The sequence below is a fragment of the Sceloporus occidentalis genome, unplaced genomic scaffold (assembly GCF_023333645.1).
Source record: "Sceloporus occidentalis isolate IW3139 unplaced genomic scaffold, rSceOcc1.0.p SCAF_146, whole genome shotgun sequence".
Taxonomy (NCBI): domain Eukaryota; kingdom Metazoa; phylum Chordata; class Lepidosauria; order Squamata; family Phrynosomatidae; genus Sceloporus; species Sceloporus occidentalis.
The window spans coordinates 2,111,539-2,183,627 of NW_028317126.1; positions in this window are offsets into that span (position 1 = coordinate 2,111,539).

Genomic DNA, 72,089 nt, shown 5'->3' on the forward strand with positions numbered 1-72,089 from the left:
ACAAGGGGATCCTTGGCTGTCATTGTTGCCTTCTCTGAGCTAGCTATGGGTGGGTAGCTGTTACGGTTCTCAGAGTAAGATTCTACTCTGGACAAAGAATCTCCCAAACGAACCACCAGAGTAATGTCACGACACGGACTTGAGTGCAAAAACATTTCAAGTTTATTGGAGGGGCAGGATTTGTATGACGAAAGGACAATATGATTGTGGGTCATGGGACAAGACAGAAATTGGTAATGTGCAATTGTCGCTTCAAAAGTAGCAAATAGATTCAAACTTGCATAAAGGAGATAAGGGAACCACTCAGAAAGGTGCCTACTACTGGAATGAGAGGACATGCAGGTGGACACGTGTGGTAGTCACAGGAGAGTGGGGTACAGTTCAGTGGTGTGGAGCATAACTAAAACTGGGTATGACAATACACAATATCTATACATTATAATATATAACAACCAGAAGAAACAAAGAAAATATATATAAGGTATATAATAACAGTACCCAACTATTAACAGGATGATGCTAAAAAAATCTAGTGCAAAATTTATACCCAACTGTGTAAGTCTATTAGATATTAATACAATATTGCAAAGGTGTCTACATACAAAGTAATCCTTGACAGAAATTCCTCAAATTATATGCCCGATATATAACTTATGTGTAGTATTTCACAACGTGCTTTATCTCCAATATTCACCGAAAAACACTTGTTTTTCCGGACGATCCCACTAAACCTTAGCCTGCAGTATAAATGAAAAAGAAAGAACCTCCTTGCATAGTGACCTTGAAAAAAATGTACATGATAACAATATATAAATATATGCAGGGCCAATATAAAGAGCTCTTCAGTGACCTGTTCATTAACAGAAATATACAAAGAACAAGAGGTCACCCTCTGAGCATGGGCATAGGAACCCCTAAAAATCTGGGGGGGACAGCATTTTCCCCCATCAGATCCCCACTTTCTCACACTATCTACCCCCCTCCCTACCCCCCTTCTCACTAGCTACCCTCCCTTCTCACTAGCTACCCTCTCCCTATCGCCCCCTTCTCACTAGCTACCCTCTCCCTACCACCCCTTTCACACTAGCTACCCTCTCCCTACCCCCCTTCTCACTAGCTACCCTCTCCCTACCCCCCCTTCTCACTAGCTACCCTCTCCCCACCCCCCCTTCTCACTGTCTACTCCAGGGGTGTCCAAGTTTTTTCTGCAGTGGGCCACTTCATCAGAATTGTATACGTGCACGGGCCGCACTCATTTTTCACTGTCAGAAAATATGGCCTTTAATAAAATATGCAGATTAAAATAAAGTAAATGACACAAAACCTTTACTTTTCCTCTCACTGATTTCTGGGCCTAGAAAGTTTTGTGACTACAAATTCAGGACTCAGGATAATTAAAAATGAAATAGTTCTATTTATTCTAGGGATGCACCGAAATGAAAATTCTGGACCAAAACATTCACAGTTCACTTAGCCAAAACCGAAAATGACCCCTCACCTTTAAAAATAATAATAAAAACTCACATTTTTAATAAAAGTAGGTAACACACCACAATTGGACAAAAAAAAATAGCAATATGACTTGGCATGATAGGAGTGTGATTGCTAACAGCAATCACACTCCTATCATACCCAGGCAGCCAGTACATGCTGGTACAGGGTGGCTGTAAGTGATGTGCAGACCCCATACTGCTGGCAGCATCAATACACAAGGGGGGCAGTTAGCTATGTTTCAGCATGTACTGGCTGACTTGGCATGATAGGAGTGTGATTGCTAACAGCAATCACAGTCCCATCATGCCTAGGTTCCAGCACTTACACATCCAACCAGTAAATGCTGTAACCTAGGCATGATGGGACTGTGATTGCTGTTAGCAATCACACTCCTATCATGCCAAGTCAGCCAGTACATGCTGGTACAGGGTGGCTGTAAGTGATGTGCAGACCCCATACTGCTGGCAGCATCAATACACAAGGGGGGCAGCTAGCTATGTTTCAGCATGTACTGGCTGACTTGGCATGATAGGAGTGTGATTGCTAACATCAATCACAGTCCCATCATGCCTAGGTTCCAGCACTTACACATCCATGCTATCACACACACACTCATTCATTCATATACTCATGCATTCACAGATTCATTCCCTCAATCACGCATACTCATTCAAACACCCTCCCCACCCCCTTACCTGCACTGCAGCTCCTCGATCCTGCTCACAGGCTTCAGCAGAGGGCGCGGCCTCCCTCTGCGTTCTCTGGTACTGCACAAAGGAAGCAGGATGTGATGTAATGTCACGTGAACTCTGCTGGGTTCCGGTTCCTCTGTGCAGTACAGAAGACCCTCCCACAGGTAAGTAGCAGGGCTCGAGGTGCGGACCGCGTAAGATCGGTTGCCCTGGCTGCCAATCTTACGCAGGCCGCGTAAGATGTCTCGCGGGCCGCATTTGTGGCGTTTCTATTGGGGGGGTTCCTACGGCCCTGGGGGGGATTTCTTAATTATCTGTCCCCCCCGCATGAGTTACTGGGGGGGATCGGTCCCCCCCGTCCCCCCCGGTTCTTACGCCCATGCCTCTGAGACTGGAAAAGCACAGGTTTCATAAATGACAAAGAAAGGGATTCTTTACAGTGAGGACCATAAAGGTATGGAATTCACTTCCAAGGGAGGTGGTGTTAACCAATACATTAGATGCCTTCAAAAGGGGTCTGGATATTTTCTTAGAAAGACATGACATACAGGGATATAAATAGAATAACATTAATATTTTAGAGCTTCTTGATCCAAGGAGAAATCCGATTGCCTCTTGGAGTCAAGAAGGATTATTTTTCCCCTGATGGCAGAATTCAAAGTAGCTTAATTAAGGGTTTTTTTTGCCTTCTTTTGGATCAAGAATAGGAAGAAGGGTAGAAGGGTTGAACTTGATGGACTTAGGTCTTTTTTCAACCTTATGAACTATGTAACTGTGGCAGGATTGCTTGGTAATTGACAAGTAACTTCAAATACAAACATCAGAATACAAGTAAAAGTGGTGTATTGTGGCTTTTTTTAACTCCTTCAGTCCTCAATGGACGTAAAGATACATCCATAAAAAGCTTCACAAGAAACCCTTATGGACGTACTGGACATCACTGGCATTAATAACATGTATAGGGTACTATATGTAATAGATGTAAGACTTTTTTTTCTCTTTTTTGGATTCGTGCTTTAGCTTGTGAATGAAATGTAGATAGGGAAGATACTTCTCCAATCCTTGTGGGAGTTCGCAAAAGCCCAAAGCATCTGTTTAAGGGTCCAGTTTAACCTTTCACAGAGGCCATAGTATTGGGCAGAGATTATAGCTTTTATTCTGCTCAGCCACCAGACCTGTTACAGCATCTCTGTTATGTAGTGGGAAACTGGTCAGAGAGCACCTCGCTGGAGAATCTGGTAAAAGATACTTACCAGGTCATCTGCTATGGTTTCTTCCGTCATTTGGCTGGGCCACATCTCTTGGCTTCCTGGTACCAAAGTATACCACGGTGAGCATATACTTCTTAGTGGATTTGCTGGGTATGGCCATAGGTCCCACTATGTTGACACTGCCCATTGGAAGGGTTCCGCAATGACACGCAAGGATAGGCAAGGGTTGGGGGGTAAAAAATCTATACATATACATCTTAATAAGCATAAGCATTCAGATTTCGGGGTGCTGCTGAAAGGATCAACATGCACACGTGACAAAGGACGAGATCAGCGCACACCCAGCAAGTATATATGCCCAGTAAGCATAAATATTAGGGATTCCATCACACATTATGTAGTCGCCTGGGAACTTATTTCCCCAGTCTTCTGCGGTATAAAGTTAGGGTCAGGTCCTGAGTAAGTTCAGTCTGAAAGTTGGCTGGAGGGTAATGCCAGGTGGTGACTGGTGGCACAGTATACCTGGCTTATTCATCCCTGGCTGGGATATTGGGAGGTATTGGGGCAATACGAAGAGTTGCTGGAATAAGTGAAGGTGTGAGGGGACTGACCCCAAAGTGACCTCTCTGATGACACCTGAGATACTCTAGACTACTATAAGAGAGTGCCTAGGTGTGATGGGAGTAGATTGTGCAGCAAGCAGCATTTGCTGGCAATCCTGGAAACCAGTTCCTGCAGGCTCTGTCAAGCTTGTGTGACCGCTTTTGCCCATCTTTTTGTCTACCCGAAAAAAAGTGTCCAAGGTGATAGCATACCAGACGAGCAATGGTACCACAACATAGTCTCTGTTACATTCATCTGGGATGGCTCTATATGTCTAGACTGCTTCCTAGGAAAGTAAATGTTTTAAATGACTGATGGGTCACGAGAGAGAGAGAAAGAATGTGAGAGAGTGTGTGAGAGAGAAAGAGTATAATAATCTGTAACCATTATGTATGTGTTACCAGGGCTTCTGTGTGAGCATGAATGTGTAAGTGTGTGTGAATGAATGTGTAAGCATGGATGTATATGTGTTAGTGTACGTGAGCGGGAGTATACATGTCTGCCTGAGTGTGTAAGTGTGTGTGTAAACATGTGTGCCAATGTGTATGTGAGTTTCGAGGGGGGGTAGATGACAGGGTCGCCAAATATAGGATCCAGGAGGCCAGGCTCACAGGCAAGTAGACGAAGAAGAAAAATAAAAAGAAGAGGCAAGAGAAGAAGCAGAGCTCTGGTAAAGACACAGACACAGAAGCAGTCAGTGGAGAAAGTTATGAGAGAGTCTGAATGAGAGTGTGAGAGCTTGAGTGAGAGCGCATGAGAGAGTGAATTTATTAATCATGATATAACATAATGATCTGGATGTGGTTGTGGGTCATCCCCGGACCCAGGCAGCACAATGTTCTGGCACGGCCCTGAATATGTGAAAACTGTTATACAAGTTTATCTATTGTAATGTAATATTTAGGAAACGTCCTAGATCCACTTTAACCCCTTCGAGACAAAGGCTGATTTTACTTTTTGTACCCTTTGTGACAATGGCCTTTTTAACATTTCTGCGCTGCTTGTGTTTAGCTGTAATTTTCTTCTTTCCCGTTTACTGAACCCACACACATTAGATATTGTTTTTTTCAGGACAAGAAGGGCTTTCTTTAGATGACATTGTTTTGATTGTATCATATTATTTACTATTAAAAAAATTATAAAATATGGTGAAAAATTTAGAAAAAAATGACTGTTTCTAACTTTTAGTTGAAAAATCTTTTACTCATCTATAAAAGGTAATGAAAAAACCTGCTAAATAGATTCTACTATTTGTCCTGAGTTTAGAAATACCCAATGTTTTTATGTTTTTTTGCTTTTTTCTACCCATTATGGGGCAATAAGTACAGGTAGCGTTTTGCTATTTCAAAGCCATTTTTTCCAAATCTGGTAATTCTTCCCCCCATGTGCCATTTCGGGTATCTTTGAACCCGGCCAATGCAATTTACCCCATCAAGTCATATATTTTTGAAAACTAGACAGCCCAGGGTATTCCAAATGCTAGTATTTTAACTCTTTCCATGCACCATATCTACCACCAGTCTTTGTCAAACTTTATGGTAGTCATTTTTTTGCATTTGTTTTGTCATACACATTTTACTTCAGGTATGAATTAAAATGTTCTAGTTTATGTCACTATCACAAAACACCCCAATATGTGTTCAGCAACATCTCCTGAGCGCAGCGATACCCCACATGAATGATTTTGCCTGGCTGTTTGGGGGCAAAAGGGCCACATTTGGGGCATGCGCATTTTTCAATGTTGAACTTTGGCATTTGGGGATCCACTGCCCATGCCCTATTTGGTACATCTTTGAGCCGGGCCATTTCAGTGTGCCCAATAAACCCATATATTTTTGAAAACTAGACACCCCAGGGTATTTCAAATGCTAGTATTTTAACTCTTTCCATGCACCATATCTACCACCAGTCTTTGTCAAACTTTGTGGTAGTCATTTTTTTGCATTTGGTTTTCCACACACATTTTAATTCAGGTATGAATTAAAATGTTCTCGTATATGTCACTATCACAAAACACCCCAATATGTGTTCAGCAACATCTCCTGAGTACAGCGATACCTCACATGAATGATTTTGCCTGGCTGTTTTGGGGCAAAAGGGCCACATTTGGGGCATGCGCTTTTTTCAATGTTGAACTTTGGCATTTGGGATCCACTGCCCATGCCCTATTTGGTACATCTTTGAGCCAGGCCATTTCAGTGTGCCCAACAAAACCATATATTTTTCAAAACTAGACACCACAGGGTATTTTAAATGCTGGTATTTTAACTCTTTGCATGCACATATTTTACCACCAGCATTTTTTCAAAGTTTGCAGTAATATTTTTGTGTGTGTATTTTTCCCACACACACCTACTTTATGTATGAATTTACAGCTCCTGGTATATGCCGCTGTCACACGACACCCCATAATGTGTTCAGCAACATCTCCTGAGTGCAGTGATACCCCACATGCATGGGTGTGTCATTTTTTGGGGGAACTAAAAGGCCACATTTGGTACGTGTGCATTTTTCTAATTGGAAATTAGATGTGTGGCCATCCTTCCCCCCGTGTTAATTGGGACGTTGTTGAACCTGGCCCATTCAATTTACCCCATCAAATCATACATTTTTTAAAAGTAGACACCCCACGGGCATTTAATATGCCAGTATTTTAACTCTTTCCATGCGAGAATTGTTTTAAGCTAATATGCTAATTTTAGGACTTGCTCACAAAAATATATTTTTTATATATATATATATTTTTTTTTTAAAAAAAAATTTAACATTTTTTTTCAACTTGGAGGTTCCCCTGATAGTGACATCAGTGGGAAATGATTTTTACATTTTACTGTTTTTTTACTATTTTTTTCTAATTATTATTAATTTTATTTTATTTTTTAATTTATTTTTACTAATCACACTGTGATTAGAAAGCTGGGCTCCATTGACTTGCATGGTGAATGCAGTACCTGTATTCAACCTGCAAGTGGAGCCAAAGTTCTCTAGATGGTCTGGACTATCTAGCGAACTTTTAAAATTTGTGGTTCCTGTTACAGGACGGCGGCCATCTTCCTTGATGGCGAAGATTGCCGGCAGCTGCGGCTGTGACCGCTCTCCGGAGCGGTCACAGCCCATCAAAAGGTTAGTGTTTGGTGTCGCTGGATGCCTCCTGATCGAGGCATTCCAGCGACACCATTTAAGTTTAGGAGGCGATCGTCGATCGCCTCCTAAACGCTTTTAAAACGGGCGTCCGCCGCCATACAAAGTATGGCGGATGTTGACGCCCCGTGGAGGGGCCAGAGATGGCCCCTTCGTGCCGATCGCGGCGTTGCTGAATGCCTCGAGGTCGAGGCATTCAGCAACGATTTTTGGGTGCAGAAAGTGATAGTAGATCGCTTTCTGCACCCGTTTAAAGACGTGCCGGTCCTGGCACGTCAATTGTCGTAAAGCACATGCTTTTCCGTGCCGTGCCAGGACCGGCAATTGTCATTAAGGGGTTAAATTAAGTACTGTAAACACTAGAAATATTATATTGCCAAAGGACCACAATGATAAAAATTACTCTCAGATAAACCTGTAAATATTTTTATATTGATCAGATGTTGCTCGCTCCCCACGTCAGAGACTTCTGTCACCACTGATTTCTGTAGGCCTAATAGACGCATAATTCACCAAAATGGTATGGTCCTAGGATGCTTCCTTTTAATCTACTAGTGACATTTCTTTGACAAGATGGGCAGTTGGACTTCCAAGCCTATTTCACAGCCTGTCAAAAAATTATATACAGACAGAAGACAAAGTAGCAAAAATCAGATTACGTTTTATTTATTTGGTGTTTGTTGCAAAAGTGGAACTGAAAGTCCTTCTGGAATTCTGAGGTCAATAAGTGGTCACCAAGTATTAAAAGGGTCAATGTGAGGTCAATAAAGGTTATTTTTGGCTTATCCCATCTGTATTGGATGGCTCACACAAAGTGTGCTGTATTGATCAGCCTGACCACAACCTCACATCCTTCCCCCACCTCAGACAGCAGCAATTACCATAATCAAGCAGTTGACTCCAATTAAGGATTCCTCTTATTACAGCGGATGGAAGTGCTTCGGCAGGACCAAGAGGAAATTAGCAGGCAGTCTGATTTTGCATATTTTAATCTAAAATGACAGGGTGTGTCACGAGGATAGTGACCCTGTCAAGGCAGAAAGGCTCTCGTGTGGCAACAATTTCCAAAGCTAAAATTACTCTTTGTAGCTCTCCCCTGCAAGGTGAAGGCACCCAAGGATATTGTCAATCGCTCCCAGAGACCCACTCCTTACCTTCCATCACAAACTTGTTTGCATCCTGGCCCCCTCTTTTTTCTCCATAATTAAAAATGATATTATCATTTGCCTGAGTGTTTCAGGACACATTTCTGCTCCTCTCATTGTGAGAGAGAAGAGATTTATAATTGTGCAGCACATAGCAATTACAAAGATAAAAACTCCATGCCTTGAGTATCTTGTTTCAACACACAAGAAGGAGCTGTTACCTATTTAAATAGATGTCAATAAATGACCCAGGATAAGCTTCATTAAAGAGCTTAGTAAAGAAAACCTTATAAAATACATATTTATAAATTACATTTATTTATAGAACAATTGCAGATGATGTTAAAATTAACAATACACAATTTAACAGTGAGAGTAACACATGTTAAGATATAGTGGTAGTGAAGTGGATCTATTTACTAAAAAACTTCCAGTAGTAAGTCAAATAAAGTGCTAACTCAACTGACTAGACTCAATAGTAGATAAAAACTATGTGACCGGGACATTAATCTTTCAGACATGAGGTCAGGAGTGGAAAGGTGAATTGGATCTAATCAACATAGGTGGTAAGGGAATCCAAAGGAAGAGATTAGTTGTATGAGGGCAAAGGTGAAGGTAAAAATAAAGACTAGAGGCCCCAGGAAAAATGTGGTTTGGTTTGGTGTAAAGATAGTGGGAAAAGGTTGGAGATTTATTTAGAAGATCTTTAGCACTATGGGTAGATGAGGGGTGACATCAGCAGCTTACACATTTAACTAGGGGTTAAAAGCAATTATATACAATTGGAGGTGAGTGAAATTTTTAACAAAGAGTAGGGTGACATCAGAAGAGAACACACCAGCAGTAGTTAAATACAATAAACAATATACAATAGTGATCTTTTTAGCAAACAACGGCACCAGCAGAGTACACATACCAGCAGGAGCCCAAATTATCATTTACAATTGGGGATGAGTTGGGTCTGTTTAACAAAGAGTGGAGTGACATCAGCAGTGTGGGGAAAATTGGGTCAAGTGGGCAGGTGGGAGAACAAGTGGACATGAGGAACCTTGTAAGGGGTGTCGGGACAGAGTCAGTTAAGAGAGGCTGCTGGCAAGGAGAGAAGTCATCACGACAGATGATATAACATCTATATACTTAAAGGTATACTTAAAGCTAATGTCCCTGACACCCCAACTATAGAAGAATAGATATTAAAGTAATCTGTAAGTTGCAGTCTTTCTACATCAGTGGCCCTCTCCCTCCATGATCCAATTGATCTTACCACTGATTGGCTGCTTGAAGCTGTCAATCAGTGGCAGAAAAGTGCTTTAATTTCACTGAGGTCTGAACCCCTGTACACAGCATTTACCTGAGCCAGAGCTGGATCTGACTGTATGTAAGCATGTATCACATGCAGGGAGATTTTTTTTGGCAGAATACACCTAATTTGGCATTTAGCTAAGGGTGGGAAAAGGGGCAGATCCATTTGGGGGAAACTGCAAAATCCCCCATGCATTTGCAGAAACAAGCCATTGTTAGGGAACAGGAACCAGACAGAGGCAAAACATCTTTATTGTAAAAACCAAGCAAATAAAGCCAAAGGGGCAGTTATGGTTGATGGGGTCTTTAGGGTTAATTTAGGGGCAGTTATAGTTAATGGGGTTTTTAGGGTTAATTTAAGGACAGTTATGGTTAATGGTGTCTTTAGGGTTAATTTAATGCTGAGGACTGAGGGTTAATTTAATTAATTTAATAAAGTTAACTTAAGGTGCAGTTAGAGGTAAAGGGGCGCAAACTAAGGGGAATCTAAATCCTGGGGACAGTGAAGATTAATCCTGTATTTATTTATAAAAATATTGTGCCAGTGAGATTCTCTGAACTATTCTCTGAATGATTCGAATCTCTGAATGATTCTCTGAACTATTCTCTGAATGATTCGAATTTCTGAGCGATTCGAATCTCTGAGCGATTCGAATCTCTGAACGATTCTCTGAACGACTCTCTGCCGGGCAGGATGGAAGATTCATAGACTCTAATGAAAGGGGCCAGTCATCAGTGTGACTGCAAGGAGGGACTGGGAAGTAGTAACTCCTGTGAGTTACACTGAGTGATCCGAAGAATCGGATAATGTATCAGATCATTCAATGAATCACTCGAAATGATCGGATTCACTTTACTGATCCGAACTTCCCATCACTATCATACACAGGAACTCAGGAGAAGAAGGAATGCACTTGGTAGCAGGAAGCTTATAGGTAGCAGGCTTATATAGGCCAGAGCAAGGTGGAGCTTAAAAGAACCGCCCATAGCACATGGTGAAAAAGCCAGAGAGCTCACAACAGTAGAGAAATCTCAAGTGACTGTGAAACCATTACAGCCACACAAAAATGTAAAGAGACCACTTAAGATGCATTAAAGTCCGTATAATGGCTGGAGACAAAAATATGTTTATCAGTTCATAATATATGTTTCACTTCATAAAAACATTTTTTGCCAAGCTTTAACACCTTCAGGGTGTTTCTGTTTTGAGTTATGATATCTCCTAACTGTCCCTGCATTCATAGCTTAAGAAACTGCTATAGAAAAAGTGCATGTGTTATTAAAGAATGCCTGCAGGCAAAACTATTAGTCTGTCCTTCATTTGACACCAATGCACACTAACTGAAAACTAGAAATAAAACCCTTATGTCTACTCTCTAATTTTTAGCTTCCTCTGCCTGATTCCACTGAAGCAGACAGTGTACTTAAAAAGGATAGACATTTTCTGACACAATCGCAAAACAATTGTGGGTAGGGTGCCCACATTTTATTTCTGCCATTCAGTGACACACTATGAAGCGCATGAGATTACACACACAGGTGTATATTTATTTATATTATATACATCTCATACACACTGATTCACATATACCAGGGGAGTCCAACGTGCGGCGCTCCAGCTGCTGCAGGACTACTCCCATACTCCTCAGCCAGCCCCTTAGCTGAAAGAGCATTATTGGAGATGTAGTCCTGCAGCAGCTAGAGGGCCGCACGTTGGACGCCCCTGACATATACTATTATATATTAACTATTAGGAAACCTTAGAAACCATGTTGATTTCAGGTTTAATAATATACACACACAATCATTGCGGACATGAGCAGATTCAGAGTATTAACTCTTTCCAGACATTACACACACAGTCACACAAACAGACAAACACATACCTGCAGTCACACTGACGATTGGCCCCGCCCCTTTCATTAGAGTCCTCAGCATTAAATTAACCATACAGACCCCATTAACTGCCCCTAAATTAACCATAAAGACCCCATTAACCATAAGTGCCCCAAAATTAACCCTTAACACCCCAGCAACCATAACTGTCCCTAAATTAACCCTAAACACCCCATCAACCATAACTGCCCCTAAATTAAAACTAATTTAGGGGCAGTTATCGTTAATGGGGTGTTTTAGGTTAATTTAGGGGCAGTTATCATTAATGGGGTTAATTTTACGGGCCGGAGATCACTAAGAAGGAGGTATAAAATGCTACATATCCATAATGATGTGTGTATATATATATGCTGCCAATATATATTAACCCCTTAATGACAAAGCCCGTATATGTACGGGCTCAAAATTCATTGTTTTCAATGGGTTTAGGGACCGCCCATTGTCCTTAAGGGGTTAATATCAGCCCCTGCTGTAAATATATATATAAATATTAGACCCTGCTGACAATATACCGTATTTCCCCATGTATAAGACACTCCCATGTATAAGACACACCTTTATTACATAAAGTTATTGAACTCAAGTTTTATTCATCATACAACTCCTCATCACAGTCAAAACTCCTGTCTGTGTCTGATGACGAATCACTGTCTTCATATATTGCTTCATCCTCAGTTCCATCTAAGGCATTTGAAATGCTACACTTCTTAAATAACTTGATAACAATCTCAATCTTGATACTCTCCCAGGATCTTTTCACACAGGTACAAAATTCTCCTATAGTTGGTTTCTTCACTCTTCCTGCTGGTCAATTTGTCCCCAGAAGACTTCATCCATTGGTTCCATTCATCTCTCATGGCAGCTTTGAAGGGTTTGTTAATGCTGACATCAAGTGTTTGGAGCTGGGATGTCAAGCCTCCAGGTATGACGGCAAGTTTTGTTTTTTGCTCTGCAGCAATCTTGCACCAATAGGGCAGGTTTGTGTAAGAGCCCACCTGGTCTCCTGCTCCAAACTTTCTCAAACCAGATCTTCATCCCATCCTGATCCATCCAGCCCTTGTCATGAACGTGGACAATCACTCCTCGAGGAATGTCTTCTTTTGGCATTGTTTTGCGTTTTTTAAATCAGCATAGAAGGCAGCTTAGTTCCGTTGGCACAAGCTAGAACAACTGTATAATGGGTCTTTTCATGATGTGTCTTCCGACATTGAATGACAAAACGATGAAATTCAAGGACCTTCTGCTGATAGCTTTCAGGCATCTTTTGGGCAAGTCTGGTGCGTTTACGCATGCTTAGTTTATTCCGTTTCATGAACCTGAAGCACCAATTGTGTCCTCCTTTGAAATCAGTAACTTCTTTTTCATCAGCAATTCTTCTTGCCTCATGCTGAACCATCTTTGTGGACACAGGAATTCCAATTTCCCTTTGCTCTTCAATCCATGTCTTCAATCCCCTCTCAGAAATATTTTCTGAGCCATTTCTGGGCACAACGCGGCAAAACGTAATCTAAGGCTGCCCGTCAATGCAGGAGTTCCCATCCGCTATGTTGGACTCTGGAGCTGATGGCTCCTTCATCGACAAGTCCTTTGCTATCCTGCATAAGTTACCTCTTCTTCAAGTTTCACCCCCGATTGCCATTTCTGCCATTGATGGTCATCCGTTGCAACCCTCGTGTATCACTCAACGTACTTCTCTGTTATTACTCTCAGTCGGGATACTTCACCAGGAAACTATATCTTTCCATGTCATCTCATCCCCGTCCTGTGGTTTTAGGCCTTCCATGGCTACGGTTACATAATCACCGGGGACATTTTAGGATGGGGTCCTGCTTGTATGCAGCACTGCCTTCCTAATATCTTTAATAAAAACACCTATATTTCATCGGTTTCCGCTTTGTTGATACCCGGGGCATATCAAGAATACCGGGATTTTTTTGATAAAAAACAAGTGGAGGTTTTACCTCCCCACAGACCTTATGACTGTCCTATCAAACTTTTACCTGGCACGTTACCCCCTCGAGGGCGTACTTATCCATTGTCCTTACCTGAATCCACAGTTCCTGAAGATTACATCAAGGATAATTTAAAACGGGGGTTCATTCTCAAATCGACCTCCCCTGCTGGAGCAGGATTTTTTTTTTGTCGAATAGAAGGATGGTGGTTTAAGACCGTGCATTGACTATCGGGGTTTGAACAGTATCACTGTTAAGAACAGTTAAGAGGATTGGAGGAAGGCAGATGTGGTTCCTATTTTCAAATAGGGTTCAAACTCTGTGCCCGGAAATTATAGACCTGTGAGCTTAACTTCCGTGACTGGGAAAGTATTTGAAGGGCTGTTTAGGGATAATATTCAAGAATTCCTTGGGAAGAACAGTATTATTAGCAAAAATCAGCATGGTTTTATTAAACATAGGTCCTGTCAAACTAATTTAATTGCATTCTATGAAGAAGTAAGTAGAAGTGTTGATCAGGGTGTTGCAGTGGATGTAATCTACTTGGATTTTGCCAAGGCGTTTGACACAGTTCCACACAATAGGTTAGTATTCAAACTGAAGGAAATTGGTCTAGATGCAAATTCTTGTTCTTGGGTAGAACATTGGCTTAGAGATAGAGAACAGACAGTTGTTATAAATGGTAAATTTTCAAGCTGGTCAAAAGTGGTAAGTGGTGTCCCTCAGGGTTCTGTTCTGGGACCAATTTTATTCAACATATTTATAAATGACCTGGCAGTAGGCGTTGAAAGTCATGTTTCTGTGTTTGCAGATGACACTAAACTAGGTAAAGTTATACAGGGCGAGCAGGATATTACTGTGCTGCAGAGGGATCTAGATAGACTGGGGGACTGGGCACACAAATGGCAGATGAAATTCAATGTAGATAAATGTAATGTTATGCACTTCAGGGTAGCGAATGCACAAGCAACCTACACCCTAAACGGTAGTGAATTAGGGGTAACGAAAAATGAGAAGGATTTGGTAATTGTTATAGACAACAAACTAGGCAACAATGTGCAATGTCAGTCAGTCAGCAGTTGCTAAGGCCAGTAAGGTATTGTCGTGTATAAAAAGGGGCATCAAGTCGCGGGATGAAGATATAATTTTGCCTCTGTATAAATCAATGGTAAGGCCACACCTTGAATATGCTGTGCAATTTTGGGCACCTATTCTAAAGAAGGATATCAGCACTAGAAAGGGTGCAGAGGCGGGCTACAAAATTAATAAAAGGAAAGGAGCACTTTAGTTATAAAGAAAGGTTAACTAATTTAAATTTGTTTAGTTTAGAAAAACGTCGCCTCAGATGGGATATGATAACATTATATAAATATATTCGGGGCCAATACAAACCATTGTATGGAAATCTGTTCATAAACAAGACTATGCATAGGACACGTGGTCATGCGTTCAGACTGGAAGAAAGGAGATTTAGACTAAAGCAGAGGAAAGGGTCTTTTACAGTAAGGACAATAAGGATGTGGAATTCTCTGCCTGCAGAGGTAGTTTTATCGGAGTCTGTACAGACGTTTAAACTGCAACTGGATGGATACCTGGAAAAACATAATATTCAGGGATATAATCTTTAATTATGGGGAAACAGCTTATTGATCCAAGGAGAAATCTGACTGCCATTTTGGGGTCAAGAAGGAATTTTTTTCCCTGGTGCAAAATTGGAAAGAGTGAAAATTGGAAAAGGTTTTTTTTGCCTTCTTTTGGATCAACAGCAACAAATTAACAGAAAGGCTGAACTTGATGGACGCATGTCTTTTTTCAGCCTATATAACTATGTAACTATAACTATGTAACTATGTAACAAGTATCCGCTCCCACTCATTCCAGAATTTTTTGATCGCTTAAGGGGTTCTACCGTTTTTACTAAGTTGGATCTCCATGGAGCCTACAATCTACTTCGTATTCATAAGGGGGATGAGTGGAAGACGGCTTTCAATACCAGGATGGGGCATTATGAATATACCGTCATGCCATTTGGGTTATGTAATGCCCCCGCGGTGTTTCAGGAATTCATTAATGACATTTTCCGTGATATATCCTTTCAATTCATCATAGTTTATCTGGATGATATCCTGATCTCCAGGCGCATCGTACACATGTCCGGATTGTTCTGCAACGTCTTCGTCAAAATAGATTATATGCCAAACTCGAGAAATGCTTGAACTTGAAGTTCCTCGCGTCTCTTTTCTGGGGTTCATAATTTCAGCCTCTGGATTTGAGATGGATCCTATGAAACTTTCTGCCATCTCAGAATGGCCCCAACCTCAAGTATTACGCCCTCTTCAGAGATTTTGGGGTTTTGCTAATTATTATAGAAAATTTATTAAAAAAATTTCTAAAATCGTGTCTCCTCTCACCAATATGACCAAAAAAGGGTCTGACTGTAAACACTGGTCTGCGGAAGCCCTTCAGGCCTTTACGTTACTTAAAAATGCTTTTGCTACTGCTCCGGTATTACGTCACCCTGATGCTACCAAGTCCTTTATTGTTGAGGTAGATGCTTCTGAGATTGGGTTGAGCTGTTCTTTCACAGAGCAGGGATTCCAACACTAAACTCCATCCGTGTGCCTATTTTCCAAGAAATTCTCTACGGCCGAGATGAATTATGACGTGGGAAACCGTGAACTGTTGGGCATTGTTTTGGCTCTTCAAGAGTGGAGACATCTTCTAGAAGGGGCAAGGAATCCTATAACTATTTTAACTGACCATAAGAACCTAGAGTATTTTAGCCATGCTAAAAGACTAAATCCCAGTGCCCGAACCCATTATTCCCCCATCCCGGATTATCTCTGTGATTTCCACCCACTTACATTCCGCCCTGGTTTCCCGCATCCTTAAGACTCAGACAGAGATTTCCGTTCATAGTAAATGGCCTATGGATACTCTATTTGTTCCTGTATCAGAAAGGGAAAACATTTTGTCCTGGGCACATGCATCTCTACCTACTGGCCACCCTTGTGCTCGACGTACCATTGAAATTGTGTGTAGGCAGTTTTGGTGGCCTGATGTAAAATCTGGTTGCGTGGATTATGTTGCCTCCTGTACCGCTTGCGTGTCCGCCAAAAGTTCCCATACTAAGCCGTCCGGTTTACTTCAGCCTTTGCCCCTTCGACCCTGGACGCACTTAGCTATAGACTTTATAATCGACCTTCCACCGTCAGAGGGCAATACAGTCATTTGGGTAATGGTAGATCGGTGTTCTAAAATGGCGCATTTTGTTCCCCTTCCCAAATTACCTTCAGCTCCTGAGTTAGTTCCTGTTTTTGTTGCCAATGTTATCCGTCTGCATGGCATTCCGCATCAAGTGGTATCTGATCGTGGGGTACAATTTACGGCTTTATTTTGGAAAACTTTCTGTGCCTCTTTGGAAAATTGGACACAACTCCTGCCTTGGGCAGAATTTGCCAGAAATAACGCCGTTCATGAGTCATCTACAGTTTCTCCTTTCTTTTGTAATTACGGCTATCATCCTTCCTCTCTGCCCACTTCGTTCGGTGACTTCAGGGTTCCTGCTGTTGACCTATATGTGAAACAATTGCCGTTAGTTTGGGACAAGGTTCACCAATCTTTAGATAAAGCAGCCAGTAATTTCAAACGCCACTCTGACCGTCATCGTCGTTTGGGTCCCTCCTTTATGGCAGGTGTTAGGGTCTGGCTATCGACCAAAAATATTAAACTTAAAGTCCCATTCATGAAGTTCGCCCCTCGGTATATTGGTCCTTTCCGGATTCTTCGAAAAAATCAATCCTGTCGCTTATGAATTGTTCCTTCCCCCTTCCCTTAGAATACCCCGTGTTTTTCATGTTTCCCTGCTTAAACCCCTTACCTGTAATCGGTTCTCCAAATTTACCCCTCCTCCTCCTGTGATTGTGGATTCCCATATTGAATATGAAGTACAGTCTATCCTAGATTCCAAGAAAGTTAGGAACTCTATCCTTTACCTAATACATTGGAAGGGTTATGGTCCGGAGGAAAGGTCATGGGTTCGTTCCTCGGATTTACATGATAAACCCGGGAATTTACGGCCTTCGGCTGGCCCTCGGGGAGGGGGTAATGTCACGTCCTGGGGACCCGTTGGCCGCGGGCGGGGGTCTGCTCGTGGATCACGGGCACCCGATACTTCTCTCTCCGGTCCCGTGGTCGGCAAGCGGTTTTCTGCTTGCGGTGCACGGGCACCGGAGAAACCGTCACCGACCGCCGACACGGGAGAAGAAAGGTCGGTCCCGGGAACTCCTCTACGGGCAGATCTAAGGCTGCCCGTCAATGCAGGAGTTCCCGGAAGGGTTCCCTTAACTGACGTCCTGTATCCGGTCCGTCCACTGGGGGCGCAGCGATCCTTCTGGTTGTGCCATGGACGTGATGGACGTCTGGAGGCGTGGTCTTGGCTCGGCTTGGAGGCTGGGTTTTTTGTCTGGTGCCAAATTTAAAAATCACTGCTGAGCTTTCTCAGTATCACGTTCTGCCCAGGCTGCGGAGCTGCATATCTGTCTTGTTTCAGTTTCCCTGTTTTACTTCGATCAATTCCTGGATTTCCTTTTGCTTTGTTCTGATCTTCCATTCCTTGCTTCTGCTTCAGCTATTTGCTTCAGCTCTGTTTCCTTTATAAGGTGTGCCCCACCTGTGTGTTCTGTTTGTCTCAGTCTTCAGTCTAAAGGTATGTCTCAGTGCTATGTGTTTGGTTTACATGTTTGGTTTGTTTCGTACCACTGTCAGCAGGGATTAGCGTTAAGACCCACCGTCATTGGAGTACTTTGGCGTAGTGGTGGGCTAAGCATACTATGGCAATATGATGTGACGGAATCTCCAATTGTTATCAAACAGTCTTAGGCTAGTTTCTGTATTCATGTTTGTTTGTCTCTTATGTGCCTTTGCCCTTCTTCCTTGTATCATCTGAGGATTCTGGTTCCTCTCTCCTCTCCCTATGTCCTAGTTTATATGGCCTATCCTTGCTTAAAGGAGAAGCGTCCAAGGATTCCGGCTCCTCACTCCTTCCCCCGTGTTCCTTGCCTTGTTCCCTGTCCTTTGTTGTGCCCTGTATCATGTATATCTTGTCTAGTAATGTTTATTCCTTGTCTGGTTCACTGTAGTGCCCTGTAACATGTATGTCTTGTCTGGTTATGTTTCGTGCCTGGTCTCCCTGTCCCTTGCTTGTTATGTTTCTGCTATACCCTTTGCTTAGCTTCCATACTCCCAGCCTGCAGCATCCTGCACGTGATTCTTGTGTGATGTCTCATGCCTGTTCCAGGGTGCCTGCAGGATTTCACTTTGTTCTGGACTACATCCGCTGCCATATCAGGGCGCTGGTGTTTGGCTGCACTACCCTAGGTGCTCAACACCTGGGTGAGTGTGGTCACCCTGCAACCAGGCCCTGTCCAAACTCCACTACTGCACTGTGACTCCTGCATACAATCATCGGGCGCGCTGGGTCCTTTCAGTCATCTGTTTGGACCCAGTCCGTGACACTCAGGCACCCTGTTGTGGTCTGCTACCCATGTTTCTGAGTTTGCTGCTGATTTCTGTTTATAACCCTTGCCTGCCTGACCTCCCTTTTGCCTAGTGATTCTGTGCTTTTGCCTGTGCTACCTGTGTACCGACCCGGCTTACCTGACTACCTGCTCCTGTGTACCGACCCGGCTTGTCTGATAACCTGCTCCTGTGTACCGACCCGGCTTGTCTGACAACCAGCTCCTGTACCTGTTTTTCATACTCAGTACTTACCTGCTTCCTGTGTTCACAGAGGGTGTCTCACTGTTGGGATCATCTAAGTCCTGGATTACCGCTGTTGGGGCTTCTCCCTATACAGCAGTTTTCTGGGCAGAATAACTCCTGCGGTGAGTACCTCTAGTGATACAGAAGCGACATGAATAAGACATTCAAACCCTGCATTTTGCTGGTATCCATAAATAATGTATGGAAAAATAGCATAGCAGATATGGATCAACAGAATAACACACAAACCTAGCTTTGTAGGTATAGATCAATTGGAATTGACATAAAAACTCATTTAAAAAAAAGCATTAAAGGTATAGATACATTACAGGGATAGATCACAGGTTGCACACCTGCCCTGGCGTCCACACAATGCCCACATTGAATCTGACCAACACCCAGTTATTATGCAAATATGGTAAAATTGCATTGCCTTATACTTCCTGTTTTCCTGTGCCAACATCTGACCTGGATGTGGTTCTATAGTTCAACATAATTCCTCACACTTACACCTTAGAGCTTCATTTCTTTACATGAAACAATTTACACATATTCATTAATGCATTCTCACAAATTCATTCATTCTCTCACTCATTCACAAAATTAATCTACACATTAATTATTTCATTATCTCACTCATTCACACAATTCATCCAAGGGCAGAGGTGGCACTGGCAGGCTGCCTGTTTCAGGGGCAGAGGTGGCACAGGCAGGCTGTTTCAGTTGCACATGCAGGCTGCTTCAGGGGAAGAGGTGGCATAGGCAGAGTGCCTGTTGCAGCAGTAGAGGTGGCACAGACAGTCTGTTTCCAGATGATGCATATGATAGCTGAGTGTTACCTTGTAATGGCAGCACGTTATGGCTTCAAGCTGCCAAAACAGAATACTCTGATGGCAGATAAGAACCAATTTTTCGAACTTTAACTGCCACCTTATGAGACTTTTTCCTTAACAATGATTCTCCTGTTTAATTTGTTGTGAACCCACACAAATTATATATTGTATTTACAAGGAGAGATAGAGCTTTCTCTTGATACCATTTTACGATATAGTTCAACATTTAGCATGAATAATACATTAAATTTATGAAACATTTTAATAATATTTGAATATGAAAATGGTCCACAAATCAGTATAGTTGACCAAAGTACCATATTTTCCTGAATATAGGCCGCATTTTTTTTCCCACTTCAAGACTTTAAAGTGGGGGTGCGGCCTATAATCGGGGTTTAGTGCAGGGATGAGCAATTCATATCACTTGACTCCCAGGACATGCAGTTCGGGGCGGGTGTTTCTTCTTTTTCATTTAGCCCTGCTGCGGGCAAGCAGCAGGGTTATGATCCAGATCCCTCGCAGCGCTGCAGGGGACCTGTCTAGTGGGGCCGGCCGGTGGACGTCTATGATGGAGAAGCACCGGAGGAAGCGCCGGCAGCGGAGGTTGTCTATGCGCATCGCGTGGCAGCTGCGGCGATGCGTGTAGACAACCTCCGCTGCTGGCACTTCCGCTGGTGCTTCTCTGTTTATGAATTAAGGGGGGGACCTTAAAATGTCTGTTGGTTTTCGGTTTGTATATAACATATGCTGACTATGCTGCATAATAGATACCAAAAATGTTAAAATACATGTATTCCTGTGTATTGGGTAAAATACTGTTTTACCATTCCACTAATGTGTATTTCATCTTTAAAAATATTTTTTTCTTTAAAATAGCACCAAACTTTTAGGGTGCGGCCTATAATCGGGGGCGGCCTATATTCGAGCCAATACGGTATATTAACGTAAGTGACTTGAATTTTTTTAAAACAACATGCACAGTTTTTTTTAATGTTTTTAGGAAGTTGTGGCGCACAAAATGATGCATGCCCATTCCCTTTTCCAAGCTTTAAATGTTCAAATGTTACTTTTTGATGCTTATGTCTTATTTGGGACTGGTTAACAGCCCACAGCTCAAACCCCCCATAAATGTATATGCCATATTTGCTCAATTATAACACAACCCTGATTATAAGGCGACCCCCCAAAATTTGAATATTAATTTAGGGAAAAAAAGAAAAAGCCTGAATATAAGACGACCCTATAGGAAAAAGATTAATTTACATGTAAACATTTTTTTCATATTTAATAAAAACTATGATTGAGAAAAATGCATTTTTTGTTTTTATTTCCTTTTATTTGCCAACCTGCCCCCCAAAAATGCCTTTTACTCCCTATATTCCACTCTGCCTCCCAGATATGCCTCTTGACCCCTATTTGCCATTCTGCCTCCCAGATATGCCTTTTAACCCCCCTGTATGCCACTCTGCCTCCGATATGCCTTTTAACCCCCCTGTATGCCACTCTGCCTCCCTGATATTCCTTTTAACCCCCTATATGCCACTCTGCCTCCCTGATATTCCTTTTAACCCCTGTATGCTGCTCTGCCTCCCTGATATTCCTTTTAACCCCCTATATGCCACTCTGCCTCCCTGATGTGCCTTTTAACCCCCTATATGCCACTCTGCCTCCCTGATATTCCTTTTAACCCCCTATATGCCACTCTGCCTCCCTGATGTGCCTTTTAACCCCCCATATGCCACTCTGCCTCCTGGCTGCGGGGATCTGGATCTTAGTCTTGTAGTCAGACCTCTATTTGATGTCTGATTAGAAGACGACCTCGAATATAAGATGATGGTTATTTTTCAGAGCATTTGCTCTGAAAAAAACCCTTGTCTTATAATCGAGTTAATACGGTATTTTTGGAGAGAAGACAAGCCAAGGTATTTTACTAGGAGCATTTGGACAATGTTAATTTTCGTAGGTTTTTTTTCCACCAAACTTTCCATGTGTCAAGCGTTGGCCTCTCTGGAAGCTGAGGTTGGAGCTCTGAAGAGGCACATTGAAACACTGAGAGAGATTGACAATCTTGAGAGGAGTCTCTTGCTCCATAACAGCTGGGAAAGCAGCTCATCCAGTGTTCAGGGAAGCCCAGGCAGGTTGTGGTGGTAGGGGATTCTATAATTAAGAGAACAGACAGGGTAATCTGTGGCTCTGATAGCAGCAACTGAATTGTTTGCCCGGGTTCGGCATGTTGCAGACAGAGTGGAAAGATTATTGGGAGGGGCTGGTGAGGATCCAGCTGTCTTGGTGCACAAGATGGAGTGTCCTAAAAGGTAATTTTAGGGATGTAGGGAGTACAATTAAAAAAGTACCTCCAAGGTAGTATTCATAGAGATACTACCTGTGCCATGCGCTACACCAGAAAGGCGGTAGATTAGGCAACTAAACGCATGGCTGAAGTCTTGGTGTAAGAAGAAGGATGGACGCAGACAACCCCCGCTGCTAACCGCACCTCCTTCCAGCTGCAGCGGAAGTTGCCTATGCGAAGCGCGTAGACGTCTACCCGCTGCCCCGACGACACAGCAGGGAGTCTAAAGTGTCGGTAAGTTTGGGGGGTGGGTTAAATGGGGGATAAGATAGGAGGATCCAGGTTCCCTGCAACGCTGCGGGGGATCTGGATCTCAGTCTCATAGTCAGACCTCTATTTGAGGTCTGATTATAAAACGATCCCGATTATAACCTTGTCTTATAATCGAGCAAATACGGTATTTAAATATACATCAGATGCACTCACATGTGATCCAAGATTCAATAAACACTTGAAAAGGCAGGGGGATATTTTCTTTACAGCGGAGTAGCCTTCAATGCACCCCAAAGAGCAGGTATGAAGAAAAAAGACTTTTCTCTATCGGAATGCTATATCATTCATCCGAGTCACAAATAGAGTTGAAAAAGAATTATATAAATAACATAATAACCTCCACAAAAAATGTTTTTTGGAATTGGGTAGGACGAGTATAGGGGCTGAAGTGAAACGTTGTTTTAATTCATCAAAAGCTTGCTGTGCTTGAGGAGACCAAACAAACGGTACATGTTTCTTGGTTAACTGGGTGATGGTGGCAGTGAGCTTGGAGAAGCCCTTAATAAATCTCCTATAGAAGTTTGAGAAGCCCACGAATTTCTGTACAGCTTTAACACAGATAGAAGTGAGCCAGTCTAGTATAGCTGATACCTTTTTAGGATCCATCTTGATGGTCCCTGGAACCCCAAATACTCAACAGAGGTGGTTTCCAATATACACTTCTCTAATTTAGCATAGAGTCCACTGTAGGGAAACAAAGAGAGATAAATGATGGGCCATCCCACTCAGGAGCAGAGCTGGCCTTAAGTGTTCTGGCGCCCTGTGCGGACTACTCCTCTGGTGCCCCCCATCCCCCCCAAAAAAGAAAGGAAAAAAATCTTGTAACAAACAACTAGCTTTCATTAAAGTAATATATAACTGGAAACAATGGAAACAATAATATACATTAAATACAAGGAAAAACAGCTAATCTGCTGTAACAAAAAAAAAATTTTATATTGAAAAAATTGGACCCCAGAAAGCATTTCCTTGGGCCCTACTCCACGCTCCCTAGCATGCAATCACTCCCTCCGCTACCACACAAAAAATTGCTCAGGAGTAACGGGTATTGTATGGGATTTGGCTTACCTCTGGCTGCCAACTCAAGACAAAGGGGCAACGGTTTAAAGGTAACAGGAAATATTACTTTACGGAAAAGTTAGTGGATGCATGGCATAGCCTTCCAGCAGAAGTGGTAGATGTTAATACAGTGAAGACATATAAACAAGCATGGAATAGGCATAAGGCTAAGCTAGATATAGGATAAGGCCACCTGTCTAAGAGCCACTGTAGCTCATGACTTAGGCAAGTCCAATTATCCTTCCCTTATAATTATTAACAGTAAAGAACGACACAGGACAATTTTAATTTGGATTGAGAAGGCCACAGCTTTTATTAACATGAATTAGGAAATTAGTTAACATAAGTGGATAAATAACCGTACATTTTAGCATGCCCACATACCATAAATGGAGGGAAAGACTCCGGCCGTGGCCAAACCAGCCCTAAAACACATGTTCTTTTAACCCCCTAGCCGCTGATCACCAGCTCAGAGGGCCCACTGTACAAACCACTTAAGTACCAACACCTGCTGGATAGCCGTTGAAGTGACCCCATTACCAAAGAAACAAAATATTAACTAGGCCAGAATTGCCCCCCCCTTTATTTATCCACCCCTTCACCGCCAAGGAGGACAGTTGCGACACTTTAAACTGACCAACTCCCCCAAACCAATAAGGCCTTCTCAATACCGTCCTGAAAATCCGCGCACAGAATATCCAACCCGATATCAGTAAGATGAACCCCATCTTCCCGCAACAAACCCGAATTATCACCCTCGAGGGAGTGATGACGAACCACAACACCCCCATTACAGGCTACGAACCGAGACATCGCCTTATTCACCTTTATACGAGCCTTGTTCAAGGCTGCCCAGGGATCTAGCCATCCTCCAAGACGCACGCTGAACTATGTCGGACCAAACAATGATTAAACCGTGAAAACGTGACCATAACCGCAACAAATCCGACTTCATATCCTTGTTTAAACAATGAATCGGAACCAAACCCAAGCCGTTACCCCCCACGTGAACCAAAAGAATGCCATGTTCCAAAATCCAAACAGACACGGCAGGACCTAAGCAAAGAGAACAGAACCGACAGAGGGGGTAAGTTACAACACATGAGGGCGAACATAAGAGCGAAACCGACGAGACTCCCACCTCCCGATTTTTTTTAATAGCGTCCTCAGGAAGGCCCCAACGAGACGCCTCCGTCACAGCCTCAATCCGAAAAGAATGCGAGCTGTAACGCCTACCCGACAAACCCAGAACCCCCAACGATTTACGGAAAAAGGAAATAAATTGAAACCGTGAAAGAGAGGACCCATCCTCATGAAGAGGAGCATCCTGATCCGACGCAGGTCGTACCCCCAAAAAACGCCACAGGGCACATAAAAGACCCAGCCAGGCTACCAAGGGCAACTTTAAAGCCCCTGCCTGACCTATCTGTCTTTGTCCCCCACAACCAGAACTCCACCGAGCCAGCGAAACCAGTAACATCACCCAGCAACACACCACCCCGGCGAGTCCTGCTAGGACTCACCAACTCCCCGATCCTACAGGTCCCCAAAAATGCCCAAGAATAAGTAAGCCAGCCGGATCAATGAAGATTCATAAGAAGATGTAGATACCGAAGACAACCCCCACCCAGATCAAGTAACAATGACAAGGATACCGGTACCCGGTTATCCCGCCGAAGGAAGCCCCTGCGAAAACCTTTCAACGCCTATTTCACCTTAAAGGACTTCGTAACATCAGGAAAGTTGAAATACTTAAAACAAAACGCCAAACCTGCCAACTTCCTGGAAATAGAAGAGAAAGATGCCCCGCGAACAAAACCCAGGCTAATAAACCAGAGAAGCGTGTCCTCGTCAGGAGGGCCCGAACCGCTCATACCTGCCGAAACCAAAAACTGGACCCACCCCTCCCATCCCGCGGAATAAGCAGACCACTTGCCCGGAGCCACAGATCTCCTGATCAGCCCGGCAGCCCACTGAAGACCAAATCCCACATCATGGACGGGAAAGGAGTCCGTTGACGGTCTGCCGCCGGAGCCAACATTCGGAAACGGTCCCACTGGAAATGAGATAACGCATCGGCAATCTCATTAGTGACACCAGGTACGTGACGCATCCGCAAAGAGAAGTTAAGACACAAACAACACAGAAAGAAATGCCGAACCAAAGCAATGACAGGGGGAGAGGAAGAGGTTACGTTGGTAATGACCTGCACAACGGACATATTGTCGCAGAAAAACAAAACTTGTCTATTAGCCAACCTATCCCCCCACAACTCCAGCACTACCAGGATAGCGTAAGATTTTTGGTCAAGCCAGACTGGACCCAATAATCCGGCCAGGCAGCCGAACACCAACTACCCGCAAAGAACACCCGCAGCATCCGTAAAAAGTTCCAAATCGGCCTGAAACTCCTCCGACCCTAACCACACGGAACGCCCATTAAACCCTTGCAAAAAGGAAAGCCACACCTGCAAGTCGTCTTTCAAAGACCGCGTAACACTGATAAAATGATGAGGAGCCCGAACACCACACGTTGCCAAGGCCAAACGCCTACAAAAAATACGACCCATGGGCATTATGCGGCAGGCAAAATTAAGTTTGCCCAGGAGTGGCTGCATTTGGCGCAAGGTCACCTTCACCGCGGACTGCACCTGAATAACATGCTCCAGCAGATCGGCCAACTTATCCTGAGGCAAACGAAAAACCATATCCAGCGTATCAATCTCGATTCCAAGAAATTTCAACACCGTACACGGGCCCTCAGTATTGTCCGGCGCCAATGGAATGCCAAAAGCAGCAGCCCTGAGCTGCAACGTAGCCAGTAAAACCCCACAGACATCAGACTCCGGAGGCCCCACACACAGGAAATCGTCCAAATAGTGCAAAAGTGACGGAATCCCCGATTCAGTGCGGACCACCTACTCCACAAAAGAACTAAAAGTTTCAAACAAGGAACAGGAAATAGAACACCCCATCGGAAGGCACTTGTCAACAAAATACCCCTCCACCCCAGAAACAGCCCAACAGGTGAAAACAGGAAGGATGAACGGGCAACAGCCAAAAGGCCGCTTCAACGTCCACCTTAGCCAAAAGAGCCCCGCGGCCAAATTTCCGAACCCAGACCAAAGCCTCATCAAAAGACGTATAAGACACCCTGCAAAGCTCAGGATCAATACCATCGTTCACGGAATCACCTTTTGGATAGGAGAGATGGTGAGTAAGCCGGAATTTACCTGGCTCCTTTTTTGGGACTACACCCAAAGGAGAAACACGCAGGTGAGGCAAAGGCAATTCCACAAATGGGCCGGCCATACGACCCAGCTCAACCTCTTTGGCCTGCTTAACAGTGACCACATCAGGGTGCTCCCAGGCAGATTTAAAATTTTTAAGACCCAAAAACCCAACAGCATCAGAAAAAGGAATACGAAAACCATCTGAAAGGTTGGTATGAAGCCACGGACCCATACTTTCTACGCTCACCGGCGTCCTCCTCTTATTTTGCAGGCTCGGATGCCTTTGGGGAAGACTTAGTTTTTCGAAAACTACGGGTAAGCGGGTGGGAGCCATTGCAAGTGGAACATTTGTGGCAAAATTTGCACGTCGACCCCCACCTACACTGCCCCTCATTATACTGCAAACAAACACCTTTTTTACCTGAACCCGAGGTAGGTCCTGTACTAGCCGAACCACCCGTGCCCTGAAAGGACGACCCAGGACGCACTGCAGGAGCAGACACCCGCAACCATAAAGCTATTTCTTTGTGATCCCACCGCATCCTCTGGCGAAACTGTTCGTCATAACGAAGCCACCCCTGACCCCCATAGACCCGATAAGCCTCACCAATACTGTCCAAGTAACAGAAAAGGCCAGAACAAGATTCAGGGTGCTTCTCACCCACAACACTAGCTAAAATTGTGAAGGCTTGCAACGAATAAGAGAACGTCCTAGGGATAAGACGATACCAACGCTTTGCCTCATCCTCTTTTTTGGAGTCATCAGACTTACTAGCCTTATCCAAGTTAAAACGCTCCAGTGGGAGCAGAGAAAAAATGTCTACGTACTCCCCCTTCCAATTTTTTTCCCTGATATCCGCCTTGAGATGTGCCCCCAAAGGACCCTCAAAACACACGTATACATCACCCTTAGCTGCATCGTCCAACTTCACCGCACTAACATCCGCCGCTGCGGGAGGAGCTACCGCAGGCACAGGAGCCTGGGAAACCGCGTCTGACACAAATTCCGTAGTTAATGAGAGAAAGAGGCTGATTCACTATGGTCTTGCCCATTTATACCCTTAGCAAAAAACCAGCGACCTCTCATTCACCTCCATGCCATCCTGATTACCACCTGCTACTTAAAGCTTAACCCCCTCTTGGTCAGACTGTACTGCCCCAGTCATGCAGCCCTTTTAACTATTTGTCTTCAGGGCTTCCAAATTGCTAAATGCTGGTTCTGATAGAAGGTGTCAGCACACACAGTGCATTGCAATTTGTTGTGTATGGGGTAGGGTGACAACATTTTATTTCTGCCATTCAGGGACACACTATGAAGCGCATGAGGTTACATATATATATATGTGTTAGACATACATTTTTAACTACATCTCTTTGAAGTAAATTTCAAAATCATTTAAAAAATAATGAACTGGCAGTTAGTTTTCATTCTTTAATATTAGACCTCACTGCCAACATATATTAATATATATTACACCCTGCTGCCGATACATATAAATATTACACCCTTCTGACAATATACATAAATATTAGACCCTGTTGCCAATTGAGGCCCTGCTCCTCCCTCCCTAGCATGCAATAACTCCCTTTTCAGTACTTGCATTCAACCTGCAGGAGAAGCTTGAGAGTTCTCAAGAGGGTCTGGAAAGATTCTCTTAACTCATTCATTTTTCTATTGTTGACACCATCTTGTCAGTGGTGGCAACGTCATTTACATGATAACGCTTGTGGTTGCTCTTCGGAGTAATCACAAGGCTATCAGGGTATGAGGGTTGTGTTGCTACATGCCTCAATATCGAGGCATGTCAGCAACACCGCTTTAGCCTGCCGCCATTTTTTTTGTAGGGATGCAGGTTTAACAGCAACCTGTACATGTACGGACTTTGTCGTTATTACGTTGCACTGCTTTTATTGGCACGCCAATGATAGAGCCTGTTTCAATATTTTTCAAATTATGTATCAAAATTGCCATCATTAATGTTGGTGCATGACGATTGGTAACTTCCACCAACAAGAACTTGCAGGTCTCCCAACAAATACCCACTGCTGAGGAAATACACAGCCGACATTGTTCTTACGCTTAGTGAACAAGCTCTCGTCAATTTCGACAATTAATCCTTCACCTCCGATCTTCTGTTTTAGTAGTTCAATAAGGTAGTTTGCACATGTAGTTGTTCCAGTCGACAGTTGTGTTCTTATTCATGCACAATTTATCCTTGCACCTCCTGATCAACATCAATTATTTGGCCAAGCAATAGAAGAAACAAACGGCAATCACAAAGAGTAGATGACTATCCGTGAACTAATATCAAGTATGGATGTTGACCCTCTTCCGAAAAGTAGACTACAATCCCAGAAAATACTCAAGCCAAAGTAGAGCTTTATTTTGTTAGCCCGGCTGTCAGTACACTGCTTCTTCATACGAGGTAGGGTGAAGATGTTCATTCACATTATATATTAAAAAAACACATATTCAAGGAAACGTATAAAAAAAACCAATTATCTACTGTAAAAAACGGATAAAAAAAAAAGTCAAATTTTTTTAAAAAACGTATGGCTCCGAATAACAGGAAAGTACTAGAAAAACTACTAATGAGATGGATTTAGGAATAATTGGAGACAACAGACTTAGTGTAAGGTTTGTGGGGTTGGAGCACGGCACAGAAAGACACCAGGTGAAGCCGTAGACACGAAACCAGTAGATAATGCAACAGCAATGGTTTATTCACTGAAGCAAAATGAATAGACAAAAAGCTATACCGTAAAGCAATCCGTGGTCAGGGGTAGAGATAATCAGTCCGTATAATCAAGCCAAGGTCAATGTCCGTAGAAAAACAAGTGTCCAGCAATAAGGTAAAGGGATATAGCAGGTAACCAGAGCAATCAAGTTATGAATGTACGGTTTAAATACCCCGCCAAAGACTGACTCCTCCCATAAGCCCTCCTTCCCCTATATGCCATATTAATGGTGACTGTCTGTCACCTCTCTGTCCCGCCTCCCTGCCTGCCCACCTGTGTCACTGGACCGCAGGACATGCCTCCCCGCCGTCTATCTCCTTCTGGCGTCCACCCTACACGGCCTATACCCTGTGGATGCGGTCTGCGACCGCGTGGTCCGCGGACAAAGACACGGGGCGAGGACACAAGTGGACGGCGGGGGTGAGCGGTAAGTTCCTGACACTTAGAAACACTGTGCAATGCCACTCAGCAGCTGCAAAGGTCAATATGATATTGACAAGAATATAACGGGGTGATTCACGGGAAGAGGATATCGCCTTGCCTCTATAAAAGTAAGACCTCACTTTTAATATGCGGTGCAATTCTAGGCCTCATTAAGAAAAATGTACAAAGAACAAGAGGTCATCCTCTGAGATTGGAAGAGCAAAGGTTTCATAGTTAAACAAAGGAATTCTTTATAAGGACAATAAAGGCATAGAATCACTGTCAACAGAACTGGTGCTATCAAATGCAATAGATGCCTTTACAAAGTCTGGATATTTTTTAAAGAAAAGCAGAACATACCTAATTACAAATAATACAATAAACATTAATATTTTACCTGCTCCTGTCTAGTTGTGTAAAAGGTTACGACTGAAGGGGTACTTATTTCAGATTGCCATTACAAAATAAATTCTACTTTTCAAGAATGCAGAATATTTTATTAGACTAACATTACATTTTAAGGGCGAGCTTTCCAACCAATATTGGTATTAATCTGGATTAATACAGAGAGGGAAATTTGGAAAATGTTGAACTTTTTCAACCTTACAAACTATGTAACTACATGAAAATGTGACTGTAAGAAATAAATTGATGTATCTAAAGCCATAGTTAAGGATTCTGAGTCACTTGATAAAGACCTTCAAATGAATACTGTTTAAGGATGGTATCTCCCTCAAGGACTATAGAGGATCAATTACATGCTTTTTTTTCTCAAGAAGAAGGAATAATTGAATGGCTTTAATAAAGTTTCTTAGAAATGTCAGACTGGTCCCTCGGACACAGGTGGGTTATTTCACTGGCAGGATGGCTGGACAGAGAGAACAGAGAAAGAAGTAACATGATTCCAGGAGAGCTAAGTGGGAGAGTGACAGCAGCAACAAACTCAAGGAAAATATGCATTGTGTAAACAGTGTACAGAGACTGATCCCAATCTGATTCATTCTACAACATTCATCTCAAAACAAAGCTTGACTTTATGGGATCTGACATCCAGTGCAGGGTAGAAATAAATCCAGAGCCATGCCTGAGTTTAACACTTGATATGAAAAACCTTTATAGGAATAGATTAGCATCCATATAGGGAAAAATAAGTATTTGACAAAAAATAGTGTAACTCCGCATGCAAATAGGGAGTTAGCAGTAGTGCAGGTAAGTAATGCACTCACATATCCAAGGACATAAATGAGTTCATCATAAAATATTCTTGAATTCTTCATAGAACAAATGAAATGTACAAAAGCGTGTACAAAGTAATCAGCATAAAACCAGGCACAGTGAAGTCCACTGTCCAGCAGCAAGAGCTTCCCAATATATTCCTCTCTCAACACGTGTAAGGCACCTACCTTAAACAGCTCCCGGTCGTCCTCTTCTCCCTCCCGGCAGAAACGCCGGCACCGCTCGTTGGCACATGAAGCAGCCGCTCGCGCGCGCGCCCACTTCATGAATATTTATGAGGCTGACCGCCGACTGGATTACGCTCTCTCTCCATGTCCTCAGTGCTCAGTTATACTGGTGCTTCCTGTATCTCGTGAGCCCCTCCAGTATTCCAGGTTGCTTGTCTTGTTTATCCAGTATCCGACCCTGGTCTGCTTAACGGTTCTCGTGTACTTCTGGCATCCTGACCCCGGCTCTCCCAATGACTCCGTGTACTTCTGGCATCCTGACCCTGGCTATCCATACCAACTTCGTGTACCTCTGGCTTCCTGACCCTGGCTATCTCAACGGCTCCTGTGTATCTCCGGCATCCCGACCCTGGTCTACTAAACGACTTCATTCTGACCACCCGTGCTTACAGCTACACTGCCAAGCGCCCTGTTACCCTCACCAGGCCCCTTGTGCGTGTTCTGTTCTGAGCAAGTGTGTTCCATTCCTGCATTCCGGATTCCTCCTGGTAAGACGAACCTCACAACACGTTTCAACGGACAACCGGCTTCCTCAGTAGATGAATCAGGATTTTCTTTTGCAGCTTGCCCGAAGATATAATGTAGACCACCTTCCTTACAAGGAAGGTGGTCTACATTATACTCACTTTTGTTGCCAAGGTTTGGACATTAATGGCTGTGTGTTGAGTTATTTTGAGGGGACAGCAAATTTACACTGTTATACAGGCTGTACACTCACTACTTTACATTGTAGCAGAGTTTCATTTCTTCAGTGTTGTCACATGAAAAGATATAATAAATATTCATAAAAATGTGATGGTGTACTCACTTTTGTGAGATACTGTATATACCGTATTTGATTATAAGACAAGTTTTTTCAGAGCAAATAGAGGTCTGACTACAAGACTAAGATTCAGATCCCACAGAGCTGCAGGGGACCTGGATCCTCCTCTCTGGCAGCTGGTGGACGTCTGCATGATGCGCGCAGATAACCTCTGCTGCTGCCGGCACTTGTATCTGGGCTTCTATGACGGAGCGCCAGCGTAACATGACGTTCCGGTGCTCCACCATAAAAGCCCCAGCAGAAGTGCTGCAGCAGCAGCGGAGGTTGTCTACTCACATCGCACAGACGTTCACCAGCTGCTAGAGAGGAGGATCCTCCACAGCACTGCATGAGACCTGGATCCTCCTCTCTGGCAGCCGGTGAATCTGACCCCTGATATGCCTTATAACCCCTATATGCCCCCCCCACTTACCGAATTTATCAAAATTCCACAGCCCTGATTGTCATATTACTATAATAAAAAATTATGAAAGAAAGGAATAGCTTTGTAATGTTTGCATCAGTTGCACCATGTAACAGTTTCATCAAATATTCATAATCGATAACATGGACTCTGTAAGGTGCTGTTTACTGTATGTGCAGTGCTATAACATGGGATAACCCAATTTGGTAAACAAATACCTTTATTGGCTAACACGTATTATTGGTTGCAAGCTACCAAGACTATCTAGCTTGAAAGCGTGTAATCTATTTTTTTTCTTTATGGCTAATACAGTACTACTTTATACTATAAATTCCATGAAAGTTGAAAATATATTCCCTCCTCCTCCTTCCTAAGTAAAACACTGTACTCCATAATATATATATTATATAGAAGGCTTGTTGTTCCCTCAGAAATCTTATGAAGCTGCCACAACAAGGGATTCTTTTAATTTTTTTTTAATTTTCTGCCTTATTTTTATAATATAAAATACATTTCAGGAATGGACTGCAGCTAAGAAAACCAGAAAACGCTTAAAAATGTTTTAATGACTTAAACACAGGCAGGATTGTGTGTAAAAGTTTCCACATTTCAAACAGAAAATTAAATATTAAACATCCTTTCCTCTGAGCTGCTGGTGGAAACTATTTATTTTTCATTCTTTCTCTGGGTGTGTGTGCATATATGTGTCTGTGGGTTCCTATGAATACTAGAACCAAGCAGATTTAAAAAATATATGCTTAGGGCAGGTGGATTACTGGATAATTAACTAATATTTAAATCACCAATTTTGGAAAATATTACAAGCAATATTTTTTGGACAACTGTTGTTCACAAAAAAGTGGCAGGGGAGACTCTGACAACTCATTATCTGAGTTAACCCCGTCTCACTTACTCACTTATTTTTAGAATAACAATACATTTTTGACCACTTTAATTGCGCGGGCCAAATGCTTACCTTTGGGAGGGTCTTTTGTACTGAACAGGGGAAGCGGAACCCAGCAGAGTCACATCAGACGACTCTGCTCCATTCCTGCTTTCTCTGTGCAGTACAGGAAAATTTGCTCGCACTGAATGTGAGCGACGCAGAGGGAAGCAGCAGCCCCTGCGGAAATCTGCGAGCAGCACTGAGAGAGCTGCAGTGCAGGTAAGGGGGTGGGCGAGAGTGTATGAATGAGTATGCGTGATTGAGGGGATGAATCTGTGAATGAATGAGTCCAATTTTGGTGCGTTAACCACACTTTTATTAAAAGTAACACATCACAACTGGACAAAAAAATACAATAACAATATTAATTTATATATACTTGTTAACAGCAATCACATTCCTATCATGCCCATGGTTGCCTACCAGTACATGCTGGAATCTGGGTATGCCTGAGATTGCTGTTAACAATCATATGTATATTAACATTGTAATTTATTTATTTTTTGTACAATTTTGCTGTATTACCTACTTTTATTAAAAGTGTGGTTATTTGTTTTATTTTTAAAGGTGTGTGGGGGGGTCATTTTTGGTTTCGGCTAAGTGAACCCTGAATTTTCAGTTTCGGTCCAGAACTTTCATTTTGGTGCATCCCTAGAGTAAATAGAACTGTTTTTACTGTTTTTACTTATCCAGAATCCTGAATTTGTAGTCAGAGGATAAAACTTTCTAGGCCCAGAAATCAGTGAGAGGAAAAGTAAAGGTTTTGCGTCATTTACTTTATTTCAATCTGCATATCTTATTAAAGGCCATATTTTCTCTCAGTGAAAAATGAGTGCGGCCCATGCACATATACATTTCTGATAAAGTGGCCCACTGCAGAAAAAAACTTGGACACCCCTGATATATGGGATTTGTATGGGGTGTTTATATGTACCTCTTAAACTTATATCAAGCGCTGTATCTTTGTATATAACTACAGATCAGTCATAGGTAAATCAATAAAAACTTTGGTAAAGATTCTGTTCCATCTATACATTTTTTCCAACGTTTCCTAAACATTTAAATTATAACGTACTACTCTTCTATACATTTAAAAAATATATTCCTGTTTTAAAATACTGTACTATTTTCTGTAATTTCTTGTTTAAAGTCTTTCACAAACACCACTTAATTTGAAAAATAAGGTTTTTTGCCTAGGTGTGACGACCGCCAAACTACTCTTCCTCCTGCCGGGACACCTGAGATTACCCCTTCAGCGTCACACAGAACCAGTGTTGTAGAAAGAAGGGGGATGCCACTGCACTGGAGCTGCGTTGGCACTGTGGCTAGCCGAAGCTTAGCTACATAGTGTAATTATTGTCCTAACAAGGACAATTAAGTATCATAGCAGCCCACCCCAAGCATCAGACAGCACTCATGTTGAAGTGAAAACAGGACAGATATACCAAACATGATAGAATTAGGGGTTTAATCCCATCAACTACCAGACAGCCCAGCGTCTCCATACAGTTCTATTGCCAGCAACGCTCACCCGACATAGAGTCACTATTTCGGGGTGATCCCGAGGAAAGGGTGTCGATCCCGGAGAGCTCAGGGTCCGAGGATGTTATGGTCCAAAAAGCGACTTGATCCAACCTCGGGACCCTGAACAACTGCAGCGGAAATGTCCCCGGGAATAGTCTGCACAGTAGCCAGGCCAGAGTTTCATAGCCGTGGCTGGCTAAACACTGGTCATAAAGATTAGCAATAAAATCAGGGTTCCCAAGTGGGACAACAGGTGTCCGTAACAACGTACAGTTCCATGCATTTGTGGCTAGGTCCCGGTCAGGCGTATTGAGCGTTTCCGACCATCTAGAGTCCTTATAGCCGGCTAGTTCATGGGAGTCTGGTTAAGGCAGACCAAACAAGGTTTCCCATTTATCCTGTGCCCCTCAATGAGCACAGGGTGAGTTAGACCAAAGAGGGGACTGGGCAGGCAGGCAAGGAGTCTCCCCAGGTATTCATCAGTATCCCCCTCCCAAATTCAAATCTACCCCCATGTGTCCTCATCTCAGGGGGTTACCGTGGCAATAGGTAAGGTTGAACGTGATGGACATAAGCCTTTTTCAACCCAAATTACTATATTGCTATGTTGCTCAGCTGTGCCTGATAATTTCTGACAGCACAGAAGGGGTGTTTGCTCGAAGGTCTTCTAGTTTTGCAGGAAGTCAGACTGCTGCTATGTAATACATAGAGGAGGGCTTTGGAGCAATAACAGGTGGCCAACCTAGAAGGAGGAACTTTGGGTCAGAAGCTGAAAGTGGACAGGAATCCTGGATCTTGTAATTGGGAACACTGAATACCAAAAGCATGAAGTTCACACCAGGGACCAGGAAATTGGAATTGCAGAATTCTAGAACATGATCTCTGGTAACCAATAACTAAGCCAGGAAAGGTGTTTATAAAGGCATAATTGATTGACCAGTGAGAACAGCTGATAATGCAGTTTGGAGTAATAGCTGCCTGATTAGCACAGGTTACAGGAATAAGACTCTGGCTACTACACTAATTCAATCTAGGGCAGCCACATTTCCTAACTGCCATTCAGGGACATTTACTTTTTTGATGTTTAACTTTATTGAGCTTTCATGTAAACAAATACATATTGTGACAGGAAGTTCTCTACCCCGACTGGGTAGACCTGCCAGATAGTTGCTTCCTTCCCAAGACTTCAGTGATTAACTCTCTCAGTGCTGGACAGAACTAGGGCTAAAGAGATGAAGCGGTACTGTTGGAATATAGCAGCCCAGCCCAAGCATCAGACAGAACCTATGTTGAGGTGAAAGAACACTTTATTGTGAAAACACATATCCTTATATACAAACTCAGATATGGAGATAATCCCATCACTACAAACAATACCCTGCCCGGCGCCACAATCAGGCCACCAAAGCACAGCAATGCCCCTATAACACTAAATCATATTTTACTGGGTGATCCAAGGGAACAGCAGCCATCTTGGAGTATCGATGGATAGCCCGAGGTTCCTAGATGATTAGGTCCAAAAAGCGACTTTATATGTGGAATGTAGCAGTTTCAAGGTTCCCTGGGACAGTCGGCAAAGCAGCCAGGCTGCTACGCACGCACGGGGGCAGGGCGACCCCTGGTGGTAGCTTTAAAAACCAGCACTGAGTATCACTCAGTGCTCAGTTATTGTGCTTAACGGAGCTCTATTGTGTTGCTGATTTAGCCTATTGATTACTGTTGCTGCACCCTGGCTATTGAATACCATTTATGCTGTTTTCTCCAATCCTGACCCCTTGGCTATTTATTTCTGGATTTTGCTATTTGATATCTGCCCTCACCTGCTGTGAGGTATCCTGCATACCGGGTTCCACATCCCAAACCTGACAACCATGTTCTAACCAACCTATATCACCAAAACAAACAAGAGAGAACAGAACAAAAGAGAATTCCTCAAACCTGTAATATGGTCATGATTAATAAAAAAAAAGGAGAAATAAATAAAAAAAATATATATAAAAAAATAATAATTAGAAAAAATAAAATTAAATAAGAAGTCAACAATCAAATGAACTTATCTATAGTAAGTAAAGTCATGGTGGTTTAAAAGAACCTATTTTGGGATCACTCAACCATACGTTCCATATTTTCTCAAATTCCTCCAGTTTCCCCATTACCAAAAATGTTTCCTAATCAACGGTAGGTCCTTATTGATCACTTTAAACCATTGTATAATAGATGGTGGATTTGGATTAATTAAATTTTTAACAATTGTCTTCCTAGCAAAAAAAAATAAAAAATGTAGAAACTAGAGTAGAAGCGTATTAATCTAGATGACTACTGTTATCCACCAAACCCAAAATACACCATTTGGGATCAATAATCAAAATTGTATCAATACATGACCCTATAATTTTCGAAACTTTAAACCTGAATTCAGATATTCTGGGACATTCCCATATCATATGGATCCAATTGCCTACTTTTAAAAAACAACGGGGGCAGATGAAACTTTCTGCGTCAGATTCAATACCTTAGTCCATTCTAGATTACTAATTCACCAACATAACCAATCCACTTATTTCTTAAGTGTTCAAGTCTATCTAGCCCTCTCATATTTTCCCAAATTGGGGTAAACTAAGATGGTTGATCAATGTTGAGAAGCCACCGTCATTTAGACCAAACTTTAAAAAGGTTGTTTATCTGTGACATTTGGAAACTAAATAATTTGTTGAGGTATGAAATACATTTCCCAAATCATAACCCTTAGTAGTTGTACCAATGGGGTAGACCCAAACCACCTTTTCCAACTGGTAAAGTCAATAAATAATTACCAATTTCTCTTCTATTACCTGCCCAAATAAATGCATTAACGATAGATTGAAGCTTTTAAAAAAAAATTCTGGGGAGAGTAATAGGAGACTTTTAAATAAATAAATATATTTAAAAGTCTCCTATTGCTCTCCCCAGAATTTCTTTTGAAAAGCTTCAATCTATCGTTAATGCAATAGGAGACTTTTAAATATATTTATTTATTTAAAAGTCTCCTATTGCTCTCCCCAGACTTTTAAATAAATAAATATATTGCGGAAAAATCACCTTTATCAAATTAACTCTACCTGATACATTAATCGACAAATGTTTTCAAACATAACTTTTGCACAGTTCTTTCCAATATTGGTTGGACATTTAGTTTAAAGTATGATTTCACCTCTCTTGATATCACAACCCCCAAGTAAATAAAAATATAGCTCACTATAGTATTTCTCAATGCAAGAATTAATTGCTTTCGGGTCTGTGGTATAACTCAGTTATTTGTATTCTTGTAATTTGTGTTGGACTTTTATCCTCTCTGGACAGCAGAGCCAGCAATTTCCCAGCTTTATCCCTTTCTGGGAACTCCCTTGTCCTGATACTCAATAAATTAAAAGTCATCTGATTCTTCATATAAAGTTCCTTTCAATTTGTAGCCATAGATCATAATTGGATTGAGCTGGACACGATATATACATGTCTTTAGCTATATTCACTTGATTTTCCAAGCGCCTTATCTCTTCCATTTCCCCCTTTTAATCCCAGAGATTTTTGCAATAAAAAAACCTTGCGCCACCACCTTCATTGTTTCCCAATAAATGTCTGGATTCACCTGCTGACTCTTATAGTCCCCCAGATCTTCAATTACTCTACCACTATGCTCTATAATAGTTGGTTGTAATAGCCATTTATAATTCAATTACCATGGGAATCTACACGGGACCATTTGTTTACCCAAAGTTAAAAGTAGTGGAGAATGATCTGAAATTTATTTAGAGAGGTATACTACCATATCAATCATAGACATTGTTCTATATGTTGATGAAAAACATGAGTACTCTTTTTTTGTTGGGGTTTCGCAATGGCCAAATTGCCACTACTTTCAGTATAGACATCAGTTCTTTAAATTCTAATACTTTTGATCTATTCAAAGTACTCATGGTACCAAATATATCCAGCTCAGTGTCACAGCAAATATTAAAATCCCCAATACATATGATTTTTTAAGTATTCAGTGATACAAAGTTCCAACACTTGATGAAAACCTCACTTTGAAAAGGGGGCGGAATATAAATTGCCAAAATGTGGTAGTTCATACCATAGATGGTACATATTATAGAATCCAGCCAAATTGATACCTCTTTTGGAGTTTCAAAAAAGAAAGTGGTGCCGGCATCAATTATCTGCAATCTGGCTGAATATAACATTGAGTATAAATCATAGATCTCAGTCTCTTCTTAACCTCAATAAAACTTTGTCTTTTTTCTGCGTCAATAACGAAAAATCTGGAAGAATTGAGAAGCTAAAATTTCATGTGTCTGCTTCTCCCTGTTCCTTGCAACACTCATTATTTTATTTTTGACTCTGAAATTTGATATTTTTGCAATAATCACTTTAGGCCTTGTTGCTGCCGGGGAGGTTTTAGCTGAAATCCGATGTGCACTCTCAACAAATAAAGATTCTTTCAGGTCAAGAGAGGACTGCAACAGTCTCTCAACAAATCCTCAACCTATTACCTTCAGATCTTTCTAGTATACCAATTAGCCTAATATTATTTCTCATTTGTCTATTTTCCATATCATCCATCTTTAATTGAAGATCTTTTAACTTATTTTGGCACAAAGGTAAATCACGTTCCAATGTCTTGCAACGGGTTTCAAGATCAACTAAATTACGTTCCATTCCCAGGACCCTGTTTGTCAACCCCTCCAATTTTTTGTGCATTAAATTTATATCTGTGACGGGCACGCCTTGTACCCCGACTGAGTACGCCTGTCGGTTCTGCGATGCTTCCTGCCGGGACCGAAAAGATTAACTGCTACCAGCGCTAGACTATACTGGCGAGGCAGCGTTCAGGAACTGGCTCGTTGTCCTCCCGAATATAGCACTGCAGCTCGCCGAAGCGTAGCTGAAGATATAGCGGGTCCCTGAAGCATTAGATGAGACTAATGTCCAGGGAAAGAAGAACACTTTATTGGGGAAATACACAGGCTTATATACAGGTTAGGTGTGAGGAAGACCATAAATTATGTCCACATCTTCCCGCCCTGCCGAGAGAGTCGGCACCACATTCAGGTCACCGAGCCCCGCAATGCCCGTACCACCTTAAACCAAGCTTTTTGGGTTGATCCTGAAGGAGAGGCGGCGATCCTGGGGTACTGATACATAGCTCGGGGGCCTGAGGATATCCTGTCCAAAAAGCAACGCGATCAGTTGAAGCAACCCTGAGCGACAGCAGTTCAAAGCTCCCCTGGGACGGACCGTGAGATAGCTGGCGTGCGTGCGATAACCACTCTCCTGGCAGCCCCCGCGGCCGGGAATCAATAGAAGGCTTCTTCTCCGAACCACCCCTGGTCCGTGCCCCTACCACCATGCTGTGGTCGGGCCGATGATGTCCGGGCTATACAGGGTTAAAAGTCTGGGGGCAGGGCATGTGGCACATGGATAGGGTAGGACATGAGGGAGAACAAAGTACACACAAATAAGCACCACGTATATGGGGAAAAAATACATAAATCACCAATAAATCAGTACATTTTAACCCCGGATGGTCATGACAACTAATACAGACGGCACTGTATACAGATATTCACAGATTTGTATCTACATCAGTATCTGTAGCTGCTAATTCCACCTCTGAGATCTCTGGTGATTAACCCCTTAAGGACCAGGCTGTGTTTTACCTATTGTACCATTGGGACCGAGGCTGTTTTAATACTTTTGCGGTGTTCGTGTTTAGATGTAATTTTCTCTTCACTCATTTAGTGAACCCACACAAATTATATGTTGTTTTTTTCAGGACAAGAAGGGCTTTCTTCAGATACCATTGTTTTAATCATATTATCTAATTTCCCATAAAAAAAATAATAAAATATGATGAAAAATGTAAAAAAAAACCACATTTTCTGACTTTTACCCCAAAAATCTTTTACTCATCCAAAAAAGCTAATGAAAAAACCTACTAAATATATTCTACTATTTGTCCTGAGTTTAGAAATACCCAATGTTTTTATGTTTTTTTGCTTTTTTCTGCACGTTATGGAGCATTAAGTACAGGTAGCGTTTTGCTATTTCAAAACCATTTTTTCCAAATCTGGTAATTCTTCCCCCCATGTGCCATTTCGGGTATCTTTGAAGCCGGCCAATGCAATTTACCCCATCAAATCATATATTTTTGAAAACTAGACACCCCAAGGTATTTCAGATGCTAGTATTTTAACCCTTTCCATGCATAAGATTCTACCACCAGCCTTTGCCACACTTTGTGTTAGTATTTTTTTGGTATTTTTTTTTACACAAATTGTACTTTGGGTATACATTTATAGCTCCAGGTATACGTCACTATCAAACAACACCCTAATATGTGTTCAATAACATCTCTCGAGTACAGTGATACCACCCATGCATGGGTTTGACTGCTGTTTGGGGTTAAAAGGCCACATTTGGGAAGTGCGCTTTTTTTCCCCTATTTTGGTCAGTCTGTGCCTATGCCCTATCTTTGAGCCTGGCCACTACAATTTACCTCATAAAACCATATATTTTTGAAAACTAGACACCCCAAGGTACTTAAAATGGTAGTATTTAACCCTTTCCATGCATCAGATTCTACCACCAGCCTTTGCCACACTTTGTGGTAGTATTTTTTTTTATTTTTTTTTTCACACAAATTGTACTTTGGGTATAAATTTATAGCTCCAGGTATACGTCACTATCAAACAACACCCTAATATGTGTTCAGGAACATCTCCCGAGTTCATTCATACCCCACATGTATGGGTTTGTCTGGTGTTTGAGGTTAAAATGCCACATTTTGGAAGTGCGCTTTTTCCCCCCCCCATTTCGGTCAGTCTGTGCCTATGCCCTATCTTTGAGCCCGGACACTCCAATTTACCCCATCAAACCATTCATTTTTTTAAATTAGACACCCCTTGGGTATTTGAAATGCTTTTATTTAAATTTTTCCACGTCAGGATTTTTGGGAAGCGGTCACAGTCCATCAAGAGGTAAGTGTTTGGTGTCGCTGGATGCCTCCTGATCGAGGCATTCCAGCGACACCATTGAAGTTTAGGAGGTGATCGTTGATCGCCTCCTAAACGCTTTTAAAACGGGCGTCCGCCGCCATACAATGTATGGCGGCTGTTGACGCCCCGGGGAGGGGCCAGACATGGCCCATCATGCCGATCTCGGTGTTGCTGAATGCCTCGACATCGAGGCATTACAGCAACACCGTTTAAGCTTAGAAAGTGATCATTGATCACTTTCTAAGCTTGTTTAAGTCTGATGACGTGTCAGGCACGTCATAGGTCGTTAAGTGACCGTTTTGCATGACGTGCCTGACCCGGCAATGGACGTTAAGGGGTTAAGTATCTTTAACTCCTTAAATTCTAATTTACTCTGTCTTTTTTCCTCCCCTCCTTACCCCCAATCTCTGGTCTATTCCTTGGGGCCATTTTTTTTCCTTACTCATTTCTCTTAATTATATAAAAAAATATTTTTTTCAAAAAAAGAAAGCTGACTTTCTTAACTGAACTTAAGTTTCACAGCCACTCCCCGCAGCAATACCAGCAACTTAAAAAAAGAAATAGCAGTGGCGTGATCCAATTCTTAAGAGCTGGCTCAGGAGGTAGTGCCGGTTGTGCCTACATCAGTACAGAGACAAAGCTCCAGAGGCAGCGGCACGGTCAATACATCCAAAGGTAGTGTCGTCTTCAAACAAAGGCAGAGCTCCAGGGAACAACGCGTGCGTGCATCCTACATCACGCCGTTTTGATGCTCGTTCATGAGGCAAAGTGAGAAAAACTGTGTAAAGAAGGGTACATATCAATGACTAATAGGTAGAAATAGCCAAAAATGGGGGGTGGTCTCATTGATGGTAAAGGCTGTGATTGATGGGTCCGACAACCTGTGGGAGTTTTCCTTACATTTCACTCTTGCCAATCAGCATTTACAAGGGGGAAGAACAAGCATTAGATATATAAATGTGCTTAGGCTACTTTAACTTATCAGTAGCAGCAGTGGGCAGTTTGCCCACTGACAAAGACATGATCAGTCTATAATTTTTATCGTATTTGAACAGTGAGACACAGACTAACAACAAAAAAATCCAGAATAACGCATTTCAAATACCGTATTTGCTCGATTATAAGACGACACTGATTATAAGACGACCCCTCCAAAATCTGAATATTAATTTAGGAAAAAAAAGGAAAAGCCTGAATATAAGACGACCCTATAGGAAATTTTTTTTTACCAGTAAATGTTTTTTAATAAAAGCTATGATTGAGAAAAATATATTTTGTTTTTAACTCCTTTTATTTTCCAACCTGCCCCCCCAGTTATGCACATCTGCCCCCAGGCTTGTCACTCTGCCCCATAAATGCCTTAAACCCCCTATATGCCACTGTGCCCCATGATATGCCTTTTAACCCTCTAACTGCCACTGTGCCCCATGAAGTAGGGACCTGAAAGTACCAAAGAGGCAATTAGGGTTATGAGACGATGAGAAGACCAGGGAGGTAATATAGGGATTGAGCAAAGTAATACATCAAAAATATATAATGTATGAAGTCTTACAAGTATTGAGACTTTGTCTAGATACAGTATGTTCAGTAATATAGGAGCAAAATTAAAAATGTCTGTCACGAAAGCCAAGGGTCTTTAACCTCTTCGTGCCAATGGCTGATTTTATTTTTTGTACCCTTTGTGACAATGGCTGTTTTAACTAGACTTGTGCATTCGTATTTGGATAAACATGAAAATGAACACGAATGGTGTATTTTCGTTGTTCAGCCCCGAATACCGAATAAATGAACATGGCGGCGGCAAAACGTACCAGATGGAGACACACAACACAAAGAATCTTCGTGTTCGTCTTCGTTAATATCTCCAACTAATCTACCTGGTCCCTTCCTCTTTAGCCTACCTTTTCTATGCAGCATCACAGGGGTTAATGGGAGCGAAAATCCATAGGATCGCACAAGGAGTTAAAGGTTTGTGCGAGTGACTCTATTGGTTGCCTGCAGGGACCTCCACTGGCATCAAATAATTGGTTGAAACTAGAGGAAGCCCCTGCTGGTGACATAGAGTTGCTCTTATGGACCTTTAACTCCTGTTCCCTCCCCAGGCCAAGTTTTGGTGTCAGGAGTTAAAGGTAGGTGCGAGCGGCTCTATTGTTCGCCAGCAAGGAGCTCCTCAACCAGGTAGAGTTTCGCTGTCAGGAGTTAAAGGTCCGTACAAGTGACTCTATTGGTCGCTCGTTTAGACCTTTAACTCTTGGAGCGGGCCCAGGCCGAGTACTAGCGCCAGGAATTTAAAAATCCATACGAGCGACTATATTGGTTGATGGTAGAGGAGGCCCCTGCCGGCAACCAATAAAGTTGCTCATACGGACCTTTAAAATCCTGGCGCCAAAGCTGCTGCATACTGCATTAACCCTGTATTAACCCCTTCTAAAAAAACAAACATGAACAATGTACACGAATATTCGCCCGAACCGAACCACAGGAATGGGCAAATATTCGTGGAATACAAAGACTTTTTCCCCCACGAAGATGAAAACGAAGATGAACACAAAGAGTTGGCCGACGCCCAAGTCTCGTTTTAACATTTCTGTGGTTCTTGTGTTAGCTGTTATTTTCTTCTCTCCCTGATTTAGTATACCCATACAATATATTATATATTGGTTTTTTTCAGGACAAGAAGGACTTTCTTTAGATACCATTATTTTGATCATATCATCTAATTTACCATATTTTTTTTTATAAAATATGGTGAAAAATTTAAAGAAAAAGCACATTTCTGACTATTTTTTTTTAAAAACGCGTACTCATCAACAAAAGCTAATGAAAAAAACATGTTAAGCAGATTCTACTATTTGTCCTGAGTTTAGAAATATTCAATATTTTTATCTTTTTATGTGTTTTTTTGCACGTTATAGGGCAATAAGAACAACTAGCATATCGCTCTTCCTGCCCCCTGGTGCTATGTTTGGAGCACCTTTGAAGCTGGTCAGTTCAATTTATCCCCATCGAAACTATATGTCACTGTCAAACAACACCCCAATATGTGTTCAGCAACATCTTCTGAGTACAACGATACCACCCATGCATAGGTTTGCCTGGCTGTTAGGGGGCCAAATGGCCCCATTAGGGAGGTACACATCTCTCATAGTTGAACTTGGTGATACTGTGCCCATGCCAGACATCTTTGAGCCTGGCAAATTAAATTTACCCAATTAAACCATATATTTTTGAAAACTAGACACAACATGGTATTTCAAATGCTAGTATTTTAACCATTTTCATGCACTAATTTCCCCACCAACCTTTGTCAAAGTTTGTTGTAGTAGTTTTTAGTTGTTTTTTTCAAACACTTAGTACTTCAGGTATTAATTTATAGTTTGTTTGGTTGTTTGGGAACTAAAATGTCACATTTGGAAGGTGCACAATTCTTTGGGTCAAAACCAACCTGGAAGTATAAAAGGTAAAATACATACAATAATAGAATAGAAATCAGATTCAGTACTCATAGAGACAGTATAAATGGATGGATTGCCTTTAAAAATAGATACAATATTGCAATATCTTTTAGTTGGGTATTTAATTCATATATTTTACCCAAATTTCCTAATGATGCAGATTCCGAGTAAATATAACGTGCTTCTGTTTGAGGTTATAATGTTAGTTGCAATATAAAGCATGGATAGCACTGTAACATACACTGTAGTTCCACCAAAGAATGTGTAATGTGTTTGTGGTAGTTGGATTTAAATACTGCAGTGACAATTCAGTGAGGTAAATCCATTAAAGTGCTTTCAGGTGCTGTAAAGTGCAATTTAAAAATATATATACCATATTTGCTTGATTATAATACTCTGAAAAATACTCTTTGTCTTATATTCGAGGTCTTCTTATAATCAGACCTCACAGACGAGGTCTGACTACAGGACTAAGATCCAGAGCTGCAGGAGACCTGGATACTCCTCTCAGACAGCCACTTGGACGTCTGTGTGATGCGCCCAGACATCCGCTGCTACCTGACACTTCCGCCAGAGCTTCTTTCACGGAGCGCCGGCGTGACATGACCTTCCAGTGCTCGACCATAGAAGCCTCGTAGCAGCAGAGGTTGTCTACACGCATTGCGCACACGTTCACCGGCTGCAAGAGAGGAGGATACCCAGCAGCGCTGCAGGAGACCTGGATCCTCCTCTCTGGCAGCCAGAGAATGTCAGCGTGATGCGCGCAGACAACCTCCGCTGCTACCTGACTCTTCCGTTAGGACTTCTTTCACGGAGCATTGGCGTGACATGACAAGCCGGTGCTCAGTCATAGAACCCCCTGGTGGAAGTCCTGGGTAGCAGTGGAGGTTGTCTGCGCGTATTGCTCAGATGTCCACCGGCTCCCCCCACTTGACACCAGGCAGTCTGGAGCACGAGGGCAAGTCTAGGGATGCATTTGTAAGTCGGGGGGGCATAAGCCATATCAGGGGGGCAGAGTGGTAAATAGGGAGTATAACACATATAGGGGGGATATAAGGCATATCTGGGGGCACAGTAGCAAGCTGGGGGGCAGATGTGCATAACTGGGAGCAGGTTGGCAAATAAAAGGAAATAAAAACAAAAATGCATTTTTCTCAATCATACCGTGTTTCCCCGAAAATAAGACACTGTCTTATATTTATTTTTCCTCAAGAAGTCACACTATGGCTTATTTTCAGGGGATGTCTTATTTTTATTAAGCATGGTACAACAATCTACATTTATTCAAATATACTCATCTTGTCTGGGGGTACAGATACTCAGGAAAAGCAGAGATAGGCCAGCAAAGCTGATGTGTAAGGACTGGCTTATTTATCAGGGATCCAGTAAGAACTGGGTCCAATCTGCACAGTGGAGCTGGGATGATCTCTCTGGGCTCATGTTGCTGGTCAGTGCTGGGGAGAAGCAGCTTTACTGGTGTTCGTGGGGGTTGAGAGAGAGACCCACAGACTGTTGCTGGTTGGTGCTGGGGGAGAAAAACCCACAGTGCTGAGTAAAATGGCAGCCGCAGCTTTACTTCTTCCCCCTGCTCCTCACTTCACTGAGGAGACTTTTACTTTCACTTTCTATGTCGCCTCCCTCTATGCCTCACTGCATAGCCACGCCTATCACTATGTTTTATTTTCGGGTTATGGCTTATATTGAGCAAATGCTTAGAAATCCTGCTATGGCTTATTTTATGGGTATGTCTTAGTTTCGGGGAAACACGGTAGTTATATGAAAAAATAATAAAACTTCTTTCTTATAGGGTAGTCTAATATTCTAGCTTTCTCTTTTTTTCTAATTTAATATTCAAATTTTGAGGGGGTCGAGCAAATACGGTATATATATATTGTGGGGGGAGGGTTTACCATCGGATATTTCATATTCTGGCATTTTAACTCTTTTCACATCAGGATTTTTGGATTTCCTCATAAAAATATTTTTTTGATTTTATTTGTTTAAATCCTTTGGACATATTTTTTGAACTGGGTGATTCTCCTTATGATTTCATGGTGACATCACTGGGGTCTTTTGTTTTTTACATTTTATTTATTTTAAATTGTTTAAATTTATCTCACTGATCACATAGTGATTGGTGAGCTGGGCTCCATTGACCTGTATGGTTGGCTGCAGTACCTGTAGTCTCAGGAGGGTCTTTTATTTTGAATGGGCACCGTCATCTTGCTAGAGGCAGCATGTCTCTATCACTTGGCCATTTGAAATTTTTTTGGGTCGATAAATGCCTTTATATAGAGGCACACAAATTACACACACTTACTCATACTCACTAACACAAACTCCATCTCATACTCCATCTCACTCCACAATTACACATCTCTGCTTATACACACACCTATATACACATATATATATATATATACACAGACACACATTTATATATATATATACATATATATATATACATACACATATAATTATATACACTCACTGACCACTTTATTAGGTATGCCTTGCTAGTACCGGGTTGGACCCCCTTTTTCATTTCAGAACTGTCTTCATTCTCCGTGGCATACTTTCTACAAGGTGCTGGAAACATTCCTCAGAGATTTTGGTCCATATGGACATGATGGCATTACGCATATGTTGTAGCTTTGTCGGCTGCACATGCATGATGCGAATGAATATCCCATTCCACCGCATCCCAAAGGAACTCTATTGGATTGAGATCTGGTGACTGTGGAGACCATTGGTGTACAGTGAACTCATTGTTATGTTCACGAAACCATTTTGAGATGATGTTAGCTTTGTGAAAGGGCATAAAGCTATCCTCAATCAAAAACAAGACCAATGACTGATTAAAGTCCTCATATAGGAAAAATTATGCTGTGAAATTATATGTTTCTATAGAAGGGAGGAAAACAGAGGCCCAGGATTAGGCTCAAGCTGCTAAAAGCAGAAGAAAGGGAAAGAAGGTTGGAATTTGACTTGTAGGAGAGGAGATATCACTAAGAGTAGGAAGAGTTGGGGAGAGATGAAGTGCCTGAACTACCGAGATATTAAATCAGAAACATGGAGTGGGAGCAGGTAGCAGAGATTAAAAGGACTAGGAATTCAGAAACAGACACAGACAACTGTTACAGTATTAATTAGTCCAGGATAAGTGTAGTATTGACTGAAGAGGCATCTTGAAGTTCCGCCTTTATTCCTTCCTTCATCTACTTGGTGAACTTACTTAGCAAACCCTACTTTAGTGGCACGTAGGAAATTCACACACTGATGGAAAGTGGCTTGTGACACCTAGAATCAGTCCAGGTATAGGGAGAGTTTAATTGTCCACAATTAAATTTAAAAAGGAGGAATAAGCTCTGTGGGAGCCTATTACTACAATAATAAAGGGCTTTTTTTTCACTTTTTAGCTCTCTTAATTTATTAGATTTTTCAGATGAGCAAGGGGTATTCCCTTATTTTTTGAGAAGGACAAAAACAGACATAAGTGGTTTTGTGATATAATGCAAATGGGACAAAAGTTTCTGTGCTACATCTTCTTTTTCAATAGGCCTACCCTATCTATTGAGGTAAGTATATTATAAAATTGGAAATCTAGATGTTAAGATAATTTACTTCTACAACATGCAAGCGGGCCTCTGTCTTGTTCTGAGGCAGAATATATGTTCAGTTACCTGACACTTGTAAGAGTGTAACTAATTTAAAAGAAGCAACCAAAAATCTATGTGGCTTAACAGAAAGGTTAGGAAATAATAAAAAAAACATTTTAAATATATAAATCAAAGGGATTAGCAGAACAATTCCTAAACAACAAGGGCAATTTGATTGGCTAAAGTAGAAAATGAGAAACGGATACCCAACAACAGCAAGGCAAACTGGCCAAAAAAATTAAAACTGTCGATCCATTTAAATCTGAATTTGGCTGAACATATGGAAACAGGTGTTTTAAATATCTTTGTTTCCCCAGCATATCCCGATGAAGAATAGTCAATAGCAAGACCCTGAAAATGAAGTTCAATTGTTGGTGCCTGTTCTTATTAAGGACAATAAGGACGCTTAAGGGAGTACAGCAACATGCTTAAAACCTTCAAAAAAGGAATTTAACACCTTATTTATGGATAAAGGCTAGAAAAAGTTGCATTTGGTTTCACTACAAAAAAGGGTCTTACGAAAACAGTATGCAAATAAATACAAGGTAAATACAAACTACTGTCTCAGTTGATGGACTTATGTCTTTCTTCATCATTCTAACTACCAGTGGCGACTCTAGAAACAATATAAAGGGGGGGCACACAAGATACCACAGTCAAACTGGGGGGGCATTAATAATTTCCAAAAGTAATGTGCTATGGAATTATACTTTTGTTATTGGGCTAAAATAATACTTGATCATTCAACATGGGAAGCCTGAAGCCACAACTGAGTGCGACTAATCCTTTAAATAAATATTATAACACAATAAATAACTTTTCCACTAAATGATTTCAGGGCCTTGTAACGTTTTGTCCCCTGAAGTCACTACAATTTCAGGAGGGCATATATTATCTCTGGATAAATATAAATTAAATAATTCCTACTGTAAGTTAAGTGCCAGGAAACAGATGACCAAACACACACACCAACACAGGCTCTGTCACACCAACACCCAGAAACACACACCAGGACAGGCTCTGCCACACCGACAACCAAACACACACACCAGGACAGGCTCTGTCACACCGACACCCAGACACACACACCAGAACAGGCTCTGTCACACCGACACCCAGACACACACACCAGGACAGGCTCTGCCACACCAACCAAACACACACACACACACCAGGACAGGCTCTGCCACACAGACACCCACACACATCAGGACAGGCTCTGCCACACCCACATCCAAACACACACACACACCAGGAAAGGCTCTGACACACCAACACCCAAACACACACCATGACAGGCTCTGCCACACCAACACCTATACACACACACTGAGGACAGGCTCTGCTACACTGATAACCAAAAACACACAAACAGCAGGACACAATCTACGTCACAGACGTCTACATCAGTATGGATTTTTCACACTGCATTGTCGTTTATACCCCCCTTAGTGTTTTTGCCCCTTGTGTATTGATGCCCCTGCTGCCCATATATATTAACATTAGCCCCAGTTGCCGATAGTAGGTATAGATCAACACATTAACACACAAACCAAGCTTTGCATGTATAGATCAACTGAAATTCACTTGTGATCTCAAATAAACAGAATCAGACATACAAATCCTGTATTTGCAGGTATACAATAGTATATGAAACGTAGCATTGCAGGTATAGATCAAATAAATACATGGAAACAGCATTGCAGGTATTAATCAACTGAATAAGACATATTAACCCTGTATTTGCAGGTATACATAAATAATGTATGGAAACATAGCATAGCAGATATGGATCTACAGAATAACACACAACCCCAGCTTTGCAGGTATAGATCAATTGGAATTCACAAAAAAACACATAATTAAAAGGTATATTTAAAACCCCCTAAATTACACGCATAGATCACAGGTTGCATACCCCAAAGCCAGCCCTGGCGTCCACACTGCAATCACACTCCTATCATACCCAGGCAACCAGTAAATGCTGGTACCTAGGCATGATGGGACTGTGCTTGCTGTTAGTAATCACACTCCTATCATGCCAAGTCAGCCAGTACATGCTGGTACAGGGTGGCTGTAAGTGATGTGTAGACCCCATACTGCTAGCAGCATCAATACACAAGGGGGGCAGCTAGCTAGGTTTCAGCATGTACTGGCTGACTTGGCATGATAGGAGTGTGATTGCTAACAGCAATCAAAGTCCCATCATGCCTAGGTTCCAGCACTTACACATCCAACCAGTAAATGCTGGAACCTAGGCATGATGGGACTGTGATTGCTGTTAGCAATCACACTCCTATCATGCCAAGTCAGCCAGTACATGCTCGAGGTGCGGCCCGCGTAAGATCGGTTGCACTGGCTGGCGATCTTACGCGGGCCGCATGTTGGACGCCCCTGCCTTATTACTTTCTAACCCCCTCTCCCTCCCTTATCACTTTCTAACCCCCTCTCCCTCCCTTATCACTTTCTAACCCCTCTCCCTACTCACTATCTACCCTCCCCCTTTGTAAGTCTCTCACCTTTAGGTCCAGCGACGGGAGCACGAGGCTTCAATCTTCGTTCTCTGCTGCGGTGGCCGCTGCTTCACTGCTGAGCGCCGAAATATGACGTCATATTTCGGCGCTCAGGATGAAATGCCGGCACCGCGACGGAGGTAGAGGCCTCGTGGAGGAGAATGGGGGCACCGAGCGGTTGCTAGGCGCCCCTCTCTCGCCTCCGCATAAAAAAAAAAAGACAGGATTTTTTCCGAATTCGGCAGGGGGGCAACAGGGGGGGCAAGGATTAACCAAGGGGGTGCAATTGCCCCCCCTTGCCCCCCTGTAGAGACGCCACTGCTAACTACAGAGGCCTTTATTTTTGTAAAATAAATCATGGCAAGTAATATGTCATGTGTTGTGATACATTTTCACCTAAAGTAGCAAAAATGTTTCTTTACAGTAAGTACAAAAAAAGATGTGGAATTACTAACTACAGAGGATGTGCTATCAAACTCGGTGAATGCAAGAGGCAGAAAGCAGATAAAAAAGGGAAGAAAAGGTTGCTAAATGCAGGGAATCCAAAGAAGACGGGTGTAATTACTTCAAGGCCCAAAGCTCCTCAATCTGGCCTTGATTATAGGTCACTGAAGATGGATTTATCTGCCTGTCATAGTTTCAGTTTCTGTAAGTATAGCTAAATTTAATGCTATCTCAACAGTTCGATATTTTTATTGTAACATTTGCTGGTAAATCATCAGTGCTATTTTAGACGAGATTTTGGATTTGTGGAAAGACATATATGGAAGGTTGACCTTGATTCTCTTATGCATTTTTAGTGCATAATTCCATATATCCATATTGTCAGAGACATTTTTGTTTTAGAAGTGATTGAGTCCTGGGCCATCACTAGGTATTGTAATTTACTTCAGTGGCAGTAACTTGTAAAACTAAGTAGAACATTTAGAACATAACTTCATATATTTAATTACCTAATATGATATTACAAGTACACAAACCACGGACTAAATATCTAAAATATTCTGGGCTGGTCTTGAAGGGAGGCATTGGTTTATCATCAAGTTCCAATTCTCTAAATGTCCAAGGGTGTGGTGTTTGTTCCCATTGACCCATTCTTCCATTCATGACACTAATATACATGTATATTTCTTGGTGTTTAAAAACACATTGGTTTGTTCATGTATACACTCATATACCCCAAACAAGGGTTCCTAGAAAAGAAAGAAATAAAGCCGGAAGGATTTAAATCTCAGATAACGTTAGTCTCTACAAAAGCCAACAAATACTGGGGAAGAACTGCAAGAGTTTGCAATTTATATTATTGGTAAGTGTATATTTACATAGTTAAATTTATACAATTTTCTGTTGGTGGACAATTTCTGGATGAAATATCTACATATCTTATTAAATTACTTCTCTAATCCAATAGAACATGTCCCCTAAGCATGTGCTTACTATCTTAAAGATGAAGCTTATTTTTGGGGTATTCTCTTGAGCATTAACATGTGTGTTTTGGTAAATGTCTGATTTTGTCAAAACAGAGAGTAGCTTACTTTTTTCTTAGGAATGTTTTTCACTTTCCAGGTCTGCCAAAAGTTTTGCCCAGACCTCAAAGAACACACCCTGTGACCTCTTGCATGTGGCCCACAACCACACCAGATCTTTAATCACACTTTAATAGCTTTTTCTTGCTTTCCAAAAGTGTAAGAGGTGGAGTCTCACAAGTCTCCTGGCTACATTTTCCAGAGTTCATTTTTGTTGTTCTCCCTAGCTGATTTTGTTAAAAAGAAAGCATCCCTTTGTTCATTTTTGTTCATTTTTAAAAGCAGAGGTTTTCAGAGTAGTGCCAAATGGAAAGGGGGGGATTGTGCTTGAGTCTTCTGTGGCTTTGAATAAAATGTAGTTTACATCTTGGGGCAGATGGGGTGCAATGGGGAGATGCAGGATTATATAGATTGACTCCAAGTCCAAACAATGAGGTTAGGATAAATAACTGTAACACATTAGTAAATTGACAATGAAATTGCATATACTTCACTGACTGTTCATTAAATAAACACAATTGACTGAATTGAGCTCATTATGTGCAGGGAGCGCAGGTTACAAACTCAACACTGCTGAATATTACACGTCTAACTCACTCTCCAGCCCCTACATCCAAATACATTCTAAATTATGCACCCTTTCTCCACCTTCTGATTCTTTGTGTTTACTCCCACTAGACATACTGTACGTGCATAAACCTGCAAAGTTAAGATCAGACATAATAGCCATATATTCTTGTGTGTAATGTGTAGCACCTCAACAAAATGCATTTCAACAAATGCTAACCCACAGAGAATATATTTATAATTGTTAGTGTTTTAAGGACAATATAATCATAAATTGAAGGTGACTGGATTTCTAATGAACACAACAATATTGATCAATCCACCTACTGAACATATGTTTTTACAGATAGTATAATCATAACGTAGTCATATAGTAACTCATAATGTAAAAAAAATAATCAAGTCTACTTAGTTACAGCAAGCAACAATTGCTTTTACTTTCCGTTGCACCATATTGCACCACATTATGTGCTGTGTTTTATTTGGTCTGTTCTCGTTTAATGTGTGAAAAAATAAAAGTTAAAAATGATCGCAGTTTTCATAATTCTTGTCCTGCGAGTGGGACAAAATAATTTTGCTCATTCATAAGAGTGCCACCTCGAGTAGAATACAAGAATCTGCGTATAAGTTGCTCATCAGGTGGTACAAGGTTCCTGCAGAACTCCACCACTTTCTCCCACATATCCCCCCTCAATGTTGGAGATAAGGATCTGACATTGGATCTTACATACATCTCTGGTGGGAATGCCCCCTAATAAAGCCATTGTGGTCAGCTGTAACAGCTGTTATTCAAAAGGTGGACAATCCTGAATTCTAAGCCTCTCCTGAGGGTATGTTGCTTCATCATACTGCCTCCGGTATGGGTTCCTATAGGAGGTCACTCTCCATTCACTTGATCAATGCGGCCAATCAATTATCCCACAGTTTTGGAGGCAAGCTAAGACCCCTCCTATTTCGACCTGGCTCAGGAGGGTGAATTTCATATGCCAGATGGAGGACTTGGTTATGACATCTAAGGGCCTTGGTTATAAAAATGAATTAAAGTGGCTGCCTTGGAGGGAGTTCCTGACATCCCCCTCTTTTCAAACTGTTGGAACTCCCCCCTGACCTTGATGCAGATTAGCTGGGTTATAGACTTCTATACACACACTCTTCAGACTATATGTCTCTTTTTCAACTGTTACTGCTCGACTACTCTCCAGGTGATAATCTGTATGTCACTACGTAGTATGCAGTGGCGTCGCTACAGGGGGGCAAGGGGGGGCAATTGCCCCCCCAGGTTAATCCTTGCCCCCCCTGTTGACCCCCTGCCGAATTTGGAAAAAAGTCGCAATGCGACTTTAAATCCCGTCTTTTTTTTTTTTTTAATGCGGAGGAGAGAGAGGGGCGCCTAGCAACCGGCTCGGCGCCCCCCATTCTCCTCCACGAGGCCTCTACCTCCGTCGCGGTGCCGGCATTTCATCCTGAGCGCCGAAATATGACGTCATATTTCGGCGCTCAGCAGTGAAGCAGCGGCCACCGCAGCAGAGAACGAAGACAGAAGCCTCGTGCTCCCGTCGCTGGACCTAAAGGTGAGAGAACTACAAAGGGGGAGGGTAGATAGTGAGTAGGGAGAGGGGTTAGAAAGTGATAAGGGAGGGAGAGGGGGTTAGAAAGTGATAAGGGAGGGAGAGGGGTTTAGAAAGTAATAAGGCAGGGGCGTCCAACATGCGGCCGCATCTTACGCAGGCCGCACCTCAAGCATATACTGGCTGACTTGGCATGATAGGAGTGTGATTGCTAACAGCAATCAAAGTCCCATCATGCCTAGGTTCCAGCACTTACACATCCGACCAGTAAATGCTGGAACCTAGGCATGATGGGACTGTGATTGCTGTTAGCAATCACACTCCTATCATGCCAAGTCAGCCAGTACATGCTGAAACCTAGCTAGCTGCCCCCCTTGTATATTGATGCTGCCAGCAGTATGGGGTCTACACATCACTTACAGCCACCCTGTACCAGCATTTACTGGTTGCCTGGGTATGATAGGAGTGTGATTGCAGTGTGGACGCCAGGGCTGGCTTTGGGGTATGCAACCTGTGATCTATGCGTGTAATTTAGGGGGTTTTAAATATACCTTTTAATGACGTGTTTTTTTGTGAATTCCAATTGATATACCTACAAAGCTGGGGTTGTGTGTTATTCTGTAGATCCATATCTGCTATGCTATGTTTCCATACATTATTTATGTATACCTGCAAATACAGGGTTAATATGTCTTATTTAGTTGATTAATACCTGCAATGCTGTTTCCATGTATTTATTTGATCTATACCTGCAATGCTACGTTTCATATACTATTGTATACCTGCAAATACAGGATTTGTATGTCTGATTCTGTTTATTTGAGATCACAAGTGAATTTCAGTTGATCTATACATGCAAAGCTTGGTTTGTGTGTTAATGTGTTGATCTATACCTGCTATCGGCAACTGGGGCTAATGTTAATATATATGGGCAGCAGGGGCATCAATATACAAGGGGCAAAAACACTAAGGGGGGTATAAACGACAATGCAGTGTGAAAAATCCATCCTGATGTAGACGTCTGTGACGTAGATTGTGTCCTGCTGTTTGTGTGTTTTTGGTTATCAGTGTAGCAGAGCCTGTCCTCGGTGTGTGTGTGTATAGGTGTTGGTGTGGCAGAGCCTGTCCTAGTGTGTGTTTGGGTGTTGGTGTGGCAGAGCCTGTCCTGGTGTGTGTGTTCGGTTGTTAGTGTGTCAGAGCCTGTCCTGGTGTGTGTGTGTGTTTGTATGTGGGTGTGGCAGAGCCTGTCCTGATGTGTGTGGGTGTCTGTGTGGCAGAGCCTGTCCTGGTGTGTGTGTGTTTGGTTGTTGGTGTGGCAGAGCCTGTCCTGGTGTGTGTGTCTGGGTGTCGGTGTGGCAGAGCCTGTCCTGGTGTGTGTGTTTGGTTGTCGGTGTGGCAGAGCCTGTCCTGGTGTGTGTGTGTCTGTGTCACAGAGCCTGTCCTGGTGTGTGTGTCTGGGTGTCGGTGTGACAGAGCCTGTCCTGGTGTGTGTGTTCAGTTGTCAGTGTGGCAGAGCCTGTGCTGGTGTGTGTGTCGGGGTGTCGGTGTGACAGAGCTTGTCCTGGTGTGTCTGTGTCTGTGTGGCAGAGCCTGTCCTGGTGTGTGTGTTCAGTTGTCAGTGTGGCAGAGCCTGTCCTGGTGTGTGTGTTTGGTTGTCGGTGTGGCAGAGCCTGTCCTGGTGTGTGTGTGTCTGGGTCTCGGTGTGACAGAGCCTGTGTTGGTGTGTGTGTTTGGTCATCTGTTTCCTGGCACTTAACTTACAGTAGGAATTATTTAATTTATATTTATCCAGAGATAAAATGCCCTCCTGAAGTTGTAGTGACTTCAGGGGACAAAACGTTCAAGGCCCTGAAATCATTTAGTGGAAAAGTTATTTATTGTGTTATAATATTTATTTCAAGGATTAGTCGCACTCAATTGTGGCTTCAGGCTTCCCATGTTGAATGATCAAGTATTATTTTAGCCCAATAACAAAAGTATAATTCCATAGCACATTACTTTTGGAAATTATTAATGCCCCCCCAGTTTGACTGTGGTATCTTGTGTGCCCCCCCCTATATATTGTTTCTAGAGTCGCCACTGGTAGTATGGTATTCACCTTAGATGGTATTTTACATTCTCTGTACTATTTGTTTTGATCTCTGTACACACATGTACCAAATGTATATATCTTATGCCTTTCATTGGGATGTTTCTATATTATGTCTCATGCCTGATGTATACTGTTATCCTACAATGCCTATTATACCACTTTACCACTGTACTGTATAATATTATTTTCAATAAACGGAGAATTGAGTCATAATTCTTGTCCTGTATGTAACTCTCACAAAAAAATTGAAATATAAAAAAGGGCATATAAGCTATAGTGTTAAGCACCAATTACTTGTACCAGTCCTGTGGCAACTACTTTCTATGCCTCTTATGGGTGCCAGTAATGTTAAAAACTCCCCATGGCATCAAATCTTAAACTGTTTTGATTTTACTTATCTCCCATCCCACTATTAATCAAACCATTTATTTCAGGACTGAAACTCTTCAATTTAAAGGGACACTCCAGCCAACATACTTTAATGCATTTGATAGCTGCACCCCTTTTTAATTATTATTTTCTCCCCAGGGGACCGGTGCATTGGAGCACTGAGGTTGCAGCTTATTTCAAAGTTGCAAAGTACTTACAAATACAAGCTGCTTTAGTATTAATTCTTTATTGGTGGAACTGTATGGGGCGCTAGACTGTCCTTTAAAGCAGGGGTCCCCAACAACCAGGCCGCGGACCGGTCCGTGGCCTATAAGCAACTAGGCCACATGGCCCACACTGTGGCGATGGATCGCTCATTTTTTCCTCCCAGGGCTGCAGCGGCACAACCAGGGGCGGGCTGGGCCGGGGGGGCCCAGCTGCACGCCGGGGCCATCTTTAATGCGGGGCAAAAGACCACAGAACACGCGATGGGCGGGCACACTTCCATTGCAGCTGATGGAGCTGCGAGTTTTATAGTGGCCGTAAGTCCGCCTGCACTTAATGATTTTAAAGCAGCCGGTGTGCCTGCACCATGCCACCCTGTGCCCCAGTGAGGCTCTTCATCCCGCCCCTTTGAATATGCGGTGTGCCGCTCAAGGGGGCGGTCCCACGCGGAACAGCTGAAAGAACATGTCGGAGGAGAGCAGTCTGCAGGAAAGGAAGCCAGCAAAAAAAGTATTAAAAAAAATGTTGGGGTGGTAGGTGGATGGGGACCCATATTCAAAGGGGGGGTGTGCATTGGGACAACAATTAAATACAAAAAGGGAGTGGCTGGGGGTATAAGTACACAACAGGGTGGTTGGGGGATCACATAAATCAATACACAAGGGAGGGGGGCTGGCTGGAGACACAGCCTGTCCTGGTATGTGTGTGTTTGGGTGTTGGTGTGGCAGAGCCTGTCCTGCTGTGTGTGTTTGGTGTGGCAGAGCCTGTCCTGGTGTGTGTTTGGGGGTCAGTATGGCAGAGCTTGTCCTGGTGTGTGTGTGTTTGGGGGTCGGTGTGGCATAGCCTGTCCTGGTGTGTGTTTGGGGGTCGCTGTGGCACAGCCTGTCCTGGCGGGTATTTGGTCATCTGTTTCCTGGCACTTGACTTACTGTAGGGATAAAGTTAATTTTTACTTATCCAGAGACAAAACGCTCTCCTGAATTTGTAGTCACTTCAGAGGACTAAACTTTCTAGGCCCAGAAATCAGTGAGAGGAAATGTAAAGGTTTTGTGTTATTTACTCTATTTCAATCTTCAAGGATTAGTGACACTAAATTGTGGCTTCAGGCATCCCGTGTATGTTGACTTTTTTTAGTGTACTGATGAACTACCAATACCATCACATTACATCAATATGCGTTAGAAAATCAGGAAAAGATGGGCATGGATGGTGGGCTGATTCGGTGGCGCAACGGACCACTTGACTAGACTTGCTCCCCATGCCTTAGGCTGCCAGCCCTCCCCTGGGCACAACGGAAAATCGCCACCTGCCGCTGCCTGCTATACAATCAATTACTTCAGGCTTGTCATGGCTGCCTGACTACTGTAAAACTTATGCACATCGCATTGCGCAGTGGACGGACCGCGGTGCTGCATGGGAAAACTGTGTCTTCAATAAAGTTATCCACACTGCATTTTTTTTCTGTTTGGCAGCAACCGCAAGGAAGGAGGACAGGCAGAAAGAGAAGGAGCAGCTTTACTTTACAAGTTTTATATTTAAACACAGCCAGGTATGGAGTGCTGTTGGGGACCGTTGCTTTAAAGTACACACAGTAGATTCCTCCACAGAACACTATAAAGTAGCCCTTTTCCTCTGTTTTTTTCCACATCATGTACAGTTTGCATAAAAATGTTCTGTGTCTCCACACTTTTCTACACAAGAGAGCTGACCCTATAACAAAACTGAGGGTTGCTTACAACTATTAATGCTACTATCCTGATTTTGCCAGGACAGTCATGATTTTTGAGGCACTGTCCTGGCAAAAAAAAATTCTGGCATGTGTCAGAGACTCTGTAAAGCTTGTTGGAGGGCTGAAAGCTGAAGAGACCAGCGGTGTTAGTGGCCTTCCAACAACTTTTACTGAGTCTCTTAAGCTCAGTGAAGCTGTATCTGAAATACGCATGCTCATCTTCTTTCTCTTGACCAGGCCTTCCAGTGTGATTCGTCAAGGGGCAGGGCCTCTGTGTACACCCTCTTCCCTGCTTTTAAGGAAGTGCTCCATGATGACATGGTCAGCAGGCTGGTACCAAGGAGAAAAGGACAGAATAAAGGAGATAGAAAAAATAAGACAGAAGAAATAGAGGCAACAATAAAAGTGGAGCTTCAGGAGAGGAGAAAGAGGCATTAATGTGGTCAACAGAAAAGGTAGAGAGACATTGAGAGAGAGAGAGCGAGTAAGAGCATGTGAGTGAGAGTGTGAGATAAGGTAAAAGAGTGTATAAGAGAGAAGAGAAAAGAATAAGAGCGAGTGTGAGAAAGCATGAGTGAGAGCGTGAGGCAGCGTGAGTTAGTGAGTGAGAGGATATAGTTGATATACCACCATCTATGTCTGACTGTATATAATGCTAGAAGTTATACTATACCAGTAATGATAGGAGTTATGCTGTACCACGGTCTAGGTCTGGCTATATAATGCTAAAAGTCATGCTGTACCACCGTCTGTAGCGTCACTCACTACAGCATTCTAAAATGCACCTGGAAGCAGCATAAGCATAAGCCCTGTGGGTCAGGAGCTTGATGAAACGGGTTTCCATGGCTGAGCAGCGGCACATAAGCCAAAGATCATTATGCGCAATGCCAATCGTCCCCTGGAATGGTGTAAAGTGTGAAGTGAAAACGTGATGAATCACACTATTTGGAAGTCTGATGGCCGAATCTGGGTTTGGTGCATGCTAGGAGAATGCTAGGAATGCATAGTGGTACTGTAAAGTAAAATCCACGGGTTAGTTTTGTCTAACACGTATGGGAATCTGTATTGATCAGTAATACCGTCCTGCCATCTGGAAACTCAGCCGCGGGTCCTTACTGAAATATACTTCACAATTGCAGCCCTTTACTGAAATATACTTCACAGCTGTGATTATTTTTTAAGACACCCTGTGCACTTGTGCATATTTCCATTGTAAAGTAATGTTTGGTGAAAGAAGGGATAATGTCCTGGGGCTGTTTTTCAAGGTTTGGGCTAGGCTACAGCATGCAGATGATTGGATGCTTCCAACTTCTTGGCGCAACTTTGGAAAGGCCCATTCCTGTTCTAGCATGACTGTTTCCCTGTGTACAAAGCAAGGTCCATAGTCACATGGTTTGACGAGCCTGGTGTGGAGGAACTCAAGTGGCGAGTTGGGATTAACTCATATAGGTATGATTCTTATGTGTCCTCATTCTTTTGTTCATATAGTGTAGATGTCACCAGTTCTAATTCCGTAAGGACAGTCCTACAAGACGCATAACAGCAAAGGCTACACTGCATTGGGAACTATAGATCAATGCAGCAACTCAAATAAGGTGAGTGGTCAGTCTAGGTTAACAGTTAACTCAACTGACCAGACATAACATGTCGCATTAACAGGGGGGTTAACAGAGCGTATTGTCAGGCCCCATTCAGGCTGCGGAGCTGCTTATCTCTACCCTCTTGTGGATCACCAGAATATTTGTCAGGCAATGGCATTTTGGGTGCTTTGACCGGAGTGCTTAGTCCTGGAGCTGGAGGTGAGGAATCATATGATACACCTTGTGAGATGGTCGGTGACAGATTTGTGTCCATCGATCTTAGGTCTGCAACATCATCTAATTTCCGTTCCAAGGATTGAAGTTCGGACGCATGAGCGGCTAGGACTTAACCCTGTTTGTCTTGTCTGTTGGACATCAGTGCCAAGTCTGCGGGATCCATATTGGGAGGCCTGTGATAACTGTCACTTTCGGCTGGTCAGGAAGTGGATCCTCACTGCAGGAATTTGGAAAGGCACCCCTAGCGGTGATGAAGAGCTCCGCTATATAGTGCAACTGAGACTTTAGGCAACGGACTGCAGAACCCCTAACCATAGGGGTCCAAAATAGTTCAGGAACAAGATGATAATTTCCAGGGATAAGGCAAAATAATAGTTGGGGACTGGCCCACCGGGATACCGGGAAATTTCCCGGTGGGCCGGTCGGTCTGTGGGCCGGTCGGCCAGCAGACCCACATTCAAAACAGCTGCTGAACGGCTGCGAGCGGGATTGAAAGCACCCGGGCCGCCTCCTCCCGCCGCCTAATGAAGTTAAAGGGGCCGGCCTGCACACATCACGCCGCCCAATGGCCGTGCCTCAGCACTTCTTTTAAGACGTGGGGCGAAGAGCTGAGGCACGGCCCTTGGTGCGTGCACACCGGCCCCTTTAACTTCATGAATGCCGGCCTCCACCCACTGCCCTCACCAGAAGCAGTGGTAAGTAGGGGGTGGGAGTGTTTTATGGGGGCTAAAGGCTTTTCTGGAGGCAGAATGATATGCCTTTTATAACCCCCTTTATGCCACTCTGCCTCTAGAAATGCCTTTTAACCCCCTTTATGCCACACTGCCTCTAAAAATGGGATAAACATAACAAACGGGTGGGGCAGAAAGGAAACAGAAGCTGAAGCTAAGAGCAGGACTGAAACAATGTATCAAGAGCACAGGGAAATCCAGGAATGGATTACAGTAAAGGAAGAACTGAAGCAAGACAGGGGAACTGTAGAGAGACAGAGGAAACTAGAGATAAGCAGCTCCACAGCCTGAATGGGGGCCTGACACGTATACACAACAGGGTTATTTTATTACACCCATACAGACTACTCTGGGGTTTTCATGCAAATTTGTGTGTTGCCTGCTTTTTTAAACTTGCACGCACATGCTTCTTCTGGCTTTAGTGAACTCGCAGTTCAACTTCTGTCTGCTACTTTGTTGCTGCAAACTTGCATTTTTTGCCAACTTGCTAGCGTTTGTGCTTTAGTGAATAGAACCTAAAAGGACTAATAGCTCTGAAATTGCCTCATAACATAATTTTATTTAAACATTTTGTAAAAATTTTTAAAACACACTTTAATAACCACTGTATAAATACTATTCAATGTTCTGTACATCTGAGGGTTCCCATCCTAAACGCAGATAATGGCATAGTACAGGGGCTTCCAACATGCAGCCCGTGGGCCAAATGCAGCCTGCGGCACCTTGAGGTGCAGCCCGCGTGAGATCGGCAACCGGGATCATAAGAGCCCTGCTTCTTACCTGTGGGAGGGTCTTTTGTATTCCATAGAGGAAGCGGAACTCAGCAGAGTTCACGTGACATCACATGACTCTGCTCCAGTCCTGCTTCCTCTGTGCAGTACAAGAGAACGCAGAGGGAGGCCGCGCCCCCTGCTGAAGTCTGTGAGCGGCATCGAGAGAGCTGCAGTGCAGGTAAGGGGTGGGGGAGGGTGTTTGAATGAGTATGCGTGATTGAGGGAATGAATTTGTGAATGAATGAATTAGTGTGTGTGTGTGATGTGATAGCATGGATGTGTAAGTGCTGGAACCTAGGCATGATGGGACTGTGATTGCTGTTAGTAATCACACTCCTATCATGCCAAGTCAGCCAGTACATGCTGAAACCTGGCTAGCTGCCCCCCTTGTGTATTGATGCTGCCAGCAGTATGGGGTCTGCACAAACAGCCACCCTGTACAAGCATGTACTGGCTGACTTGGCATGATAGGAGTGTGATTGCTAGTAGCAATCACAGTCCCATCATGCCTAGGTTCCAGCATTTACTGGTTGCCTGGGTATGAAAGGAGTGTGATTGCTGTTAGCAATCACACTCATATCATGCCAAGTCATATTGTTGAATTTTTTTGTCCAATTGTGGTGTGTTACTTACTTTTAATAAAAGTGTTGTTAACACACCAAAATTGGAAAAACAAATAATAACAATATTCATTTATATATGATTGTTGACAGCAATCACACTCTTATCATGCCCAGCCAACCAGTACATGCTGGAATCTGGGTATGCCTGAGATTGTAGTTAACATTCATAACATATATAAATATATATATATTAACATTGTTATTACATTTATTAAATTTTTTGTACAATTTTGGTGTGTAACTTACTTTTATTAAAAGTGTGGGATTTTTTATTATTTTTAAAGGTGGGGGTCGTTTTCGGTTTCGGCTAAGTGAACCCTGAATTTCATTTTTACTTATCCAGAATCCTGAATTTGTAGTCACAAAACTTTCTAGGCCCAGAAATCATTGAGAGGAAAAGTGAAGGCTTTGTTTTCTCACAGTGAAAAATGAGTGCGGCCCTCGCACGTATACAATTCTGATGCAGAAAAAACTTGGACACCACTGGCATAGTACTACCGATTTCGCCGGATACCACCAATCGACCATGGGTCAAATAGGGCAAGCTCCACCTTGAGCTTCCGCTTAAACCTACACAGGGAGGGCATTAACTCAAACCTCTAACCAAAACAATACAACTTGGCACTCCCATTATCCTTCAAACTTCTCCAGGGAACTCCTCCACCACAGGCAACGAGCTTGGATCCCTGTACCACACAGCAACCCCGCCACACAGCAACTGCCCCTTCCAATCCTGCCCCAACCTCCAGACCCCCAACCTCCCCACACCACAAATCCATACCAACTGCATTCAAATGAACCCCATCCCCTGCAAACAGACCAATTTTCAGATCACGCACCTCGCCAGAACAACCGAGGGGTAATCTCAGACTACACCAACAGTAACCCCGGAAAATGATCCCAGAATCTCCTGGCCGGCCTGGTACAAAGGTCATTACCACCCGCGTGAATAACCAAAATATGCGGGGCACTTTGCCTCCACCTGAAATTCCATCTCCAAATACACCCCTTCCCACTTCAAGCCCTGAAAACCAAGCCATCTGACCTGTACCAAGTCCAGATCCAGGCCCAAAAGCCGACCATGAGAACGAATACCAGCCCTTTGCGTCGCCCAGTAAACATAGGAATGACCAAAAATCCAAACTAGGCATCCCAAAAAAACACAGGACAAACAGGATAAATAAAGAAGAAAGCAAACAGATATGAAATATTGCTCTGAAAACGCCCGGACTACAATCTCCCAATCCGCCTGATGATATCCTCACCTAAACCCCACCTAGCCACCTGGGTGGCCACACCAATCTGAAAAGAATGGGTACCAAACTCCTTGGGGCTCAAGGCACACGCCAACAAGTATTTATGCCGACTATCCACCTTCTTACAGCCCCGCCGATAGCCCTTCATAGCCTGGGAAACCAAAAATTATTTTGTCAAATCCACATCCCCCTGCATCTTGAAATAAAAGGCTAGACCCACCAGGCGTTTGGTAATGCTCTCGAATAACTGGAGAAGGAAAGGAAGACAAATTATCACACCGAAAAGTGATCCTCTCATTGTGAAATCTGCCACCCCAAACCTCAACACCTACAACAATGGGAAACAACTCCAACAACGTCATGTTCCTAGTAAAACCCGACTTATACCACTCAACCTGCCAAGTACCAGCAAACCATGCCCCATGAAACAAACCATCAAAGCCCACAGACCCAGACGCATCAGTCCACAAGGACATGTCATAATTTAAAACAGCGTCTGCCATCCAATAAGACCGACTGTTGTAACAAGATAAAAACATATCCCAAACCTTGAGATCCTCCTTAAGCTCCCAAGTCAACCGGATTAAATGATGGGGTGACTGTACCCCAGCAGTTGCCATAAACAATCGCCTACAAAACACCCTACCCATGGGCATAATTCTGCAAGCAAAATTCAAGGGTAAATCAATGTTTATTGAGGTTTTCTCTATTTTGTCAAGTGGAACAAGGGAAGGGTACAGAAAATCAAAAAGGGGGGGTACAAAAAAGGACAGGAACAGTTCACACTATGCGGGCATACAGGCAGTACATCAACGATATACAGGTACAGAGCCACATGAGCACAGAGTCTGCACAGTGCGACAACCAGCGCGGTAAGGATAAGGCGTTACACCGCAACGTAGCATATGGTGACATACGTCCCACTGCCAGGGGGGCCACATCATGCAGTAAAACGAGGCCCCCGGCACCGGAAACCCACAGGAAGAGAGTCATGTCGTCGTGCCCGAGGGCCAGAGAGCCCCGGTGTATGGAACCAAAGATCTGAAGGAAGCGTGGTACTTGAGGATAAGCTCCATAACCAGTAAGGCAGTGTGGAATTGGTGCAAGACTCAGGGTCATGTAAATACGTCAAAGGAAGGACAGTAGAGACGGTGCAATGACCGCGAAGGGCATGTAGATGCATGGCATGTGGGTGCAGGTATCTCATGTGAAACCAGAAGAGAGTAGATGGTGAGGGGAGGACAGGGTGGCACTACGCGCAGCAACCACTAACCCCCGGCCGTGCGAGCAGAGACGGGCATTACAGATGAGGCCAGCGAGTGTGAAGGGAAAGGGAATGTCAGGGGGGGGAGGGAGGGGGGGGATGGGAGAGGAAAACGGGAGCAGACAGAAGAAAGAGGGGGGGGGGAAAAAAAGGGTCAACCGGGAGGGGGGTTGGGGGCAGGAGGGTCGCGCACCCGGTGGAGACAACTCGGGAACCAGTCCTTATGTGGGCGAACTGTCAAGCAGGGTGCGAATCTGAGGACTAGAGAGAAGTTGCAGCCAGTGAAACCAAATGCGGTGGTGCTTCTCAGATCTGTCCGTAGCAGAATAAATCAGTTCCTCGAGAACTCGGCTCCGCTCCACCCTCTGGATCCACTGCCGAATCGTAGGGGGGGAAGAATCTCCCCAGTGCAAGGGGATCAAAGCTTTTGCTGCCGTCAGTAGATAGTGGACCACAGAAGCCTTGTACCACGAAACCGAATAGGGCATGTGGAGAAGGAGGAGAAACTCGGGGGTGAAGGGTATATCCCTGTCGGTAAGGGACCGAATATGGGAGTGGATGGTTGACCAATAGGGTAGCATGCGGGGGCAAGACCACCACAGGTGTAGCAAAGAACATGGGGACTCCCCGTACCGCCAACATTCATCCCTCCCAGTGGGGCAGAACCGGGCGGTTGCCGACGGGGGTCTGTACCAGAAGGCCATCAGCTTGTAGGACATCTCTTGGTCCCTGTTACTAAGGGAGCAGCGGTGATTGAGCACGTAAATCTTCTCCCATTGTTGTGCAGTCAGAGTGATTTGCAACGAATCTTCCCATTTACCCTCATGAGGTGGGCAAGAGGGATAGATAGCCGAGAGGAGGCCGTAGAGGAGGGAGATGCCGTGAGCAGGGGGTCAAGTCTGGGTGCACATTTCCTCAAACTTGGTGAGGTCCCTGAGGACCTGGTGCTTACGAACCAGGGCTCGGAAGAAATTGCGCAGTTGAGTGTAGCGGAAACGTGCGAGGGCCGTAGGAGGGTCCGAGCCCACCAAAGCCTCTAAGGGCTGCAGGCCAGAATGGGAGAGGTAAGCACGAATTCCCAGTACCCCTCTCGCGGCCACTGCAGGGAACACGTCTCCTCTCATTCCCGGCCGGAAGTCAGGGTTGTCGCATATTGGGGTAAGAGGGGACGGGACAGAGGAGATAGTGGTGCCCCGTAGTATGCAAGCAAAATTCAAACAAGACTGCAACTGCACCAATGTGACTTTAGTGGCAGCCGGTGCCCCGGAGACCTGAGCCTGCAATTCCACAACCTTATCCAAAGGTATCCTGCACAAACCAATCACCCGATCCCAGCGCAAAAACGGTGAAAAAGCTTTCCACTGAGGAAATTGTTCATCGTACCGCAACCAACCAATACCCCCATACGTCCTGTAAGCCTCCCCAATGCTATCCTGATAGCAAAACAAAGTCGAGCAATTCTCTGGCGATTTCTCTCCAATCATGCTAGCCAAAATTGCAAAAGCCTGCAACCAATTGCTGAAAGTACACGGTATGAGCAGATGTCTAAGTTTTTCCTCCTTCTCCGCCATCTTAGCATCTTCACCCTAAACCCTCCAACACATCCACCCGATCACAACTCCTATCACTCCAGCCAGCACCCACCATTATTCCAGAAACAGGTTGGGAAAAAGGAAGAGGAAAAAGGGTAGGGGAGAAAACAGAAATCCCTGAAAACTCACCAGGCTGGGGGGCTGTGCCACTGCCTGCCACAGGTCCCGCCAGGGTTTCACATCCACGAGCAGGCCAGGAGCCAGGACCTGCTGTAGAAAGCCTCTGGCTCTGTAAACAAGCACCAGAGGGTGTCCTGTAGGCCTTCACAGGCGCCGGTGACGCAGAGTCACGTGTCGCGCAAGAAGGCAGGGGCTCAAAGCCAGCCAGAGCTGGCCGCTCACCACAAGTAGATGGGGGTGGGGAGGAATCCAGAACTCTCCAGGAAGCTGCCACGGACACAATACTGGCAACAGGGAATGGGGAGCAGCAGGCTGAGGCCTGGTAAACGAACCTCGGGCCCATGCGGGACCGCCACGCTCCCAGGAAGCCGGCTGTTTCGGAGACTTAGCTCCGTCCCGGGATCGGCGTGCAGGCTGCGAGCTAGGGACGACATCCGCGTCGGGGCTGAGGCAAACAGGAGGCTGACGGGTCCTAGAACTGGTCGGCCCACGCTCCACTTGTTCCACCGGGGGTGCAGTAGCAGAGATCAGGTCTGCGATCACGGAGCCACTCCATGCCACAGGTCTTTGCTTCTTCCCTGATGGCCTACAAGAGCTCTTCCATGAAGACCTGCAAGAGAAGCAGAGAAAAACAAAACACACACACAGAGACAAAAAACTGCTCCCGTGCACACGTGCATGGGGGCTTTTTAACCCTGTACCCTTTCCCCCTCAGTCACGTATCCCTGTAAGTTCCAGCCTTCTGCTGACCTTTCTTGGGTTAACCTAAAGCCATGTGCACCATCCTGTAGTGCCAGCAGGGTCATGTTCCCCTTTTGCCAAAGACTCCAGGGGTTTCTTTCTCTCACACTCTCACTTACGGTCTCTAATGTGCTTGCATGCTTTTATACTCTCACTTTTGCTCAGTCTTATTGATGCTCTTTCTCGCTCTCTTACGTTCTCTCTTGCTCACGCTATCTCACACTCACTCTGTCTCACACTTTCACTCATGCTCTTTCACACTCTCACTCTCTTATGTTCTCTCTTGCTCACGCTCTAACTCTATCTCTCATGCTCTCACGTGTACTCTCTTACTCCTAATTTCTTACACTCTCTCTCTCTCTCATATGCTCTCACGCTCTCTACCTTCTCTGCCGACTGCTTCTCCTTTCCTGTAGCTCCACTTCTTTTCTTGCCTCTTCTTCCTGGTACCAGGCCTCATGTAGCATTTTCTTAAAAGGGCCTAATAGGGTGTGCATTAAGGCCCATTGAGGAAAAACTCAGGAAGGCCTGGTGTAATGATTCTAGTACCAAGCATAGCTAGACAATGAAGGAAATAGGGAAATGTGGATGCCGAAAATCAGGCAATTCAGGTCAGCTGGGTTCATCCAAGGTCATTGTAACATTCCACCCTTCGCAGCCTGGAATAATGCTGCTCATGTTGTTTCTCAACCACTAGTGGCCACCCTTGTCACGCTGAACCATTCAGAGTGATCATCATGTACAGCTGCACCTTGTTGCCTGATCAAGCCTGACTATTTAAACCTGCCCAGCCCTTCAGTCAGGGCCTTTGCATTGTAGTTAGTGAACTGTTTTGTGTTGGCCCTGTATACCTGATTCCTGAATTACTATTTGGTTTCCTGAGTACCTGATCCTGACTTGTTCCTGCCTTGAGCCCATCCAGAGGGCTACCTGTCGTGTCCGCCCCATCCAGAGGGCTTCCAGCTAAGAGACTTACCACCTGTATCTGTTATTCCTAACAACATCTGCAATAACACCGTGAATAAACCAAAAATTACGTGCTACTATAGTGAAGTGGAATAAATAAATAAGTAAAAAGATGAATAAATCAATATACAAAATGATACTTCCCAAAAACGACCGCAGCTGCCCAAACGACACTCTTCCTCAAAGTGTGAGAATATAAACGAACCAGAAATGTATGGGGCGCAGGTACATATAAGGGGAAAAAGAAACTACACAATATAGTGTAGATTGTATGTTCAATATAGTGATAAAGTGATATGTTGCACTCACAAATAAAGAAGGTGATTCAAACCCATCAGCATGGAAAATGTAAAATTCTTTAATATGGTGCAATATCTCGAGGTAAAATACAAGTGTACCAATAAAAATGCACTCACAATTTGTTCGTGCACAAAAGTGCTTATGCAGGCGTTTGGTATAAAAGTCCACCAAAAGTCCAATTTGATCCTTCGACGCGTTTCGTCCCTTGGGCTTCCTCAGGAGATCAATTGGTAAATCAGTCAGTAATTCGTAAGTGGTTCTGTTCCCTCTATCTGCTCTTTTATAGCCGTTTCCGTGTATGTCGTCGCGTGTTGACCTTTTCCCTTGATGTCATCACGTATCGTTTGTATTCTTTGATTGTTCTCTGCAATACAGATCTGAACTTACGTATTCTGTCTGTGGTTTATTTCCTGCGCCTGTCTGTAACAACCCCAAGCCATCATTCATCGCGGGGTACAGACGGAGCCCCTTGTATCCCCTGCAGCTGGGTTCCTACCAGACCTGTTCACCTGGTTCGTGACAGTCATACACATGTGTCACGTGCGCTCGCTTTTTCAGTGTACTGTGCAGCCGGCAGGTAGCGAGTCTACTACAGGTATCCACTACCCGACAGGAGTTGACAGTGGGATGGATCCCCAGAGCGATGGCGGTGGGACTGGAGTGTTGCAGGACACGAAAACAAGTAAGTCCTTACACCTGGTCAGGAAAAAGAAGATCCTCATGCGCATTTCAGATACAGCTTCACTAAGCCTGGGAGACTCAGTAAAGCACTGAACTAGGGAGCCAAAGGGGACATACCAAGACATTGTGGACAATGCTATACTTGCAACTTTGTGGGAACGATTTGGGGAAGGCCCTTCTCTATTCCAGCATGACTACTGATTCCTATTTTGTATTATTATTATTATCAGAGATTATTCTAGCCTTGATGTCAGAATAATTAGAATTTTAATAAAGACAGGAGGCGAGTATTTGTACAGCCTTCTTTACTCACCAACTAGCAGCAAAGAAAAGGTTAACAAAGAACACCAAAATGAACCAATAACAACACACCATGGAGTATATAAACCCCAACAACTCCTCCTTCTTCCTCTGAACACAAACTGACAGCACCACCAGAGCCGGATGCCAGCAGGTAACACTAGCCCATCCAAAAACCCGGGCAAACTGGAACAGGAAATGACCACCTGAGAAAACGTGGAGATGCACTGGCTCAGGCTAGAATAATCTCTAATTTTAAGGCAAGACAGGAGGCTCATATTTGCATTTTTAATGCTCCAATACCAAAGCCAAAGCCACAGGATACAAGGGGTGAAAATAAAACGTGGAAAAGTAGACACGCGCGTCCAATCGGCCACCATCAAAATGTCTGACAGACTACTGCCCGCAGCAAGAGCACCAGATGCAGCTGCACCCCGACCAGAGTGAGCTCCGAAGGACTTCTCAATATATGCCAGAGAAAGCAGCCTCCGGATTCAGCGAGTCAGAGTGGGGGAAGACACTGGACGAAACGGAACAATAAGACACTAACAATTGCGTTTGTACAAGTTGATCGACTGATAGGATTTACCTTTGGCAAATAAATCTGCAAGAAAATTGCAGGGGCCACTTGTTGTTTCACTTGTTGTTTCACACACCAAGAGTACCAAACTCTCCTGGCCGCCTTGTAAGACATACATGTCCATGGAGCTAGCGAGAGTTGCTCCTCGAGCACCAGAGGGTGAGGACGACCTTCTGGGTCCACCAACTGAGATGGAAATGACGGAAGCGCCAAGGGGTCCTGGATGGATGTCTCCAGAAGAGCTGGGAACCACGGCTAAGAGGGCCACCTGGGAGTGATCAGAACCAGAGTCCCACGAGACTGCCGGGGATGTTGAACCACTCGAGGGATCATAGAGAATG